We start from the raw sequence: 72089 nt of genomic DNA on the forward strand, positions 1-72089 counted from the left end.
TTGAAAACATTTTTTATTTTGCACAGCCTATCTATTTACCCAGTTTCATTTTTACACTTAACAGTTCCTTTAAGCTAATTAAGTGATATTTTACAGTGATACAACTTACTGGGGAAGCAGCAGGTCAGTGAGAGGTCAGGGACAGCAACAAGTTGTGTGCACTAACACTGCAGATTTGAACCACAACAAGAAAATCAGCCAGTACTGACTAGGTGAATAGTTAGCTGCTTTCTACACCAAAATGAGTGGAGAAGAGGCTGCTGCGGATTGCACAGCGAGATTTGGGCAACCGCCAGGTTAGGGCAAGCAGGCAGCAAAAACTTTCCTTCTGCGTGCAAGGCTTCATTGTAGAGGAAAACCCATCACATCAGCCATCAAATACTTTGGTGCCACCAAAGTCGTGCAGTTTCCTGTCCAGGAAACTTTGCACAACTTCGGAAAATGAAGGCAATCTGCCACTTAAAGGAGAAGCAAAGTCAGTTTTGCATTTTACTGCCAATAGATTAGCCACATTAGTGCAAGCAAGAATGCTATATATATGCAGAAAGCTTTACCATATCTGAGTAAACAGCCCTAGAAGCTCTCTCTGTTTGTTTAGGATAGCAGCTGCCATTTTAGCATGGTCTCTGTAGCTTATTGCTGCAGCTCCAGCCTTTGGTAGCATATATCATACATTCTGATGGGAGGGGGAGTGAATTCTCATGGGACGGGGGAGCAGGAGAAGGGAGAGAACTGCGCAGCCAGGAATGAAGGATTTTTCTAAAAGAGGAAGTCAGATACCAAAGTACATGTATACACAAAAAATTAGGGATTCACCGAATCCCGGATTCGGTTCAGGATTCGGGCCGAATGTAGCCTTTTTTTGATGGATTCGGTTTCGGCTGAATCCACGGTCCTGGCCGAACTGAATCTGTATTAGCATAAATTAGCATATGCTAATTAGCATTCGGAAAGGGTTACATTTTAGGGCGGGAGTCGCACGCAGCAACTTTTAACCCTTCCCAATCCTAATCAGCATATGCTAATTAGAATTCTGTTCGGGATTCGGCAGAATCCATCAAGTTGGGTTCGGTGCATCCCTACAAAAAAATCTTGTGTTTCTTTTGATAGAAGACTCAGTGCAGCTTTTCTGTGAGTGCTTATGGCTGTGTTTACATAGAGCTTTCTGATAAAGCCTACTTAGTTTTTACCTTTCCTTCTCCTTTAAGCAGTTAATATTTTACAGATTCAAGGTGACTTAATGCAAAGTTATTTTTTGGAAATTTTTCACTGAAGGTGACTTAGTGCAACTAACGATACATCCCATCTGCCATTTGCAAACTATCTTGGTATGCTGGCCCACCAGGATACCAGGAAGACTCCTGGTGGGCCCTGTTGTCAGCCTTTAACCATTTGGCCTATTTGATTGATAATCCCTATTTCTGTAGAGAAGCAAAAATGAGAAACCAACTAATCAAATAGTTACGTAATATACCTTTAGGCTTATGGCACATGGGACAATGCCTTGTATTTTTTCACCTGAGCTTTTCTATCTTGGCATGCAGGCCAGGACTGGAAAATGCCTGATGGTCCGCTCTGTTTTTTCATTAAAGGAACAGTAACTCCAAAAAATGAAAGAGCTTTAAAGTAATAAAAATATAATGCACTGTTTCCCTGCACTGGTAAAACTGGTGTGTTTGCTACAGTAACACTACTATAATTTATATAATAAGCTGCTGTGTAGCCATGGGGGCAGCCATTCAAGCTGGAAAAAAGGAGAAAAGGCACAGGTTACATAGCAGATAACAGATAAGCTCTGTAGAGTACAATAGTGTTTTATCTTTTATCTGCTATGTGCCTGTGCCTTTTCTCCTTTGAATGGCTGCCTCCATGTCTGCATAGCAGCTTATTTATATAAATTATAGTAGACTTTCTGAAGTAAACACACAACTTTTACCAGTGCAGGGCAGCAGCACATTATATTTTAGTTACTTTTATACACTTTCATTTTTTGGTGTTACTGTTCCTTTAAGTGAGCAGCTTGGTTGACACAGATCGTAGAATTTAAGATCTGTGGATGAAAGCACTGTAGTGCCATGGATTATAGATTCTTTTATCTGCAGCACATCTGGGTTGGGGGATGATGGAGCAGCTAGGCCCCAAGGGTGTGATGCACATGGACCCCATAGGCAGCACCAGACATGTGGAAACTACTGCTGCTGACTGCACTTCCTCAACCCCCCCCCCATTCGACTCAACACCGCTCTACCAGATATTACTTAATGCCCGCTTTCTCCAATTTCTCAAGCTCTCTGCAGCCCTTATACACACATACATTTTTGGGGGATTGAGGGGTTCACACATTCACAGCACTCACACTTTGTATTTTGTGAAGTGTACACACACTCTTATACTCTTATGATTATATTACATTTATGGTGATTTGGGTGCATTTTTAGTCATTGTATTGCTTTTTAGTCATTTTATTGCATTTTCAGTTCTGTATAGATGTTATTTGCTTGTTTCTGTGCCTTTGGCCAAGGCAAAATATTCAAACTGTGAAACTGACTGCTGATTACACTATATGAAAAAAAAGCATAGGTTTTAGCGGTTTTATTGAATTTTAGTGATTTGATTGTATTCCACATTGTTGTTACTTGTTTATGCCCATCAAAATTTTGTCTGCTATATATCCATTTGGGTGCCTCTGTATGCCACAGTTTGGTAAATCAACTAATATTGGGCATCACACTGTTCAGTATGGCCCTAGCGTTTATATTTACAATGTTATATGTTGATTCGTTATGAAATGTTTGGCATATAATGGGGTAAAATGCATGCTTTGTTATGATTTTCAGAGATTTCATTAAAACACTTCACACCACTTTGTAGTTTGCAGTTGAAAGGTGTATTTACCCATTTTGGTTTTGTCAGAATGTGTATTTTCAGAAAATTGTTTGTACTGTACTGTTAGGGGTTCTTATGGCACATAATACACATACAAGGTACTTTATACTGCAGCAGCCAGAGTATCAGATTAAAATTAATTTGCATTATTTTCATTTAGGTGCCTCATATGCCACATAGTTTTGGAAATCTATGCATATTGGTGATCAAACTGTTTAGCCATACAAAGACATATTTGTTTGGCAATAATGTAATGTCTAGTATCATATATAAGAGTAGAAGACCGTTTTGCGTTTATATGTGAGCTGCTTTGATTTTTTTGCCAGTGCTGCTTTTTGCTCCCAGTCAGGCCCTGTTGGCAGGCAGGTGACAAATGTTTGGAACTATTGCCATTTATTCTTTTGTCAATAACCTGCACCCACAGGTCCTTGGGTCAGGCAAGTAAGGCTCACAAATAATGGCAAAGGTATACAAAAGCATGGAGGGCAATTCCATACCTCCCAACATTTGAAAAATGAAAAGAGGGACAAAAAGATTTGGCGCTCGCGCAGCTCAGCAATTTTTTGACCACGCCCACTTTTGTGGCCATGCCCCAATTACCACACCCCATTTTTAAAAAAAATACTCCTTTTATATAGAGGAAATGGCGGGATCAGACGCAAATGTGCTATACCCTCATACTGTACTACCTAAGGAAAACAATATAGCAACTCCTACATTAAAATACAAATATAGAGAGAAGGCAGTCAGTTAAAACTATGTACCAGTTTTGCCCCCCATACACAGGTGCCCCCCCATACAGAGTAGCCCCCCCATACACAGGTGCCCCCCCACACATTAGCCCCCCCATACAGAGTAGCCCCCCCATACACAGGTGCCCCCCACACATTAGCCCCCCCATACACAGGTGCCCCCCATACAGACTAGCCCCCCCCCATACAGAGTAGCCCCCCCATACACAGGTGCCTCCCCCACACAGTAGCCCCCCGATACACAGGTGCCCCCCATACAGAGTAGCCCCCCCATACAGAGTAGCCCCCCCATACACAGGTGCCTCCCCCACACAGTAGCCCCCCCATACCCAGGTGCCCCCCCATACAGAGTAGCCCCCATACACAGGTGCCCCCCACACATTACCCCCCATACAGAGTAGCCCCCCCATACACAGGTGCCCCCACACATTAGCCCCCCCATACACAGGTGCCCCCCATACAGTGTAGCCCCCCATACAGAGTAGCCCTCCCCCCACACAGTAGCCCCCCCATACACAGGTGCCCCCCCATACACAGGTGCCCCCCCACACAGTGCCTCCATACATGCTGCTGAAGCTTCTTCTTCAGCGTCTCCTCTATATGCGGCTCCTTGTTCGGTGGAGCCAGGCCCTTTTATAAGGTTGCGCCCGTGCGTGCGTGTGACGTCAATACGCACGGGCGCAACCTTATAAAAGGGCCTGGCTCCGCCGAACAAGGAGCCGCATATAGAGGAGACGCTGAAGAAGGGGAACCGAACGCCTGACTACAGCCAGCGCATCCCGCTGGCAGGGATAATTTCCATGAATGTCCTGCATTACGGAAATGCGGGACATTCATGGAACTATCCGGGACAGCGGGATGCGCTACCAAAACTGGGACTGTCCCGCGGAAAGCGGGACAGTTGGGTGGTATGCAATTCCAAAGACCTGGGGAACAAAAATCAGGGCAATGGCGCATTGGTAGCAGAGAGCCTATAATTGGGCAATAACTGGGGGGGGGGGGCATGTTAACTTAGTAGTTGAAAAGCTCATGATTACTGACGCTGACCGTGAATAAGTGCTTCAGAGTGACCACAAAATTACTATTACCACAGGGCTAGTCCCAGCGTATTGTCTCATTGGCAATTCACAGCTGGGGCAGACACGAACCAGCTTAGAATAGTCCCACTCTCCGTCTATTTGCTAAATGGTGATTGACTGCACCTGCCCCAACACTCACAGGTCTGGCGAATCGCTGACAAAGGAAAATCAAATAATGACAGCTACCTACTTCTGCAGATCCGTTCGCAAGCACCTGAGAAACAGGATGCCGCCATGGCAAAGGTGCAGTTCTGAGGTACTTCCCCCCGCCCCCAGGATGGTAGTGCTCATAGCCAGTAATATGCCGGCCCTGGAATGTCCCATTACATACACTTGCTGCACCTGGGAATTTCCGAGACTGTCAGGAGCCCAACGCTGCCCTCGCTACACTCACTGCAAACTTCCCCTGGGCTTTTTAGTTAGCTGCTGAAATCTGCTAACTCACGTACATTACTAAAACACAAACACGCCCGAAGAAAGCTCCTCACTCCTTCCAGGGTCTTGCCGCGCAGGGTACTTCAGAGCAGAGAGCAGAGACTACGGGACAGGCAGCCCCCAGCGCCAGACACTGCACTCCCCATGCAGCACCAGGTATGATAGCAGCTGCGTCTTCTCTGCTTGTTTCTCTTCCTTTTCACCATCCAAGTACTTATTATACACACGTAACAAAGTAGCTGACCAGGGGCGCAGATGTCGCATCATGTCGTAGATTTTTCTGAGCCCTGCTATTGGACCTGGAGATTGGGAGCATTTCTGGAGCTTGAGGGTAGCGGCTATTCCCCTTTTATTCTAACATTTATCCACAGTGATCTATTTTTTGTGCCAGAAAATATGGTCTTAATGCAAAATATGCTAATTATTTACTGGAATTCTTTCAAATAATAGCATGCAATAATTCTGTTGTCCATACCGCCCAACTGCTTTCCGCGGGACAGTCCCGGTTTTGGTAGCGCATCCCGCTGTCCCGGATAGCTCCATGAATGTCCCGCATTTCCGTAATGCGGGACATTCATGGAAATTATCCCTGACAGCGGGATGCGCTGGCTGTAGTCAGGCGTTCGGTTCCTCTTCTTCAGCGTCTCCTCTATATGCGGCTCCTTGTTCGGCGGAGCCAGGCCCTTTTATAAGGTTGCGCCCGTGCGTATTGACGTCACACGCACGCACGGGCGCAACCTTATAAAAGGGCCTGGCTCCGCCGAACAAGGAGCCGCATATAGAGGAGACACTGAAGAAGAAGCTTCAGCAGCATGTATGGAGGCACTGTGTGGGGGGGCACCTGTGTATGGGGGGGCTACTGTGTGGGGGAGGCACCTGTGTATGGGGGGGCTACTCTGTATGGGGGGCTACTCTGTATGGGGGGCACCTGTGTATGGGGGGGGCTAATGTGTGGGGGCACCTGTGTATGGGGGGGCTACTCTGTATGGGGGGGTAATGTGTGGGGGGGCACCTGTGTATGGGGGGCTACTCTGTATGGGGGGCACCTGTGTATGCGGGGGCTACTGTGTGGGGGAGGCACCTGTGTATGGGGGAGCTACTCTGTATGGGGGGCACCTGTGTATGGGGGGCTACTGTGTGGGGGAGGCACCTGTATATGGGGGGGCTACTCTGTATGGGGGGCACCTGTGTATGGGGGGGCTAATGTGTGGGGGGCACCTGTGTATGGGGGGGCTACTCTGTATGGGGGGGCTAATGTGTGGGGGGGCACCTGTGTATGGGGGGGCTACTCTGTATGGGGGGGCACCTGTGTATGGGGGGGCAAAACTGGTACATAGTTTTAACTGACTGCCTTCTCTCTATATTTGTATTTTAATGTAGGAGTTGCTATGTTGTTTTCCTTAGGTAGTACAGTATGAGGGTATAGCACATTTGCGTCTGATCCCGCCATTTCATCTATATAAAAGGAGTATTTTTTTTAAAAAATGGGGTGTTGTAATTGGGGCGTGGCCACAAAAGTGGGCGTGGTCAAAAAATTTTTTTTGTCCCTCTTTTCATTTTTCAAATGTTGGGAGGTATGGTTGTCTAATGGTGTATTATAGTGTACTCCACTTGGACACATTTAAGTATTGCTTTATAGAGTTTTTGTTTATTGCCCCACGAATCTTACAATCTAAATCCCCCAATCTGGACATTTTTATCAATCATTAAAGGAACAGGTACACCACAAAAATTAAAGTGTTTTAAAGTAATGAAAGTATAATGCATTGTTAAAATGATCTGTTTGCCTCAGAAACAATACCATAGTTTAAATGAAAAAGACGCTGTGTAGCAATGGAGGCAATTGAAATAGGACTGAATGGCACAGGTTAAATAGCAGAAAACTGATAAGCTCTGTAGAACACCATTGTATTCTACATAGTTTATCAGCTATGTAACCTAAACCTTTTTTTCTCTTTTGAACTGCTGCTCCCACAGCTACACAGCAGGTCATGTGAAGCAAGCACACAGGTTTTACCAGTGTAATGCAACAGCTCATTATATTTTAATGACTTTAAAACACTTTAACTTTTTGGTGTGTCTGTTCCTTTAAAGTAAAACTATACCCACAAAAATAATACTTAGCTAACAGGTAGTTTATATCATATCAAGTGACCTATTAAAGAATCTTAGCAAACTGAAATATATATATATATATCGGTAAATATTGTACGTTTACCTGGAGTAGCCATTTTGCGATGGTCTGTGTGCTCCCTCAGAGATAACCTGACAGGAAATAATGCAACTGTAACTGTAACACAGTGATCCCCAACCAGTGGCTCAGGGGCAACATGTTGCTCTCCAACCTCTTGGATGTTGCTCCAAGTGGCCTCAAAGCAGAGGCCACTGAAACAGAGCCTTCTGTAGGCTGCCAGTCCACATAGGGTCTATTAAGTAGCCAATTATAGCTCTTATTGGCACCCCCTGGAACCTTTGTAATGCTTGTGTTGCTCTCCAATACTTTTTCCATTTAAAGGAGACATATCCTATAAAAATTAAGAATGAACCAGAGAATTATACTCCTCTAGATACAGAAGGATTGTGCTTAAAAAAGTTGTATTTCAGACTGATTTATTGAGAAATTCCACCAAAACTCCACTAGCCCCGCCCATCTGTTCCACTTCCTGCTGGCTGAATTCTCTGGATGAGCTGGGGAGCCGGCGGATGCACTGTAGGATGGGAACCAATCAGCAGCTTGGCTGACCTGATAGGGAACTGAAGCCTGTCTTTGCTTGTGTGAGTGCAGGGCTGTGATTGGCTATCCCTCTCCTGCTGTGCTTCTGGCAGGGACCGTTGGGACACGCCCACTCTTCATTTCACACTGGACAGAGAAGTGATACGATCAATAGGGGGCTCGAATAAAGGGGCCATTTTTACAGAGAGGATTAATTTTTAGCACAAAGGGAAACCAGCACTGTATATTATTCATAATTGCCTACAAAATTAGCGTTTTTCCCATTTATCCAATATGTCTCCTTTAAATGTGGCTCACAGGGATCCCTGCTGTAACAGGAAGACTTGTGGAAGTAACAGAACTTTGTCCATTTATTGGCTTATGTGACCTGACGTATATGTGTGCCTTTGTTTGTGTGCATCATGAATCATATGAGAGGCCCTTAGTACTTAAAATGGCAGTTTTCTATTTAGGATTGCCCAGTGGCACATATATTATATATTTATAAAAATGTATAAAGCAGCATTTTACATAAGATCTGTTTTATGTGGTGTATTTTTATAGAGACCTATATTGTTTGGGGGTTACGTTTTTCTTTCAACTTTTTGGAGTTTGGAAAGAAACCCACACAGGCATTTTAGTCAGTTCTTTTCCAAGGCTAGGCTGGTATGGGGCTAATGAATTGTGAATATGCACATGAGGGTATTTGTTTACCACATGCTTGGATGTTTTTCCATTGGGTACCCTCATTTTCTTCCACATACCAAAAACATACAGGCTGGTTAACTTGCCCATAGTGTGGGAGAATGTGCCCATAGTGTGGCAGTACTGCAACTTTACAGAAAACAAATCCCTGTGGCAGACCTCTGTCTTGTTTTAGTTTGTAGTTTCTCCAGCTATCTGGTTGCTAAAGTGTGGTTTACCCGAGCAACCAGGCAGAAATTTAAATGAGAGGTTACAAGATGAACATTAGAGGTTCAGAATAGAAAAAAGTAATAAAAGTAACAAATGTTAAAATACCAGCTTAATTGAGCAATTGTCAGTGGCCTCCATTTAAAAGCTGGAAAGAGGCCCAGTGACAGTAATTTTATACACAGGAACCAAGATCTGACATCAGTACTGCTAGTGCTGAATACATGGGGGCACATAAACCCCAATTGTTGTTGTGGTATAAGGTAATGGAAGGAGGGCTGAAGGGTTGTGGCATAAGAAAAGTGAGGAGGCTGATGGGCTGTGGAGACTGGATGTGCTGTAGTAGTAGAAATAGATGAGAGAATAGCTCTAGAAAATACTTTTGCAGAATACTGTTCACTATTAAAAAAGCTTGTTAAAAAACAAGTTCAAGGTCTAGTCTTAAACATGCACAATAGTTTTGATCTTCAACCACAGAAAGAGAGAGACCAGTAAAAAAAAACTAATTATAGTCCATCTCATTTTAAGACTGTAGTTTGAAATGGATGTCCTCCAAAAAACTTTTATGTTTGCCTTGCCATTGCCCAGCTAACAGTAACTACAGCTACAGTTGAAAGCAAAATTTTGGTCACAACTTGCTAAATTCCATGTTAAGTTAATTTTGTTAAAGTGAAAAGTAGTAAACCGTTACTGCATGAATCAGTGTGTTAAAAACATTGTTTGAAAATGTTAATAGGCAGTTACATTTTATTTCACTAACTTGCGGAACAAAGAAAATAGTAATTGTAGCATGTGCAAAGGTTTGGACACCCTAGTAAGTCAGTATTTAGTAACACCCTTTAACACAGGTCGCAGCTTGTAAACATCATTTATATTCATCCAGCTAAGATGCTTTCAGTTCTTGGGATTTTTGGGCACTCTTCCTTGCAGATCACTTCTAATTCTCATTGGGCTGTCTTGCATATTTGAGAACTACCCACAGATTTTTAATGATGTTTAAAGTACCAGTTTTATATGAGAGAGGTTTTGTACAGAGCCATGAATGGCATTTGACTCCTGTCTACCTTCCTGTGTAAGGACTAAACACGTTGTATTATGCACATTGTATGTGCTATGTATGCTTTTTCACCATCCGATGTGACGGCCATGACAAAACTTTCAGCTTGCTTTTCTTGGAGAGGAAAGCCCTGGAGATATAAGCGCAGGGGCTGCATGACAAGGGATCCGAATAACCAGCAGCCAGATTACACTGGTTTATGTTTAGAGATTGGCAGAACCAGGTGCAACTGTGATTAGGTGAGAAGGAAAGAGTTAAGGCAGGAGAAGGCTGGCCTGGGGAGGGGCGGAGAAAGAGAGGGATGTGATGTCAGAAAAGCACTCACTTCCTTATCTTCTGAGCAGGTAGAAACATGAGGCAGAGCTCTCTCTGTAATATAATGTTATTAGCTGCAGTATATATACATTAACCCTTCACTATACTGCTGGCTTTAGTGGTAGAACTATTTGGGCAACTGCTTGTAGTCTTTTTCTGTATATTAACTGTTTTAGAGCAATTAATCTCACTGTAGCCACTCAGGCAGCATGGTAATCAGCCTGGGCCCAAAAAGTATCCTCTGTATTGTACAGAAATCCAGGCTGTGACACTGAGCTGCTACTACTGCAACTCATTACAGTATATAAAGAGCTGTAACTAGAGTATACAGAGAGAGTTATAGTTGGAGTATACAGAGAGAGTTATACAGAGAGAGTTATAGTTGGAGTATACAGAAAGAGTTATAGTTGGAGTATACAGAGAGAGTTATAGTTGGAGTATACAGAGAGAGTTATAGTTGGATATACAGAGAGAGCTGTGAGACTCAGTCAGGAATAGGTGCAAAGCCTAAATACAGTAACTGGCCTGGCCTTTGCTTTATTATGCCTACCTATGATATAGTATATCCATAGATGTAGTTGATCAAGCAGCCCGCTTCTGACCTCAAATTTTACTGGGTTTATTAAGTCCCTAAATTAATCTCTGTATGATTTGTCCGCGCAGAGCTTCTACGCTAGCTATATATGAATTGGGACATCATTCCTGCTGCCCCTGTTATATCCTATAGAGGCTATAGACTCCTTTTCATTTGTTTGGTGTGCCTTAGGCAGAAGTAGCTTTACTGTGTTTATATATAGGTATAAAGAGGGATTATAGTACAGTTGCCCCTGTGAGTGTATCATGGGGAGCCTGCACACAGTAGCTTCAACTTTAACAGCAGTTTGCTTAGCTCATATGCTATTTGGGGAAAATGTAGCTTTTCCTTGATTTTTCCAGGTGTTCAGGGGGCAGTGTTGTCACTGTAGATGGAACCTACATACAGTAAAATCCTCTGTTAGTATGCCTAGTAGGTTTGGATGTACCAATAGGAAATGATGCAATACAGAGCCTGCTTATTGTAGCTTGGAACAGATGTAACGTAGTTTACTGTATTTATGTATGAATATATATATATATACGTGTGTGTGTGTGTGTATAATATACCACATAGCAACAGCACCCGATAGGTCCCACAGAGCCTAATTTATATATATCCGGGGCAGATAGAGTTTTGCCATATTTGCAGATATGAATGTAATTTATCAACCCCCCTTTTTTAATCATATAAGGCCGGTTCACTATGCTTTACTTCCTTGGTGCCCCTGGGGCAGATGCAGTTCTACAATATGTATAAATACTTGGGTTGCAATCAGCAGCACCAGTAAAAATATCATTAAGCCCCTGCAAAATGTTGCTTTCAGTTTCACAGCACTCAGTTTGTAAACGACTTGGGGTAAAATGCAGTTTCACCATATTTGTGCATATATAATTTTGGCAGCCCCAGAGATTATATAATACAAGACCTGCTCACTACAGCTTTCCTTTGTGTGCCAGGGGGTAGAGGTACTATATTTATATACATTTAGGTTATTATTTAGCACTCCCTGGACTATATCATATAGTGCCTGTGCAATGTTAGCCTTTACTTCTATAGAGCTCTGTTTTTGGTTGTATAGGCAAAAAAGCAGTTTATAACATTTTGTAAACGTGTAGCAGCCCCCATTTGATTACACCTTTCGTACCTTCTTAGTGCTATAATGTAAGTCTGTTATACTGCTAATTTAATTATGAAGCTTGATATTGTTTAACGCAGTTAAGATGTATGCAGTTTTTTTTCTTTTTTTTTTTTGCTACGTACTGTTTGGCAATATTGGCAATGTTACCCTTAATAGAATAAGGTAACATAGTATGGCGGCTAACACATCCAGAGACTGCATCGAAAGTAAAGCTAATGCATAGCTTATAACTTGTTAAAGTTATCACAAAATTCGCATGAATGCTTTTAGACTTAAGGTTAGTGCTTGTCTGGGTATTGAATGCCTAGATAGATTTTTAGTTCTTAGTTTACTTAGAAAGCTTGGATTACATGGGGGGGGGGGGCGAACAAGGTCTATAGGTGCAAGGTGCAAGCAATCGAGAAACGAATAGCCCCCATCCCAGTCATGGCAAGGCTATCAGTTACAATAATTCTTTCTGTGGCTACTTGTCACTACAGTGGCCATAATATCAAAGTCCAACACTAATGATTTTAGCAGGAGCATGTTTAATCTCAGGAAAAGTATTGTATGTTGCTCTGACCCCGAAGTGGGTGTCTGCAGTGTGGTGGTCTAACCCCAAGGTGGGTGGCCGCAGTGTTGTGGTCTAACCCCAAGGTGGGTGGCTGCAGTGTGGTGGTCTAACCCCAAGGTGGGTGGCCGCAGTGCGGTGGTCTAACCCCAAGGTGGGTGGCCGCAGTGTGGTGGTCTAACCCCAAGGTGGGTGGCCGCAGTGTGGTGGTCTAACCCCAAGGTGGGTGGCCGCAGTGTGGTGGTCTAACCCCAAGGTGGGTGGCCGCAGTGTTGTGGTCTAACCCCAAGGTGGGTGGCCGCAGTGTGGTGGTCTAACCCCAAGGTGGGTGGCCGCAGTGCGGTGGTCTAACCCCCAAGGTGGGTGGCCACAACATTTCCTTAACGGCTACGGTGATAGCAGCACGTCAGAAAGGTCAGGTAAGCTTACCCTCTGAGCTGGGGAGTTTTGTGTACAGAGTGGATGGACTACTAAGGAAGCAGCATGGCAAAGCAGCTGGTTGACATTACCCTCTATACGTGGCCTTCTGAGCTAGGCACCTGCAGCTGGAAGGAGATCTCTACAGAGTTAATGGACTGCTTGGGAAGCAGCATGGCAAAGTGGTTGATTGACCCTACCCTCTATGCTGGGCCATCAAAACCAGGCACCTGCGGCTGGAGGGAGGTTGACCTTACCCTTTATGCTTGGCCCTCTGAACTGGGCATGTGCGGCTGGAGGGAGGCTGACCTTACACTCTTTGCTTGGCCCTCTGAACTAAGCACCTGCGGCTGGAGGGAGGTTGACCTTACCATCTATGCTTGGCCCTCTGAACTGGGTATGTGTGGCTGGAGGAATGTTGACCTTACCCTCTTTGCTTGACCCTCTGAACTAGGCACCTGCGGCTGGAGGGAGGTTGACCTACCCTCTTTGCTTGGCCCTCTGAACTGGGTATGTGCGGCTGGAGGAATGTTGACCGTACCCTCTTTGCTTGTCCCTCTAAACTAGGCACCTGCGGCTGGAGGGAGGTTGACCCACCCTCTTTGCTTGGCTCTCTGAACTGGGCTTGTGCGGCTGGAGGAAGGTTGACCTTACCCTCTTTGCTTGGCCCTCCGAAACTGGCCATGTGCATCTCAAAGGAGGTATCTACAAAGTGGATGGGCTGCTAAGGAAGCAGCATGCAAAGTGATTGACTTTTCCTCTATGCTGTGCCATCTGAGCTAGGCACCTGCGGCTGGAGGGAAGTCTCTACAGAGTGGATGGGCTGCTTTGGAGGCAGCATTGCAAAATGGTTGCGCTTACCCTCTATGCTGTGCCATCTGAGCTAGGCACCTGAGGCTAGAGGGAAGTCTCTACAGAGTGGATGGGCTGCTAAGGAAGCAACATAACAAGGTGGTTGAGTGTTTCTACCCTCCGAGCTGGGCATGTTCAGCTGAGGCCCTTCAGACCAGATGGGCAGGTTGACTTCCACTCCATTATCAGTAAAAGAACGGTAAGTTTAGTATCCAGGATGGAATCAAATTGGAATCAAAAAGTCTGTTTAAGAATCCTAATTTACCACATAGGCAGAGTAAATGGTAATTTGTTGCAAGATAATGCTACCATCCAATGTAATATGCTAGTTGCTTTGGTTTTTATTAAATATTCTTGTTGTTTTGGTTTTTTGGTACCCATCCAGTTCTCTAGCAATAAACTGTTTGGTTTGGCATGGCAGGTAACCTAGTGGTAGGTCTGCCTTGCTTTAACTTGCCCACCCGATATACAGCCACAGGAAGGTGGCTGGATTTGCTGTCAGTACACATGGTCACCGATTATTTTAGCTGTATTTCAATAAAGGAATCTATTTATGTTTTTTGCACGTATATAATGTTAAGAATATTTTACCAGGCTAATGCCTGCATACATATAATGTTAAAAAACATTTTATCAGGCTAATGCCCAGTTTTATTCCATCCTGGGGTACAGTATGTTTGTTACATAGAACATGTTTTTGTGTATTTTATGACTATATTATACATTTTCCATGTTTTATTATCTAATAAGCAATAATTATAAAGGTATGGTGGGGACGAGCCCAACTGAAGGTTTTCAGTTGAGCTCGCTGTGGCGGTAGGACCTTGCCAGAGTACTGCACAGGTCATTTTAGCAGAGGGAGAAAGGAGGTTCTCTCCTGTGACTGCACGGTGGATTGATAGATACAGACGCTACTACTGCTTGTGCTAGGTGACAGCCTGCTTGGATTTCCTATCTTTGAGACACTGCAGATCCAGGACCGGCAGCAGGGCTGCTGAACTTCTCTCATGGTTGGTAATGCAGCTCCTGCTGGTAGCAGAGTTTGGGGCCATCCTCTCTGTAGGTAGAGGCAGTCTAATACTCATTCAAGTCTTCAGTGAGGAACGGCAGAGCATAGTAGCGACTTCTTATGGAATTATGGCTTTAGAATATTGCCTTGGGTTAGGCTGGCAAGGTCCTATTTATTTGATAAAATGTGAATAAATGCTGTGGCCATTTTCTCCACCTCTGTCTCCTGGTGTTTCATTGAGATATGTAACAAGGGGGTTCAGTGGGGTGCCTCAAGGCGAAGGGTCAATTGAGGAGTCCCCTTGTCATGATTCACCTTCACATTAGTGTGTTTCTCCCCTAAAGAATACCATCCTGTGTGCTAGACATTGCAGTTAAATCTAGCATTGCAGCTGAGGTAGGTAACAGAACTTCTTCCTGTGGCAATCAATGCATGCATAATACACAAAAGGTGGCAGACCTAGTGGGTCCATTGATGTTATTGGTGCTGTTGCAGATACACTTGGGCACACATGTGTTAGCCGAACCTTCATACATGCCATCCGCAGTCATTAAAGGTTTGCCTTTGCCTTTCTAGCCAGCATACAAGAATTTTCTCATGCTTTCCAGATCTTTCCTTGACTTTCACAGATCCACACCAAATGTAAAGTTTGGGGTGTCAGAGATTCTATTAAAGGAAAACTATACCCCGAAACAATGAAGGTCTCTATAAAAAATATATTGCATAAACAAGTCCATATTTAAAACCCTGCTTCATCTAAATAACCCATTTTCATAAAAATATACTGTTTAAGTAGTATGTACTATTGGGTACTCCAAAATAGAAAATTGCAATTTTAAGAATTAAGGGCCACCTTAATTCTTAAATCATAGGATTCAAAGTACATACAAACAAGCCAAGGCACACATACATGCTAGGTCACATCAGCCAATTAATGGACATATTTACTTTCACACTACTTCCTGTTATAGTTCGAGCGGCAATATTTCTGGTCATGTGATCTCTGAGGGAGCACACAGCCCATCACTGAATGGTGGATCAAGGCAAAGGATGTAAAAAGGCAATATTTACTTATATAAATATTCCAATGTGGCAAGATTCTTTTATAGCTTACTAAACATAATAAACTATCTGTTGGTTAAGTATTCATTCTGGGGATATAGTTTTCCTTTAAGGGCTACAATACATACGACAGTTATTTTTGTGTCTTAAAGTTTGTTAAATAAAATGTAATGTGTATTAAAAGGGTGGTTCACCTTTAATTTAACTTTAAAGGACATGTAAAGCCTACATTTGACTACAATGTATATCAGTTGGGCATGTCTCCCCCACCCAAATGGCATAATTTGTACTGCATATATCCCCTCTGTTTGCCAGCACCATCACATTTTCCTAAAGCAAATAGCAGCTTTCTCCGGGTGGCCATTTTTCCTCTGATACATAATCAGATACATTTATATCTGCTAACAGCATACACACACTGACCCTTATTCAGCATACAGTTCATCAAGAATACAGGCTCACACAAGCAGAACTGTCTCTGATAAAAGTTCTGCTTTGTTTGAGCTCAGCTAAAGAGAGAAAGTTAGGAGAAAAAAATTGAAGCAGACAGCTAGAGCTGAGTTTCTATGGGAACCAGCAATGCCATCTCTTCACTGGCTGCTAGACTGGGGGGCATGTTAAAAATCTGAGTTTAGAACAACTGAGCATGTTTGACAAGCCAGAAGGCAAAGCAAATTCCCAAGGGGGGGTGGGGGCGAGTGGGTTACAGGAGGAGAAGGAAATCTGAGTGATTAAGGGGATGTTGTAGCCTTACTATTAACCTCTGGACAACCAGTGTGGCAGGTATTGAAAGATTTCACTGGTTAAATTTTTGTGTGTGGGGTTTACATGTCCTTTAAATATATTGTAGAATAACAAATTCTAAGCAACTTTTTAATTGGCCTTCATTATTAATTTCTTATCGTTTTTGAATTATTTGCCTTCTTCTCAAAAGGAGGTTACTGACCCTGGCAACTAAAAAACTTTTACCTTTTTTACCTGAAAAATTAGCTAAATAGGTAATTTAGCAAGGAGAACCCAAACTTTTACATTCAGATATATGTATTTAACTGCTTTCCTGCGCCATGGATTCCTTCAGGTCTAATTCAGATATTATAAGGTCTATAGATGCAATTTGGTAAAAGTATTGTAGATCAGGGCTTTTCTACTATAGGTCTGTGGGCTGGACGTTGCCCTCAGATGTATTGTTTGGACCCAGTCTGCTTAAGAATGCTAAAGACTTCTATATATTACATGGTTTTATTATAATGAAGTTCTTTTAATGTGTGTTATGAAAAAATAATTGGCCCACATACACAGCACTAGTTTATCTATAGGGCAGAGACAAGCATGCTGCAAATGCTTTTTAGGAAAGTTTTCTTAAACTGTTTTCACAATCTAGTAAGTAATGGGTTTGGTAAAATAAATAAAGGAATATAAAGGTAACTAAAGAATGCAAATGTGCCAAGTCTTGCTGGGCTCCGAACATGTGTCTATGCATATCTTAGGAGTATGAACTAAGGCATTAATGGAGCTGGCAGATGGTAATGACGTGAGCTATGTTACTGATATGGGTATTTAGGGTTGGCCAATGTTGGGTTCTTGGTATTGACAGTTTTAGTTGCCAGAAATGATGTTGTCTCATTGAAATCGCAACATGTGAACTGCCTGTGCTGCAAAGCCTCCCCAAAATAACTACACCTAATGTACAGGGCTAATGGTCTCCCTCCTATTGAAAAAAATGGAACCCTTTTTACACTATTTACTTAGCGTTTCAGTAACAAAGCAGTTAAAGGATTTCTGTAATTTTTCTAAATAGACTGGCCCATAAGGAATCTTGCTCTCTCCTTTTTTTAACATTTTAACTTGTTTCAAGTTTACATAGGTACGACAGAAAGTTTGTACTTTTGGGAAATACAGTATAAAACAGAGCAGGATGGCAAATATAGAGTTTGTGGGGTGTTTATCTAATATTAAGGTTTTGTAAATTTGATAATATTGAGATTTTTTAAAGGCAATTCTATATTGTCTATAAACATTAACATTACATTACATTAACATTTATTTATAAAGCGCCAACATATTCCGAAGCGCTGTACAATAAGTGGGTTACATACATTGGACATACAGAGTAACATATAAAGCAATCAATAACCGATACAAGAGGTGAAGAGAGCCCTAGAGAGAAAATAGTAAGGAGCCTTGAGGAACCCCGACAGAAAGAGGCAAGGGAGAAGATGATTCCCCATTGTAAGAGACACTGAAGGATCGATCTGAGAGATAAGATGAAAACCAGGATAAGGCAGTGTCACGAAGGCCAAGAGAGCGGAGAGTCTGGAGGAGAAGAGGGTGATCCACAGTGTCAAAAGCAGCAGAGAGATTGAGAAGTATTAGTAGCGAGTAGTGTTTTTTGGCTTTAGCTGAAAGGAGGTCATTTGTTAGTCGGGTTAAAGCAGTTTCGGTGGAGTGTTGTTGTCTAAAACCAGATTGTAGGGGATCCAGGAGGTTATTGTCAAATAACATATAAATAAATTATAAAATATAATATAAATATTATGAAATAAACAGGGAATTATAAAATAAAACAGAATCAAATAAGCAGTTTTATGCAAATAAACAATGAGCGAAAAACTGACATTTTATCACGCATTCTATCACACACACACACACACCCCTTTTTTTTTATTTTTTTTTATTTTAAATTGCACTTCATGTTTTAACCACTAGCTGTCATCAGGACTCTTACTTTGTGACTATACTGTATAATTTCACATAAATTAGAGGTGCAGATATAACTAGTTTAGCTTTTCAGCTTGCTGAAAAACACTGATATTGTCTTCTGTTTGTTTAGACAAGCCTGGACTGGCAATCTGTGGATTCTGGCAAATGTCAGAGTGACTGCTATAAAGATGCTATAGGCAGTCACTATTTAGTGGGCTGGTGGGGAGTAGTTTAAGCCTCTACTTACTTGAAATGCCAGGATCTATTTTGATTTTTAGTTCGGACCTGTTCAGGGCTATTCAACTTGGGCCTATGTCCCATGGTGCCTGTGTGCTCCATAGACAGCTGTGTATGACACCATAATTAAATGTAATCTGCCTGATAGCAACTTATTGCCCCTTTTCAAGAAATTATTTTAAGTGTTTAAGTATTTGATAAAGATGTATTTTCCCCTGTATTATTTTTTTGTTTTAATGGTGTTTTAAACCTAACAGGCTATGTGTACCCAAACCTCCTGTCCCAACCATATCCCCTCTATATTACAAATCTGAGGGTCATATTAACCCCCCTCTTCCCTTTGATAACTAGACATATTTATTATTCAATTCAAATGAAAAGAGTATTACCTGACTAGTGCTGGACTGGCAATCTGTGTGTGGATTCTGGCAAATGCCAGTGGGGCTGCTGTAAGATGCCATAAACAGTGACTATTTATTGGGCTGATGGGGGGCTGTTTGGACCTCTCTACTTGAAATACAAGGGCCTATTTTATGTGTGCTGTATAGTAGCAAAAGGACTGCATTTGGAGGGCAGCTTTTATTCTTTTGCAGAATCTTTTATATTTTTGTAAGCCAATCTTTATTGATTTGGGTACAGGTTTTGCTTTACAGTGTGACTAAAAATACAATACACAGCATAATTATGTAACAAGAAAAAGCAACACTACACAGTACTTGTCAGAATACCACACAGCAATACTTAAACCGTAACCTAATGTACTCTTTTTGAAGACAGTGTCCCCTGTACATGTAATGGCTTCCTGCTTGTTTCTGCTTTCTCCTTGGCTGGGTGTGCTGCTGGCAAGACAAACGCTACACACCTCTATGCTTTTGGCCCGACTTGTTAAATTCCGCTGGGTTTAGCAACCTGCCCTTGTCAAATTACGGTAACTCCTGCCTCTTTGGCACACCCTTCTGTATTTTCTCCTGCCAGTAAGGACGCAAGGGCTCTCATCTGTTTTCCTGTTGGTTAATTCCTAAAAGACGGGGGCAGGGGGAGGTTGTTTTATAAACATATTTGGACTTTCCCGGAGCAACAGTGGTATGAGTTTTTCTGGGCGGTAGAGGCTTAGAAACTTGTCTTCCCCCCGCATCTGGGAACACAAAGAGAGCGAGTTGAACGTTAACAAAAACATCACACAAGTTCTTATATCCTGGCTCTTGTTCCCTGCTCAGACAGGATGATTGTTGAGCGCTTTACTGAGGACTGGACTGATCTGCAGGATCAGGACCTGTCGATGATGAGCAGCCCCATGAATCTGGCGTATTTCTATGCGGGATCCCCTGTTTCGGATTCTTGTGGATCCTCCCCGATCCACTACTATTCCTCCTCCGCTCCTAGTTCCCCAGGCTCGGACACTGAGGTGCCAGGGAGTCTGAATGCATCCTGGCCTCACACTAAGAAAGGTAATTACTACAGGAACAGTATGACAGGTGGCACTTAAGGTGGTGGGCAGGCACATTTAGCCTCTTTAAACTCTCATTTGCCATTCATCTGCACCTAATTAAATATGTAACATGATTTTGCATAGCTGGTAATACTCTGTTCTTTAGCAGTGTTGTGCATTTCTGATTTTTTAGTTTTACTGACCACAGGTATTTGCCTTTTACATAGTGATATCTGTGCTTTTTTTGTGTTTACATAACTTTTTATGATCCATTTGGGGGTCTTACACAGACTGTGCCCCTAATGAATTCTGGGTTGTGATGCAGACTCCTAAAGATCTGTGACAGGTACAAGTAAAGGATATCTGAGAGACACTCTTTTCATAAAACCGGCTTGCGTGTAAAGACTTTCTGTTTGCTTTAGAACTTGAATTAGGGCATTATATATGCTGAAGAACTGGTGTCCAGGCATATTGCATTATTCTACAATATTTTCATTTTACATGAACATGAGTGACCTTTTTTTTTTTTTTTAATTGAGAGGTATAGCTTGCTTCCCAAGTCTTGTTATTGTTGCTTTCCCTTCCTCTGCAGTGCTTTCATTTGCCACTTATTCTCAGATTTTTAGGGTCCCCAAAAAACATGTTAAATGTGTATGTCCATGTTCCACCAATTAATGGATATCTTTTCCTGCCTTTAATACTTTTTATATTTTTTTTAACATTCTCTGCTAAAAAAACAAGGGAGAAATAAATGTTTATTTGAGGAATATAATTAATGTTGTGTTTAGTATAGTATTTGGCCATTTTATTTTGTTTAGCATGAAAGCATGTACTTTTGACTAATGGAATAGAAGTGTTATGTTTATAAATAACTGTCGAAAAAAAAAAATAATCTGTTGAAAAATCATGCGTTTTGTAGACTGATAGAATTCCAAAAACATAATTGACACGCCAGATTTATTACATAAACAAACTTTGCCTTTTGTGCAGTAGGTTGATACAATATTAAATGTTAAAGCAGAAGGAAAGTTACAATCACTGGTGGAGTAAATCTCCTGTTAGGAAAAAAAATGTTAGGTGCCTAACATTTGGTATCCCCTTGTGGTTTAGCCTTTCTTTCTCCTTTACTATTATTCATGTTATTACTATGATATATAAATTAAAATGATGTATATATTTTTTCTTTTTGGCCAGCTGGGCATCTTGTAGGGGGTTGTCAGCATAAAGGAACATTCAAAGGTGTTCGTGTAAAGAATTCTGTGAGAGGACTCCTTATGCAGCTAAGAAGTAAAACCGTTCAAGAAAGAACAAATGATATACAAGTAAGTCAGTGCTGTTGTTTTTCTCATCCTCTCCAGCTTTTCATTTTTATGTGTACTTTTCTAATGTAATGGTGCATTTCATTTTTCTTCACAGAAACTCCAAAATGAAATGAGCTGTGAACAGTACACAGGTATGGAAATCCTAGCATAAAAGTGCATAAATAAATAGGTATTTTTATGCACTTCATTCAGATCTTTTATAAACCAATGAGTTATTGTTTATAGTTTTGTATAATTATTTTTTTGTCTTTCAGAATTGAAAAACATCTTAAACAAAAAACGGGCTCATGATTTTCCTTTGGAAGGACCAGTTACAAAAAAGCAGTGCTCTTTTCAACCTAGCTTATTCTTGGTAGGAATATTTTTTTACTCAAAAAAATTATATATCCACAGCACACAGTTTAAGGCAGGGGTAGGGAACCTATGGCTCGGGAGCCAGATGTGGCTCTTTTGATGGCTGCATCTGGCTCGCTGCCAAATCTTTAATAAAAAAATAATGGGGGGCGAGGCCTGCACTCGGCGGATAGAAGACATGTTCTAAGGCTTAGAACACGTCTTCTATCTGCTGAGTGCAGGCCACACCCTCCTCTGCATCCGGCATCCTTGGGACCTACCCTACCTTGCCCCTCAGCATCTGCGGCCAAACATGTTGTATAGCTCTCACGGAATTACATTTTAAAATATGTGGTGTTTATGGCTCTCTTATCCAAAAAGGTTCCCGACCCCTGGTTTAAGGGCTAGTTCAAACATGGAAATTAGTTTAAAAATAAAATGCAGATGCCCATCTGGAAAAAGCAATATAGGTTCCCCCACGCAAAAACTGCTCACCGCTCAAATCCTCTGGTCCAGGTACAACCTGCCCCAGAACCTGCACTCAGGTTAAAAAACTCACAGCCAGGGAGAACCCACTTCCAAACAAGAAAGCATTATGCTTACCAAATGGTCCTCTTGACCCGGGTGCTCCTGCCCTGAGTCCGTAGCCAGGGGGCAAATCTCGTCACAAAACTTCACACATTGGCAGTGCACTCTGGGTCAATATAAAAAGCCACAAGAGTTAATATTAAAATCGATCAATTATTATTTGCACATCTAAAAAACAGAAGACCTCAAGCGGTGTTTTTTAGATGTGCAAATAAAGGTTGATCGATTTTAATATTAACTCTTGCGGCTTTTTATGCTGACCTGAAGTGCACTGCCAATGTATGAAGAATATTTGTTTCCCCTGCAACTTTTTTTTTTGTTTTGTTTATTGCATGCCCTCTTTATTTTTTTACAGACTCCTCCAAGTACACCAAAATCAAATGAAAATATGGATGATACACCGAAAAGTGATAACGATTTGCTTCAAAGTCTAATAAACATAAAGAATGAATCAAAACCAGTCTCTTTAAATACTGTGCAAGTTAGCTGGCTGGAAAATGTGCTACAATTTGACAGTACTCAAGAAACACCATACCAAGATGTTCCAGAGTCACATGCTTTTCCCTTGTCTCAGACATTCCAAGCCTGCTCCCCACCTCAAATAAGTGAGCCATGTCTGTTTCCTCTGCAATATCCTGAGGTTTCTCTGCACTGTAATACTGAGTATAATTTCCAAGATAGCACTTCAGTAGGGGCTGCAAACCAGAGTTATCTACCTTTTCCAAATGAGGAATTTTCAGACTGCCACATTCAAAGCTTGATGTCTCTACTTGTGGGTCCAGAGCATTCCCCGGAAGTAAAGTCAAGTCCACCAGCTCAGAATTACTGCCCTACCCATGTGCCCCCACAGATGTGTGTTCCAGAAAGAAATAATTCTTTTCAGATGGGCAAAACATTCTTCCATTGGCAGATTGAACAAGAAGATAAGAAAATGGCCAATGTTACCCAGGAGCAGCTTCTTTTTAAGGATTCTGATGGTGACACGTAAGTTCTGTTGTGCTTTTAGTTTTATTTTCTGTTTTAAAGACAGAAGCAATGTTTTGTTTTTGGTGATTAAGATTATGGTTTTGGGTGTAGAATATCAGGAAAAAAAATTGTGTGTTTTCAGAATATTAAAATGGTTAACATTAAGTTTGTCTTCTAAAATCACATATGTATGCCTTAGGTACCTTCACATTTGTGTTGCACAAGGAAGAAGAGCATTGTGTTATGTCATTGCACGGAAGATGGCTGCCCTTAATATGTTGGATATAAAAGAGCGAAATAACCAGGTGAGTAAAGCTTCATCCACAACATAAGAAAATAGTCTCTACCTCAGTAGAGATTAAATTGTGATATCCTAATGGCTGGCACATAAACACACATGAGAACCAGTGTCACTACAAGCCAGTTAACCCTCAAGTGTGATCGCCTGCAACTCTCTAGACCTGATCTAGTTAGTGCAGTGTGTCTGATTTTGACACACTGCACTATGTTATAAGCAGATATGGCTACTTGAATGCAGGATCATTCAATATCAATATATCAATACATATATAGCTGTTTATTTGTCAAATACTATAAGGCTCTTCCAACCCAAAAATGTACTTACTAGAATGTGGACAATGCAGTTGATGTTTTCTTTAACAAAAACTTTGCAGAGTGCATTGCAAGTTGCTGTGGCTGCCAACCAGCATCTAATTGTTCAAGACTTAATTAGCCTTGGAGCCCAGGTGAACACTATAGATTACTGGGGAAGAACACCTCTGCATGTCTGTGCTGAAAAGGGCTACTTCCTAGTTTTACAGGTGAGTAGTATAGATTATCTTTTACCTGTGGAGTATTGTTTATGTGAAGAAAAAAAAAAGTAAATGCTTCATCCATCTATCAACCTAGTATTATTAAGGACATGTTGAACCGATATTCACACTTGCAGGAGGTGGTGTAAATTTGCATTTCAGCCTACAGGAAGGTGGCTTCACCCTCAATAGCATGATTGACAGATCTGACTGTCGACTAAACTGTTGAACAAGTCTTGGTATTGGACCTGTACCTTGCAACAACAATAGGAACAAAGGCACTGTCCATTCCAATCTTTCTGCACAAAAACTTCAAGTCTGTTATTTAAGTGAGATCCCAGCATATGTGTCAGGGACAAACCCTTTCATGAAGTGTTGGAGCTGTACCTAAAATGGGTTTAAAAAAATGGAATAGTGAGGTTGGGCTCTAATTCTTTTCCTTCACTGATAAATTTGTGCCAGTATCACTTGGTTAAATCATTTTGAAATTTTGCTTTTGTTTCTATGATAATGTAACCGCTGAGCTGGAAATTTTATCCACACACAAGCTACCAGGATACCTGGCAGCATTTTTCCTTATATTCTTTCACTATCTAAGAGCCATCAGGGAGAATGGCTTGCCATCACTGCGAGTAGGGTCACCTAAACGTTGCCAATTATAGCAAAACTCCACTTCTGTCAGCAGTACGAGTGACCCTTTACATTTTCTTCCATGTTTACACTATGTAGGTGAAGGTAATACTTTATAAAACAACATTTAGTATAAATATGCTGTATTATAGCCTTTAAAAATACTTTTTTGTAACAGAACAGATAAAGAGAGGACAGGTTAACTGTTTTATTGTTATTGTATTTCCTTGTTGGAAAGCTTTTGCTGACCTTTGTGAATAAACTTTTTGCAGGCAATTCAGAAAGGTGCTTCTGAGAACAACCAGCATTTAGATGTAGAGCAAAAAAATTATGAAGGTGAGCTGTGTTTACTGCTAATAGTTACGAGGGTGAACTTTTACTTCTAATAGTTAAAATTGATATCCCATTAATTAAGGAAGTTGTTTTTGTAGATTTAAAGGGAGATTTGTATATATTATATATTAAATGCAACCAGTAAGGTGTATGGAGAAGTAACTAAGAAGAGAGATATCTCTCTCACACTTCCAGCTGTTATACTGGAGTGCTGGTGCTTCAGTGGCCTATTAATAAGGACTGGGTTGGTCCAAAACACATTGGGGAGATCATCACTGATCTGCTGTTTGTATTTTAATAGCTAATAATAAGAGATGGAGTTTTAATCTTTTTTTTATGATGCGGCCTATTTTCTATACTAGTTTTTTCTACTACCCTAGTTATGTTTTTTATACATGTATGGGTTCCTTGCCCATTACAACTTTTCATTATGTAACTGGTGTTTGTGGTGTTTCATAGGTCTGACAGCTCTGCACTGTGCAGTGATTGCCCACAATGCAGTAGTGCAGCAGTTACAGAGAAATCTGCAGGATCGTACCCCTGAGACAGAGGAACTTGTCATAAAGAACAAGGCAATGGTTGACACAGTTAAAATGCTTCTTCAGATGGGTGCTTCTGTTGAAGCCAAGGTAAGCCCAGGGACCTACAGTTAAACATCAGTCCAATAAATAAATCTATATATGATTGAAGATTTAGAGGCCAGGACAAGGTGTCTTAAAGTAACCATACAACAGGAGATTACATAAAGGAACAGTAACACCAAAAAATGAAAGTGTATAAAAGTAATTACAATATAATGTACTGTTGCCCTGCATTGCTACAACTGGTGTGTTTGCCTCAGAAAGACTACTATAGTTTATATAAGTAAGCTGCTGTGTAGCCATGGGGGCAGCCATTCAAAGGAGAAAAGGCACAGGTTACTTAGCAGATAACAGACAAACCACCATTATATGGGGCTTATCTACTAGTTATCTGCTATGTATACAAAGAATTATGGCAGGAGCGCATGTGGAAAATAAAGAACAAAGAACAAATAATAGTGCAATATTGTAATGCAAATCAGGGATCAGGAGGAATAACTACCGAATCCCAAAGAAAGTGTGTGAAAGGCTAATTTGCTTAATGTATCACCACGTGCTGTAATGTTAAATGCTCACCCGATAGCAATATTGAGTAGGCAAATAGAAATTTCTGATTCAACTTGTAGCCGTCTCCTCACATATAGGCACAAAATGGAAGAGAAAGCAGCAAATAGTGCAAATCATTTATTAAAAGTAACAGAATAAAATGGATCTACTTACAAAGTGTAGATAATGTACAGGCTTTCATAAAACTCGACGCGTTTCACGTACTGGCGGTACGCTTTCTCAAGAGTGTTTACAGTGTGGCCTCCTTAGGGCCCTTTTATACAGTACTACAGCATGGGGTGAGTGCCCATCCCCCTCGTAGTAGATGTGGCTGGTAATGATGACATCACCGCTAGTGTGTGACGTAAGTGTAGAGCCCCTGCTGGCCACAGTTGGGAAGTGCAAGGGATCTGTCCCTCCACACATCACTCAGGAAGGGCAGACTGTGGCCAGCAGGGGCTCTACACTTACGTCACACACTAGCGGTGATGTCATCATTACCAGCCACATCTACTACGAGGGGGATGGGCACTCACCCCATGCTGTAGTACTGTATAAAAGGGCCCTAAGGAGGCCACACTGTAAACACTCTTGAGAAAGCGTACCGCCAGTACGTGAAACGCGTCGAGTTTTATGAAAGCCTGTACATTATCTACACTTTGTAAGTAGATCCATTTTATTCTGTTACTTTTAATAAATGATTTGCACTATTTGCTGCTTTCTCTTCCATTTTGTGCCTATATGTGAGGAGACGGCTACAAGTTGAATCAGAAATTTCTATTTGCCTACTCAATATTGCTATCGGGTGAGCATTTAACATTACAGCACGTGGTGATACATTAAGCAAATTAGCCTTTCACACACTTTCTTTGGGATTCGGTAGTTATTCCTCCTGATCCCTGATTTGCATTACAATATTGCACTATTATTTGTTCTTTGTTCTTTATTTTCCACATGCGCTCCTGCCATAATTCTTTGTATGCGTTTGGGACCCAGTCAAAGGGGTGACTTGAGGAGGAGCAGCAGGAACACACAGAGTTTTCGTCACTTTCTTCACTGACTCTATTTCATTGAATATCATTAATCACAAAGCGCTGAGGACACGGTATTGTATTTACCACACTAGACCTTATCTGCTATGTAACCTGTGCCTTTTCTCCTTTTTTCCAGCTTGATTGGCTGCCCCCATGGCTACACAGCAGCTTATTTATATAGTAGCTTTTCTGTAGCAAAAACACGATTGTTTTGCAGAGCAACAACACATTATATTTTAATTACTTTAAAACACTTTAATTTTTTGATGTTACTGTTCCTTTAACATTTTTATTAAAAAATTAGACAATACAGGCTAAATGTCAAGTAAAGTAGACAGTATACTTTTCAGAGACTTTCTCTATCTTCAAAGCCCTTATATGTAATCCACTGTTACTTCTGTTTTGTAAGGGCTCTGGAACACGGGGAGATTAGTTGCCCGCGACAAATCTCTCCTGTCACGGGCGACTAATCTCCCCGAACTTCCATCACACCAGCCTCGCGAGGCATTTTCGTCGATTTGCCGAAATCGCCTGCGCAGAGCCCTAATACAGTGTTATCTGATAAGACCAAAGCTAACAAAGGTTTTGCTGAAGTGAATATTTCCAATTTTGCGTATTTTACTGTTCAGGAAACTTGCTGCTATATACAATATCTATGAATATTTTGAAAAACAGAATTTTTACATGTGACAAACTGCTTGATGCTGCCTGTAATAACTCTTATTATTTAGTGGGTACAAAATACTTATAACCTATAATTGCTTAAATAGGATACTAAAAGTGGACGCACTGCTCTACACCTGGCTGCAGAAGAAGCAAATCTTGAATTGCTTAGTCTTTTTCTGGAGTTGCCAAGAACACTGGCTTTCATAAATGAAAAGGTAAATATAATTACAGCGATTCTATATAATTGTAATAGAAATGCATAATATAGTGACTACGTAATAATTCTTTTCTGATAGAAGTAAGTTTTGCTGTATAATTGATTTTTTTCTGTGATTCCTCAATTTGACATTTTGTCGTATTGCACAAATCTTTTTTATGCTGTTGCTCAGTAGAGTGTTGCAAATTATTGACTTCAGCCAGTTAAAACAGGTACAATCTCATAGCAACTCACATCATGAATTTGCAGCAAGAATGTTCCGATAATGACCTCACAAATGTTATGATTGAATCTTACTCTATGGGATATATTTATCATGCTGTGTAAAGTGTGGAGTGAAGCATTATTGGTGATGTTGACCAATCGGCAATTAGATTTCAACAGTTACAAAACCATAGCAAAGTATCTGATTGGCTGCTATGGGCAACATCACTGGTGGTAATGTTTTACTCCACATTTTACAAAGCATAATGAATATACCCCCATGTGTAATGAGCCTATTTATCTGCATTGTCATTAGTAAAAATACACTCTTGCAAAGTATCTTTTTAATCTGCCTTTCAACTTCAAAATGTTTCTACTGAGTATTCTGTAAAGCCATATTAATGTTTTGTCATTTGCTATTTCATTATCCTTGCAGGCTTACAATGGAAACACTGCTCTCCATGTCGCAGCCAGTTTGCAGTACCGAAAAACCCACCTTGGAGCTGTTCGGCTCTTAATGAGGAAGGGTGCAGATCCTAGTGCTAGAAACCTGGAGAATGAGCAGCCCGTTCACTTGGTTCCAGATGGACCAGTGGGGGAAGAGGTGATGTCTTTTACTGCATCAAAAAAATATGAGTTGCTATGCTAAAATGGTCATTCTGTTCCTCTAGAAATTGGCTATCCTTTACATGTTTAATTGTGCAGTATGGTGCATTTAGGGGAGTATTTATTGACATTGAAGACAAACTTTACAAATCAGCAATTAGATATAAACAGTCACCTACAAGTTAAAAAAACTAACGCAAAGATCTGATTGGTTGCTATGGGCAACATTACTAGTTATGTTTATCTTAATAGTTTACTATCTAATTTACATGAGTTATTGTTATCATTTAGCATGTGCATAACTTCTTCGTCTTAAATATATTGTCACTCCATTAAGGACTCGTGTATTTGTTTTGCCTGGTACCACACAAAATCTAAATGTTTAGATTTAACTGCTTGACTGAGATTTCAGATGTTTTATGTTTACTTTCAGTTATATCACATGGTTACTAGGAATAATCAGTCTGTTTTAATGTGTTTTTTTATTTTTACAGATAAGGAGGGTACTCAAAGGAAAATCAGCCCAGCACCGGACATCCCTTTACTAGCCTCTACTGGACTTTCTATCAGCACCCACTGCTAGTTAAGCAGTCTTTTATCTGTAAAGAGATTTGTCTAGTGGCAAATGTATGTTGGTTTCTATGAAACTGAAAAAGTTAAAGCTATTATATAGTTACTTATACACACCAGAGGCTTTGGAACATCCTTTGCTTCAGACCGTTTGTTTTGTTAATTGGAATCTTTCCTTCACTTACATTATCTCCATACAACTACAGATTTCACTTTTGTATATTAAAAATCCCATCCATTTTGTTAAAAACATTTCAATTGTTGTGTAATAAGCCTACATTTTTCAACCTGTTAAGTTGCAATTTTTATTTTAGTAAATATTATGAATTTAGAATTGTTGTAAGTGTACCTGTAGTTTTCAAAATATATCTACAATGTACAAGAATAAATGTTCAGTACCTGCTACAATTGAAAATCGATATTTGAGAGGTTGGGGGGAATTGTTAGGTGGATCCTTAAAGGACATGTAAACCCCACACACAAAAATGTTATCAGTGAACAGCCTCTTTGAAATCTTTCAATACCTGCCATTCTGACTGTCCAGAGGTTAATAGTAAGGCTGCAGCATCCCCTTAATCACTTAGATTTCCTTCTCCTGTATATATATATGTGTGTATATTATTTGATCTTCAATAAAAGAAACCATTTAAATCTTAAGTTTCACGTAGTATGTCTTGTAGACAGAATATTTAAGTATTTGAAAATTTTCAATTGTCTATGACTGAAATAAGCAGCATTTTAATAAAGATTATGGATTAAAAACCTATTTCTCCTCTTCATTATCTTGGGTATGTGCTGATGCATTAAAGTTAAAAAAAAAAATTCTGGTTAGGCCTCACATCGAAGGAACACAAATGGATATGTGCTCAAAGATCATGCTTGCTTCCATAGTAGCCAGTCTGGAGTTAGTTCAATTTACAATAATGAAAGTAAACTACTAGTTGCTACAGGGCTAAGACAAACATTGCTGTCCTTTTTACCAAGTCTGAGCAGTACAGAATAGAGCTTACTGGCTGATTTTACTTTGTGAATATAATCATGTGTTAACCAAGTGGAAGATGCCCAAGTCCATTCAAGCTTAGCTCCCTTTGGTATGCTGTGCTGACAGGCACAGACAATGCAATTATAGTAATAGAGGCGCAACACTTTGTGCTTTATGGATGAGGTGCACTATGCTCCACAATTTTAAATTTACCCTCCAGATTAACATAACAATCTTCAATGTGGAAGTTATCTATACAGCTAAATAAGGGAAACTGAAGACATAGTTTAAGACTGTTTTACTGATCTAAAATGGGTTAGACAAAATTAAAACATACCCTTCGGAAATAATTTACTGTTACATTGTTTTTTAAAAGTAGCATTAACTGTAGTGGTGATCAGTTAAATGACAGGTCAGGCTATCATAATATAAAATGAAATCCTGCAAAGTTGGGATTTTACAATAAGCTTATTTCCTCCATAAAAAGGACCTGTGCTAAATACAAGGTTTCTAGCTTCCTAGCTCTAATATATGTGCGTGACTGTGACTTCCTTGTTAACCTCTATTAGTGGATTGTTTACCACCGTCTAAAACTTATTTAAATTGCACTGATGTAACTTCTTTAGCAGTAAAATCACTGGAATACATTTTATGATTTTGCCCCATATGATTTGTATTTTTAGTATATTAAATTATCCCTAATCTTATTCATAAATATTAAATAACATAGCTGAACCATATAAAGGATAATATCACAGGTTATCACCCTGTATACAGTTTAGAAAACTAAGAAGACTTGTAATACCGCTAGATATAGTGTGCAGTATTTATAGATTTTTTTAGCCCCTGAACCGAGGATTACCATATATACTCGAGTATAAGCCGAGTTTTCCAGCACTCAAAATGTGCTAAAAAAGGAATCTTTGGCTTATACTCGAGTCAAGTAGGGGCACTGGTGGAGTAGTTGCCGCACGCCAGTCGCCTATATCCTTGTGCACGCCAGTCGAGCCTTGCGCACCCCCCCCCGGTGCAGTGCCCGGGCCTTCACGCACTCACTGGGGGGGCTGCGCGCGGCGCAACTGGAAGAGTGTGTCTGCCAGATTATGTATACGCACGCCAGTTGCATATATACTTGTGCACGCCAGTCGATGTTATGTTGGGTGCGCCTCATTTTCCAGCCCACACCTTGTGTTTATTAATATGGTAGTCATGCACGCACTTGTGAGTGTCCTTTTATTAAATAATTTGATTATTGAAACTTAGTAGTGGCTGCATTTCGCACCCTAGGCTTATACTCGAGTCAATACGTTTTTCCAGTTTTCCTTGGTAAAATTAGGTGGATCGGCTTATACTCGAGTATATATGGTAAATGAGGATTTCTGTGCTGGTTTTTGTCTGATTAATGTGAATGATCCATCCCCTGTCTTTCACAAATGCAATGGAGAGTGGTGATAGGAAGTTTAACCACCACTACTGGTATCCACAATAAAAATGTTCCTTATGTTATAGCTGTTTAATTTGCAGTATGAGTTTTACTAGCACTTAAAATGTATGACTATTAGGAGGACCTGATTCTGCAGTGGTGTCAGGTAACTGCAGAAGATCTAATTTTAAGTAAAAATAAGATCACTATTAGCAGCCTCAAAAGGGAGGACTTTAAGCGGGGCCTGGATGAGTTCTTGATCAATCAGAATATCCAAGGCTATTGTGATACTAATATCTACAGTTAGTACTAGTGGTTGTATTTATAGTTTATGTATGTGAGTGTATAGATTGGTAGGTGTGGGTTAGGTGTGCTGGGTTTACTTGGATGGGTTGAACTTGATGGACACTGGTCTTTTTTCAACCCTATGTAACTATGTAACTATGACTTAAAAGTATCTGCCATATGTTGTCTTTGCACAGTATAGCAAGCAATTGCTATACTGCCTCCAGATCTCAGACACTATGAAGAAATATTGTCCTGCTTTTGCAGACCTTAAAATAGTGAACCACAGCCAGTGGCTCATCATCAACATGTTGCTTCCAGTTGCCTCAAAGCAGGTTCTTATTTTTTAATTCCTGGCTTGGAGAAAGTTTTGTTTGCCTAAAACACAGGTGTGCTGCCAAACAGAGCCTCCTGTAGGCTTCCACGCCACCAAATAACTAGTCATAGCCCTTATATGTTGCTTCCCAACTCTTTTTACATTTGAATGTGACTCATGGGTATAAAAGGCTGGGGATCCCCGCCTTAATAGAAGCGATGCAGGGTTTAGAGCGTCTTGAAACAGAAAAGCCTTTTGTCAAATGCAGCCAGCACTGGTAAACTCCGAGTCGGCCATTAAGCTGGTCATACACGCACTGATAATATCGTACGAAACCTCATTGCATTAATAAATGTGTCACTTCTTTAACAACTTTCCGTTGACTATACTCGTGAAAGAGTTGACACAGCTGAACAACAAAACTGCGTCATAATATATTTGGCTTACACATAAAAAAACAATTAGCATTCCACTATTTTTGGTTGAATTTGTAAGCCAGCTAGTCCATAATAACATACAGTTTTTTTCATATAGAAACCTCAGTTACCTGAGCAGAATGACTGATTCACAATATACTACTGTATATACAGTTGTGTTCAGAGTAATAGTTTTTTTTAAAACACTGCACATTCTATTCCAACTCAAAACATAAAGAAAAGTGTATCAACTTCATGTTATTCCTTTACAGAAAGTGAAGGAAGAAAAGGAAATATTAGGCTGTTCAAAAAAAATAGTCTCTGAATTTTTATTTACAACCTGAAACATTCACTGTATAAACTGAAAAATGATTTTGCTTTCCTTTGAATCACTGAACTAATATTTAGTTGCATAACCACTGTTTCTGAGAACTGCAGCACATCTGTGTTGCCTGGAGTCGACCAAATTTTGGCGCCTTTAAACAGATATTCCAGCCCAGAATGACTGGACAACATTTCACAATTCTTCTGCATTTCTTGTTTTTCCTCGGAAACAGCATTTTTTATGTCACCCCGCAAGTTTCCTATTGGATTACAGTAAGTTCCGGAGATTGGGCTGGCCACTCCATAAAGTTAATCTTGTTGTTATGAATCGAAGATGTTCCTCGTTTACTGGTGTGTTTGGGGTTGGTGTCTTGTTGAAACAAGGTTGTTCAAGGCATAATGCAACATAACCTCTTCAAGTATTTTGATATATTCAAGCTGATCTATAATCCCTGATATGCAATAAATAGGCCCAACACCATAGTATAAGAAACATTTCCATATCATGATCCTTGCACCACCATGCTTCACAGTGTACTGTGGCTTAAATTCAGTGTTTGGGGGTCATCTGACAAACTGTCTGCGGCCCCTAGACCCAAAAAGAACAATCTTGCTTTCATCAGTCCACAAAATCTTTTTGCTGTTTCTCTTTAGGCTAGTCACTGTGTTCTTTAGCAAATTGTTACCTCTTTGGCATGTCTTTTTTTTCAAGCAGGGGCTTCTTGGCAATAGCTTTGTCATTTTGGCTATGCTAGTATCTATTTGAATGGTAGTTTTCTTCTGCATCTTATAGGTTTTGGTTGCCATTTTTAAAGTATTTGATATAATTTTAGCAGAACAGCCTATCATTTTATGCACTTTTATATGTTTTCCCCTCAACTTTTTATTCAGTTCGCTGTTCTTCTGAACAATGTTTGGACCGACCCATTTTAATCAGATTTTCATAGAGAAATGCACCATAACCAGCATGTACAAAATTTGCTGACTTTCTTCCTTAAAAAAGGGTGTAATTGACAACTGTTTTTCACAGAATGTTTGACCTCACCAATTGAACTCTAAACTGCTATTATTTTGAACAATAATCTAATATGAACAGAAATCTGTATAACTTAATCAATTAATGATTCAATTACACAGAATCAGCAGCATGCATGTCATGACTGTTCGGTCTGTTGGTTTTCTATTACTCTACTACACCTACTAGTAAATTACTTGCCATGTAGAAATGGCAAAAACAGCGATGAGGTTAGTGATGTTGGACTGCTGTTATTCTGAACACAACTGTATATAGATTATAAAAGTCACTGTATAATGCTGATTAGTAATTTATTCAGACTCTAGACAATATATGGCAGCTAAGAATCCTGTGCAATATGCATCAACATTTAATAATCAGCCCTGTAGCATCAGCTTATATGACAAGCAAACCTTTTTCTGCTTGATAATTTGCAACAACCCCTAAGCTTAGCTTCTCAACAACTGCCCAGAGCACACTGAGTGTGTGAGTGTCACTAACTCTTCTGACAGAATCCAAGATGATGACCCCCTGTGCACATGAGATTCTGATTTAGGCTGATGCGGTAAATTCAGCATGTAAAATACATCAGTTCTACCTATATTTGTTGAAGTATAAGGAATAATAATAGGTGTTCTGTTTGAACCTGCATGAGTCATCAGTACATATACTAAGTGCTTTCTTATCTTACTACTTGATATACTGACCTTGGTGATCACTATTTACATAATTGGATATACAATAATCAAAATTTGTTACTACATTTTTTAAATTACTGTTTATTGAACCTTTATGTAACATTGTGTGATATTAACCTAAAATATTGGACCCTGAAATAATTGCTATTATTTCTTCAATGATTTATAAACAAAACCGTTCTTCTAACTATACATATGTAAGGAATCTGCTCCTTCAAGAGGTGCTACTGTATGTTGAAGAGGAAGGAGGTTAAGAAGCCACTTGAGAAAGAAAAAAGTCTAAACCTGATCTAGCAAGCATGTATGGATCTGTCACTGGTATTTTGACTTTACACCCACTACACTCAATATATATTAAATACTTGTACATTTGTATATGTGCTATGTAAGAAATTGTCTAAGTTTTAAATATGTTTTAACAGGAAAAGCAGTAAGATAATTACAACACACACCTAGATTCATAAAAGTGAGAGAGGGTTTTAACCTCTAAACTTTATACATTTATGTCATTTAAACCCTTATTTAAACCAGGAAATAAACTCTGGTCTCACTTTTTTCAGAAAGCATTTATCCTGTATGTTTAGTGTGATTGATTGTTTTAATTTTAAAGTCATATCTGTAGAATGTGGGACATCTTGAAAAAAACTTTGGATTTTGTTTCTATATAAATACATCAATATGTAATAACTATATGTTATAGTTATTCACTCAGAACCAAATAGACAGTGGACTCCATGGGCATTTGTAGAAAGCCTGTCACATGTCTAAGCTGATTTCTATATGAGCAATGCATTAGCAGTGACCAGGGTGAATTTGTGGCCATATTGGGCACAATGCAGTTGTACAGCCATTTGAGTAAACAGTTAGACCACATGTAGAACTCTCCACTGTGTGTGTGGGCTTGGGTTGGCGGGGCCCATTGGTTTTTTTCCGGTGTCCCAACAGCCCAGTCCAACCCTGAGCAGTGGTGTAACTAGTTGGTGGGCTCCACAAGTATATCATTTAAGCCAGAGAGTTGAAAAGTCTAGTCTTAACTGATTACAGTTTATAATATCTCAGAAACCACAAAATAGAATATGTATATAAATTACAAAAGTTCTAAGATGACCACTCTAAGTAGGTTTACATACATTCATTTTTTAGGTTTAAAGTTCCTCAAATACATCTGTAAAAGAAAAGCTATATAATATTAGGTATATGACAGCCGGCTATTATCCTATAGAATGCAGAAAAACACACACACAAGTAGCTGCTGAAGTAATTGATGTAATGCTCAACAGGAAGGAAGCTGATAAAGTATCAGAGAAAACAGAACAACAGATTCAACATAAAGCCTGATAAACCAGGCTCTGGTACGGGGATGCCCAGACTTTTTCATGCGGTGATCAACTTTGGCTCCTCCCCGTGTAACTACGCAACGCAGCGTACGTACACATAACCAATAAAAGCACCACACTTCTGCATTCGTGCTGCACTTACGCATTTGCCGGCTTAGACGCGGTCCACCAGAAGTCCACGGGGGATAGACTGGTGGACCACAATCGACGTTTTGGCCACCCCTGCTCTAGTAACTAGTGCACCATTAGCAGATTCAACAGGGAATATGTTCACTATTACTTTATCTCATATTTAACAGCTATAGTAAAATTAATTTCGATATTTGACTAACATGATTTCATTTCACAGTGATCCAAGGTATGCCCACTGCGTGGTAATAATATAACTTCTCAAGTGCAATAATAAGTTCCTCATACGTGTTACCCTTAATATAGACAGCATTATGTCAGTTTTATTATTCTTAAGGCCTGCTGTATCACTTTTTTGCTTCCCTTTTCTTATCTTGCTTTGCCGGGTTGTAATAAATGTTATTTATTACAAAAGTGAGATTACATTTATAGCCTAAAGCTCACGTAATGGTACACATACAAGTGCAGTTATTATAAGGGCAGAAAGGATATGGTAAAGAATACAAGTTTAGGTACTTGGATTCAAACAGAAGATTTAGTGGTAGCTAATTCTGCAGAACAAATATATGTACATACAGATAAAATCTGTATAAATTTTGCATTTGCCGAAGACTTTGATTTGAAGAGGCAAGAATTCAATGCTAATTTTCTTTTCTTCTTATATTAACACAGCAATGGCATATATTTTTGCAAAAACAAATGTTGTCTGTTGCTTTAGGTTTCTGGAAGGGTGTTGGGCAATTGAAAAATTTAAATGACTTTTGACTGGGTAATTTAATAAGCTGCTGGACTCATAATATTTGAGCAAAAGGTGCACTTTGTGTTGATTGGTTTTTAATTTAGTTATATATTTATACATATAAGTGCAAACCAGTATGCTACAGAGAAGAAATGTAATGTTTATGGCTAAGCAGAAGATATTCTAAGTAGTTTTATAGATAGATGTGAGCAATCACTGGGGTTGCACAGTCTGGGTCCTGCTGTACCAAGTGCTTACTAAGAATGCAAAGGTCCTTTTCATACTAGCAGCTTTTGGTTTGTGGAAAGGAAAAAATGTCCTTCTATACAAAAAAACCTTAAAAACTCATATTTCCGCAGTATTTGAGACATTTAGAGATATTGCAGTTTGTTTCCATCAGTAAATCTTTCACCTGCTCTCCCAATACAAGAGCAAAAGCAGGAAAAAGCATGTGCCTTTTAGGGCAGTGGCAAATGGGGTAATATTGAGAATCTTGTACCCTTGGCATTTTGTAGCATATTGGGTGGGGACAAAACACTTAAAATCATTTGGATGGTAATTGAATGAAAGTGATTAATGCAATTTTCCAACAGGTGGTTATAGCTTTAAAACAAAACAATAAGCGCCTGTTAGGAAAATGCACTGGGTGCTTTCAGGATCTATCAGAAGCTCTGTTAGGCAGATCCAGATGTTACTGTTGTGGACTGTAGAGTAAAGAAGCCCGTAAACTGCCAGGAGTACCTTTTAGGTGTAGCAGGAACCCTGCCAACACCTTTTGGGGCCCCAGACTTTCTGAAGTGGAGTAGACAGGGATCCTTACACATGGCCAAGGTATACCAGTGAACACGGTACAAAAAAGGAGCAGGCGGAGGCGAAGTCAAGTTAGGTAAAAGTAGGTGGCAGGCAGCAGAGATTCGGGAGTCAATATTCAGGCAAAAAGTCAAAAAACAGCAAGGCAAACAAAACAAGACTTTAAAAAGATCTATAATCACAGAACCAGCTTGGGCTCTTAAACCAAGGCAAAACCAGCATTTAAATTCAAAATTGGCTCCAAAAGTGACGTCATCGAGTCCACTGACGTCATGACACAGCACCAAGTGACGGCAGCATTATTGTGCATGCACGCGTGCGCCTAAGACCAGTATGCACCGGTGTGTGCCGAAGATGGATGCGCGCAGGAGTGCGCTTTAGTAGAGGAGAACGGGACTGGCACATATCATCATTTAGTAGAGGAGAACGAGGACCGGTGCGCGTCGGTCTCCCAGTGCTCCTTACAGTTACAAAGTACACCAGGATCATACTAAACAATATCTGTTTGGCTACAAGAATAATTGTCAGATTTTGGAAATCCCACTTACCTTTATTTCGTCATATCAAACTTGTATTAAGCTCTGTATTAACAAAAAATTAAGCATCATGCTAGATAAAATGGATAATTTCCGGAAATTATGGATGAGATACCAACGCCACAAGGGTGTGGACCAAGCCCTCCTCTCCATTTAAGATGAGTCACTTGCATACATATATTCTCTTAGTGCACTCAATAAGCACCAGGGAACTAGGACCACTAGCATACAGTACTCTGCACTAATTCAATGGCAAATTAAGCAGGCTACTTTAAGTGGGATTATATTGTTAGCAATACTATATTCTTTAAAGGTAGTTTTTGTTTTAGCGTTTCTTGAAACAAAATTGTTTAGATTGAACAGATTACACTGGTAGTCTGTATGCTGACATACTTGATAACTTTACTATACATGCATTTAATATTATGGACTGTAATTGTATTACATTGTTTAACAATAATACAGAATATTATCCAATTATTTATTATTTTATTTGCAGACAGTGATCATACAACTTAGGGAGTGTGCACTTGCCCAAACATGCCCAAGTAAGTGTGATATACTGTAATTGTAAATAAAAGTGAAAAGTATAAAGTGGTATACAAAACAACAATCTGAAAATGGTTCTTAAAAGACATGTAAACCCCACACACAAAAATTTAATCGGTGAACAGCCTCTTTGAAATCTTCCAATATCTGCCACTCTGGTTGTCCAGAGGTCCAGAGGTTACTAGTAATAGCAATCACTTAGATTTCCTTCTCGTCCTCTTTCTCCTGAGCTCAGCTTTACCATTACAGTGCTCAAACAAAGCAGAACTTTTATCAGAGACAATTCTGCCTGTGTGAGCCTGTATTCTTGATGAAATGTATGCTGAATACGGGTCATTGTGCATGTATGCTATTTGCAGATTTAAATGTAACTGGTGATGTTTTAGAGGAAAAATGGCCGCCAGGTAAAAGTTGCTATTTGTTTTCGGAAAATGTGATATACAAACGGAGGGGATACATGCAGTACAAATGATGCCATTTGGGTGGGGGAGACGTGCTCAACTGGTATACATTGTAGGCAAATGTAGGCTTTACATGTCCTTTAAAGGGGAACTATGGCAAAAATGAAAATTTATTATAAGCTTCTGCATACTAAAAGAAGAAATTTTCAAAATATAATCAATTAAACTTCTGTTTAGTTTCAGTAATAATTAAGTTACTCTTTACTTTCTCCTTTTCAAGATCTGTCTCTTCATTTTCTCCTTATGCAGGAGTCGGGAATCTAAATTTGATTGGCAGTTAGGGCTCATACAGCTTTTATATTAAATCTGTCAATGAAAAATCTGACAGTGCTAATATAAAAGCAAACATAACTGATTTATTTGTAAATTGAGTAAATTGAGTATATGTAAATTGAGTAATTCAGTATATATAGAAAAAGTAAAAAAGTTTAAAATGATGACAGAATCCCTTTAAGTTCAGTTGTCCAGTATTATAGTGTTAACATCACACGATTTGGACATAGTTTGCATTTGATTCATCTAAATCCAGAAAACAATCATGTGGCTGGATATGAGCTATGTTATTTTTTTTTTATAAGGTTGGACCAAGAAGACACATCAAACAATTACACTTTGGGGCCCATTCATGAAAGCAGAATTTTTTTTTTCAGAAAAAAATCCTATTTTTCTAATTTATACAACTTTTCGTTATGACCACGATAATATCGTTAAAATTACACAATTTTTTCGTGGTTTTCATTAACCTCCACAAAAAAGTTGTAGTTTTTGCAAAGACTAGGACCATTTCAGAATTCATTCTAGCTTTGGTATCGTGACCATCTTTTGGCCAGGTTGGATCTGTACAGTGCCATTGAGTCCTATGGAAGGCTTCCAAAATCATGCATTGAAGTTCCAAAGCCAGAAAGATTTTTGTGCTCTTTACGATCGTTTGGATCCAAACATTTTGTGACTTTTCGGATTGTGTGATGACCAGGTACATGGGTGTAGCAGAACTAGTATAACCCACATGGAGACTTTAGATAGCAGGGTAGAACTCAGCTTTATGCATGGCTGCTCTCTCCACACAGTGGGGCTGATTTACTTACCCACGAACGGGTCGAATGGAGTCCGATTGCGTTTTTTTCGTAATGATCGGTATTTTGCGATTTTTTCGTATGTTTTGCGATTTTTTCGGATTCTTTACGAATTTTTCGTTACCAATACGATTTTTGCGTAAAAACGCGAGTTTTCCTATCCATTACGAAAGTTGCGTAAAAAGTTGCGCATTTTTCGTAGCGTTAAAACTTACGCGAAAAGTTGCGCATTTTTCGTAGCGTTAAGTTTTAACGCTACGAAAAATGCGCTACTTTTCGCGTAAGTTGTAACGCTACGAAAAATGCGCAACTTTTTACGCAACTTTCGTAATGGATACGAAAAACTCGCGTTTTTACGCAAAAATCGTATTGGTAACGAAAAATTCGTACAGAATCCGAAAAAATCGCAAAACATACGAAAAAGTCGCAAAATGTTCATTTTCAAGTCGGAACTTTTCCAATTCGGGTCGGATTCGTGGGTTAGTAAATCAGCCCCAGTGTGTCCTTCACTTCCACTTCCTGTATCACCACCTTTCTCATTACTCCACCCAGTGCTAAGCTGCTAATGCATATTAAAATAAACAGTTAATATTAATGCAGGGATATGCAACCACAATATTTTTGTACAACCAAGAAAGGAATTTTTGTGACATTTTCGCACATCAGAAATTATCGTGGTTACTCCGAATTTATTCCAATCATGCTTTTAACCACACAAAATTCGTGCTTTCATGAATAGGCCGCTTTATCTGAATACTTTACAAATCAAACTCCCATATGTAATAAAAGGCACTAAGTTTGCCCAGTAGCAGAACGCATAACAACAAATAAGATGTCCAGGTGACCAGTAAATTCTACCTGCTAATTGGTTGCTACGGGTTTCTGCTCCTGGGCAAACTTAGTGCCTTTTCTAACATAACCCCCAAAGTGTTTCAATTGTATTATCTAAAATCAAATTCATTATGTGTGTTATGGTTTTTATATTAAAATGGTAACACTGATATGAGTAAGCTTTTTAAATCTTGTTGGACCAAGAAAACAGAAATTTGACAAAAACTAACTTTAAAATAATTACATCACAAACACAATGATGTTTCCATAACTCTGTTGCTAATTGTGAAACATAACCTTTGAAGCCAAAGGGAGAAAAACAGGAAGTGGTGAAAGAGCTTGTGAATTAGTCTGAACGTGTGAAAGATACTTAAATCCACTGGCTTAAGTATATCTTCAGGGCTCATTTGTTTCCAGAATGACATGTGGGTAGCTTGGTTTATATTCTAAGGTCTCAACTTGTCAGTGTGCTGTAGATTAATAGATGCTAAGAACAGAATCACGAACAATACACCTACCTTCTAAATGAAAATGGGCCACAGTAATGTAAGTGAAAATTTAAAATATTTGCATATTGAGGTTTGTTATACCTCATTGGTATTTTGCTCATTTTCTTTTCTATGTTGCTGGGTGCAAAACAAAATTTCTAAATACTATTTCTTGTCATGATATCTCCACGTAGGTATGTGTAAAACAGAATTATATATTTATATATATATATAATAGGCTACCAGGGTTTTTTAGATGAAGGTCAGAAGTCTTACTTTAAGGATGTAAGGTTGTTAAAGGATGAATAGTTACAGCCTGTACTAAAAAATCTTCAGTCCTTGAAAGACCTGTGAAGGGTAAATGTCAAAGGTCAGAATCACATGTACCAATCAAGGAATAGGGTTTACAGTGGAAGTTCACTATCAGGAGCAAATTAAACCCCAAACTGGTTACTAAAACCTACAAATATAAATTCTAGCACTTTCCATGAAATAGAGTATGAAATACAAAAAAAACAAAAAACATCAATAAACTGTAGAATAAATCCTTATACACAATGTTTAGTGAGGACAATGGTTAGACATTGTGCATATGATGTCAGTTGTGTCACTGCAATGAATAAAATATATATCTTTATGCATTATTATATGCTGCTCATGTAAATCATACAAGGATAATCAATTGTCAACTCAGATTTCCACTAGTTTTATAGATGCACCCTACCTGTGGTCTTCATGTTAGTGATTCGTAAACTAATGTCCATGTGAAGCAGCACAATAGACTGCCAACATAGGATAAAATAAGCAATATTTATAGAATGCTTTATTTGCCCTGTGATATATACGGTAAATTAGATGACCAACTGGTTCCCAACCTTTCTTACTTGTGAGCCACAGTCAAATGTAAAAAGACTTGGAGAGCAACACAAGCCCATAAAAGTTCATGGAGGTGCCAAATAAGGGCTAAGATTGGCTATTAGGCAGCCTCTATGCACACTATCAGCTTAAAGGAGGCTTTATTTGGTAGTAAATCTTGTTTTTATCCAACTAAGTCAGGAATTAAAAAATAACTACCTGGTTTGGGGGCACTGAGAGCAACATCCAAGGGGTTGCTGACAGGGTGCAGTCTGACCCCAAGCATTTATGACACTCTGTGGCTCTCAAGCATTTTATGACATACCTGATGACAGTTCCCTAATGCTGTCCCATTCATGCCTGTCACTGCTACAGTGATGCTGCTGCCATAGAATAGAGATACTTACCTCAGATGGCAGCACCCGGCAAGTTACCATGGGCTGCAAAAATCTGCTTCTGGTAACTTAAAGAGCCAAAATTCTGATTTTAAAACTGGAATTTTGGCTCTAGTGCACTTGGAGCGCTATTGCACTAGCGCTGCAGGTACCCCTCTGATGCGAGAAAGCTAAGCCCGGTGGGGGGGGGGGGGGGGGGAGCGAGGGGGTGGCATTAACTTGGCCACCTGAGGCAACTAGGTTCCCTGAGGTAGCGCTGCACTTCTGAGAGCTTATGACAATAATTTTTAAATAAAACATCCAAAAGGCTTTACACAGGTCCCAATATCTTGTATGTTATTTATCTAGTAAGACAGCAGTTTCTGGATTATAATACCTTTAGTTTATTACAGTGATGTCTGCATATATATTGTGAAATGTCTAATTCTGAGATACTAATTCCTCTGTCTTGTCTGCAGCAATATTCTGTATAATGTATGCACTATATCCCCTTTATTCCTGCCTTAACCCTTCTTATATCCTCCTCCCTGCTCTCAGTCATATTGTATATACGTTATTCATATTAGCTCATATATGGAATTCAGAAAACACTTTGGATATAATAAGAGTAAGGCTCGGACAAGATAAGATGTTAAGGCAGGTGGTGTAAGGGGGGGGTGGTGGTTAAAAAAACATGAACAATGTTTTTGGGGGTGTGTATATGCTAAAAATTATTTTTGCATGTTTTTTCCCAACACGGTGGATGTACTTGTATAAAATAAAAAACAAAAACAAACTAAACTATCATTTAAAAGCTTCTGTGGTTGTAATTCATTTGTTTTGATTAATGTATATGTAATTTATACAAACCAACCACTGCTGTGCTTTTTTTTTATTTTTTGAAGGAGGAGCACTATTTAAGAAGCAGATCTACTTGTTAGGCTAATGCCCCACGGGGAGATTTACTAAGGAAATTTCAGATACCAAAAGTCGTTTGAGGTAATTAGGTAAGGTTTATTAGACACGTACGTGGGTTCTGAGCAAAAGATAGCCAGAACTACAGAACAAAGACAGCACTGGGTTTATATAGACTTTGTGACATAGTAGCATGTTATAAGAAACGTATGAGTATAGGCGTTATCAGTATACCAGTGTATGTAATAGAAATATCTGTTCACTGCACAGAAAACAAGATCTTTGCCAAATAGGTGGTTCTGTCTTCAAGGCTATAGTTGACGTAACTAAGGCTAGCTTGAGAACAGAATCCATCTGAGGTGGGGCTGTGGGTAAATCTGCACACAGAATTTATCATACTCACCAACCTATTACTAATATAGGGCAAAGGAACCCTCAGAACAAGTACCTCTAACTGGCACATATTTTTTTTATATATATTTATAGGCAAGTCCTATTATAATGGTTTATATATTAAATGGGTTTCCTTGCCCTTACTGTAATTATTGTTCAGCTTTAGACTTTTTCACTTTAGACTTTTTCCAGCTTTAGACTTTTTCACTGTAGCAAGACCAAGAAATTAATGGCAACCCAAGTGATTTGATCTGCAGTGAAAAAGGCAAAGATGTACTGCTACTCGCTGAAACTGGTAGTGTAGGGGCACTGAAGATAAGCAAGGCTAGTTAACAAGTTTGAAGTCGCACACTGCAGTTTCTTTCACTCTAGTAGAGTCCTAGTTAGTGATCCTGCAGCCTGTCTTCTTCCATAGTAGTCCCTCTGTTGCCCTGCCCCCTTGGCCTTCTGATTGGCTGCGCTGCTAGAGTGACAGGCGTGTGAGTAACAGGCAATACACGGTTCTCAGTCGCCTGAAGCTACTCGCACCCCTCATCCGTTCCTGCCCCTCCCAATCAGATAGCAGACGCGGTTTGTTGTGTGAGTGAAAGGAAATAAAATACAACATATATCGTAATTTTGCAACGACAAAAAGTGACACTACACAGTAGAGACTCCACATAGCAATACTTAAAACGTAATGTATTGTACTCTTTGTGAAAACAGTGTCCCTTGTACATGTAATGGCTTCCTGCTCGTTTCCCCTTGGCTGGGTGTGCAGCTGGCAAGACAAACGCTACACACCTCTGAGTTTTTGGCCCGACTTGTCAAATTCTGCCAGATTTCGCAACCTGCAGTTGACAAGTTACGGTAACTCCCGCCTCTTCGGCACACCCTTCTGTATATGCTCTAGCCGGGAGCCAATAAGAAGGACGCAAAGGCTCTTATCCGATTTCCTATTGGTTAATCCCCGGAAGACGGGGGTGGGGGGGGGAAGCCTTCTTTATAAATCTGGAATTTCCCAGTCTTGTAAAGAGTTTTTTTCCGGGTGTGAGTTTTAGAAACTTGTCTTCTCTGTATCTGGGAAAACAAAGAGAACGACTTGGACATTAGCATAAAAATCTCACAAGTTCCTATATCCTGGCTCTTGTTTCCTGCTCAGACAGGATGATTGTTGAGCGCTTCACTGAGGACTCCAATGATCTGCTGGATCAGGACCTGTCGATGATGAGCAGCCCCATGAATCTGGCGTATTTCTACGCGGGATCCCCTGTTTCGGATTCTTGTGGATCCTCCCCGATCCACTACTATTCCTCCTCCGCTCCTAGTTCCCCAGGCTCAGACACTGAGGTGCCAGGGAGTCTGAATGCATCCTGGCCTCACACTAAGAAAGGTAATTACTACAGGAACAGTATGACAGGTCACAAAACAAAAATTTTATTTTGCCTGATGAAGGGGCCTTAGAGCTCCGAAAGCTTGCAAGGTATTTTTATTGTTAGCCAATATAGGTATCATTTCTACAATACTCTTGTATTTGTGTTTTGTTGTTTTTTTATTATTATAGTATGACAGGTGGCACTTAAGGTGGCGGGCAGGCACATTTAGCCGCTTTAAACTCTCATTTGCACCCATGTAAATATATAACATGGTTTTTGAGTACGGTCACAAAACTTACAGCTGTAGAGGAATGGTGCGCTGCATATTTCCACTGCGACTGCGCTTATGCTATTTAACTGTTCCAATGTTTAAATTACTATATAGTTTACTACGTTTATTACAGATTCGTTGGTAACTTCATAAGTGCGTCAGTATAGCTTTGGAACTGTACAATGTATAAACAAATCCCCCACTAAAAAAAGGGTTTTGTTTGCCTTTCTTAAGTTACAAATTCATTACCTTATGCCAAGTCAGTATAAATGGCCCAGTTTTGAGCAGGGTGGCAATTTAATATTACGAATTGATTCTAGGTGTAGAATGATTAAATGAACTTGAGGCACATATGAATTCAGCATTAAAACACTGTTTAACACATATGACTTAATAGTGTGTCTTTATGTGGATAAGCTTTGATTTCAAAGGTGTTTTGTAGACAGTTATGTAATTATGAAACATTATATGCTTTATGGATTCATGTTTTATGTTTTCATATACGCTTTATGGATCATGTTTTGAGTCAAAGAAAATAACCTGTGTAATATAGCCGTAATTTTTAGTGCTGTGCCTCTATAAACTTGAATCTGTATATCGCAGAATGCTTCATAACCACAACCACCCACAAACAAACCTTTGCAGTAAATTCTTATCGATATAAAGTCACACTATTCGGTCATAGATCTTTAATGATGTTCTAATGGTTAATTTGTCTGTGCTTGATCTAAAGGTTATTTCATAATTAAACTGATAATTTTTTCAGTTTACAGTGGCCCTTCAAAGATGCACACAAAAAGTAAACAGAATTACTCTTTACCAGTGTTGTGCGTTTTTTTTTCTAGTAATCTACCAGAGTTATTTGCCATTAAAACAGTGATATCTGCACCCTATTTTGTGTTTACATCATTTGTTATTATCCATTTGGGTTATGATCCATTACACAGATGACTGTGCCCCTTTTGAATTCTAGTTCAGACCCAGATCTGTAACTGGCTTGCGTGTAAAGACTGTTTGCTTTAGAATTTGAATTAGGGGATTATCTATGCCGAAGAACCGGTTTCCAAACATGTTGCATTATTTTACTATATTTTCATTTTACATGTAAAACCTGTGTGCTTTTTTTATTGAGAGGTATAGTCTTGCTGTTCTTGTTGCTTTCCCTTCCTCTGCAGTGCTCTCATTTGCCACTTATTCTCTGTTTTTTAGGGCCCCCAAAAACTTGTTAATGTGCATGTCCATCTTCCACCCTATTAATGGACATCATTTCCTGCCTTTAATATTTTTTATATTTTTTTAAATGAACCATTTTCTGCTTAATGAAAAAAAAATTAACATTTAAATTAAGAAATATGATTAATGTTGTGGTGAAAAAGCATTCCTTTTGTAGACTGAAATAATTCTATAAATATAATTGACATGCCAGATTTATTACATAAACAAATTTTGCCGTTTGTGCAGTAGGTTGATACTATTTTATATGTCAACGAATATTTGTGTTAATATTATGATATATAGGTTAAAGCAATATATTTTTTTTTTCTTTTTGGGCAGCTGGGCATCTTGTAGGGGGCCGTCAACATAAAGGAACATTCCAAGGTGTTCGCGTAAAGAATTCTGTGAGAGAACTCCTTATGCAGCTAAGAAGTAAAACCGGCCAAGAAAGAACAGATGATATACAAGTAAGTCTGTGTTATGTTTTCCTCACCCTCTTCAGCTTATTTATTTATATGTGTACTTTTCTTATATAATACAAATGGTTCATTTTATTTTTCTTTACAGAAACTGCAAAATGGAATGAGCTGTGAACAGTACACAGGTATGGAAATCCTAACATTAAAATGCATACATGATTAGGAATAACTATGCACTTTATTCCGATGTTTTATAAACCAAGAAGTTATTGTGTATAGATTTCTGCTAATTTTTTTTTTTGTCTTTAAGAATTGAAAACCATCTTGAGCAAAAAACGGACTTATGATTTTCCTCTAGATGGACCAGTTACAAAAAAGAAGTGCTCTTTTCAACCTAGCTTATTCTTGGTAAGAAAATGTTTTTCCTTGTAACCTTTTTTTTTTTTTTTTTTGTTATTTTGTTTATTACATGTTCCCTTTAATTTTCTTGCAGACGCCTCCAAGTACACCAAAATCAAATGAAAATATGGATGATGTAACCAAAAGTGATACAGATTTGCTTCAGAGTCTGATAAATATAAAGAATGAGTCCAAACCAGTCTCTTTAAATACTGTGCAAGTTAGCTGGCTGGAAAATGTGCCACAATTCGACAGTACTCAAGAAACCCTATATCAAGATGTTACTGAGTCACATTCTTTTCCCTTGTCTCAGGCATTCCAAGCCTGCTCCCCACCTCAAATAAGTGAGCCATGTCTGTTTCCTCTGCAAAATCCTGATGTTCCTCTCCAATTCACTAATTCTGAGTACAATTTCCAAGATAGCACTGCAGTAGTCGATGCAAACCAAAGTTATGTACGTTTTCCAAATGAAGAATTTTCAGACTTCCAAATTCAAAGCTTGATGTCTCTACTTGTGGGTCCAGAGCTTTCACCAGAAGTGATACCTTCAGTGAAATCGAGTCTACCAGCTCAGAATTACTGCCCTACCCATGTGCCCCCACAGATGTTTATTCCAGATAGAAATAATTCAAATTCTTTTCAGATGGGCAAAACATTCTTCCAGTGGCAGATTGAACAAGAAGATAAGAAAATGGCCAATGTTACCCAGGAGCAGCTTCTTTTTAAAGATCCTGATGGTGACACGTAAGTTCTATTGTGCTTTTAGTTTAGTTTTCTGTTATAAAGACAGACACAATGCTTTGTTTTTGGTGAACATGGTTATGATTTTGTGTAGTTATACAGAATATCTGGAAAAAATATTCTTGTGTGTTCATAGCAGAATATTAAAATGGTTGGCATTAAGTTTGCCTTGTAAAATTAAACAAATCACATATGTATGCCTTAGGTACCTTCACATTTGTGTTGCACACGGAAGAAGAGCACTCTGTTATGTCATTGCACAGAAGATGGCTGCCCTTAATATGCTGGATATAAAAGAGCGAAATAACCAGGTGAGTTCAGCTTCATGTAGTTGTCTTAGTAAACATCCAAGATTCCCCAACTACTGTTTTGCAGCAGTTATGTTTATCTTTTTCCAACTGGCAGCTAAGTACTTAGTGATTCCTTCCCCTATCAAATGCAGCCAAATGCACTGAAGATCAGCTATATGTGGTTTGGGAATGCTAATGGGGCCTCATAAATATCTTTTTCCCTGCAACTCGGTACATTTCAAGGTTATAGCTATTTTGCTGCCTGCCTGGCCAAGACTTTTTATATGCTTTATATTGTGCCAGTATGTAATGTAGTGCTTTATGATGAAAATGGTAAATCACTGACAATAGTCTAACTAAGTAGAAATTAAAATGTAATATCCCTATGGCCGGCACCCAAACACACACGAAGACCAGTGTCACCACAAGCAAGTTAACTCTCAAGTGTGATAGTCTGCAACTCCCTAGACATGATTTGGTTAGTGCAGTGTGCCCATGTATGGCTAGTTTAGAGGATTTAGATCAATAATCCTTAGTCCTGTTTGGTCAGCCAAAATGAAGTGAAGAAGAGTCACAGTTCTACAATACAGAGGTGGCCAAAATGTGCTTACTAGAATGTGGACAATGCAGTTGACTTTTTCTTTAACAAAAACTTTGCAGAGTGCATTGCAAGTTGCCGTGGCTGCCAACCAGCATCTAATTGTTCAAGACTTAATTAACCTTGGAGCCCAGGTGAACACTATAGATTACTGGGGAAGAACACCTCTGCATGTCTGTGCTGAAAAGGGCTACCCCCATGTTTTACAGGTGAGTAGTATAGAGTATCTTGATTACCTGTGTAGTATTGTTTCTATGATTTTTTTTTTTTTAAATAGGTAAATGCTTCTTTCATCTATTATTAAAATTATTAACTATAGGACATGTTGACTGTGCAGCTCATAAAGAGCAGTATCTGCTATTCACACTTACAGAAGGTGGGGTAAATTTGTATTTCAGCCTATAGGAAGGTGGCTTCACCCTCAGAATAGCATCATTGACAGATCTGACCCTTTGCAGACTATACTGTTTAACAAGTCAGAGTGTTGGACCTGTGTAAGTCTGTTTATTCAGTAGATGTTTCAGGGACAAGCCACTTAATCAAGTGTTGGATCTGTAACTAAGATGGGTTTAAAGCAATGGAATACTGAGGTGGGGCTCAAATTGATTTCCTTCACTGATACTTTTGTGTCTGTATCACTTTGTTAAATCTTTTTAACAGTCCAGTCCTGTCAGCAGCATAAGTACATTTTCTTACATATTTGATACTATGTAGGTGTAGGTACTACACTTAATAAAACTAGTAAAAATGTGCTGTATTGTAGCCTTGAAACATTTTTCTTAAACTGTCCTCTCTTTATCTGTTCTGTAAACTGTTATATTGTTTTTGGTGACTGTTCTTTGTGTATGACTTTTGCAGGCAATTCAGAAAGGTGCTTCTGAGAGCAACCAGCATTTAGATGTGGAGGAAAAAAATTATGAAGGTGAGCTGCTTAAGAACTTTTACTTCCAATAGTTAAATTGGTGGGAGTCCATTAATTAAGGAAGGTGCTTTTGTAGATTTAAAATTAGATTTGTATAATATTACATGCAACCAAATAGGTGTATGAAGAAGTTACTAAGCAAATTTGTAAATATGTTGGAAGACAACACTTATGGCCGACTGTGGGCCAAGGTCTAACTATATTGCAAGTGTGCAGAAAAGGTCAGCTTTGTAAATTATTGTACATCCCTTCCTAGTTATGCTTATATATGGGTTCCTTAACTATTACAAATTTTCATTATGTGTGTTTTCTGTGTATCATAGGTCTGACAGCTCTGCACTGTGCAGTGATTGCCCACAATGCAGTAGTGCAGCAGTTACAGAAAAATATGCAGGATCGTACCCCTGAGACAGAGGAACTGTTACTAAAGAACAAGGCAATGGTTGACACAGTTAAGATGCTTCTTCAGATGGGTGCTTCTGTTGAAGCCAAGGTAAGCCCACAGACCTACATGTAAACATCAGTCCACCAAATATATCTTAATATGAGCCAAGACTTAAAGTAAACTCATACATTAATAGAGATGCATAAAAAGATTTTTTTATTAACACGTGACAAACTTCTTGATGCTGCCTGTATTGGCTCTTGTTATCATTATTTAGTGGGTACAAAGTACTAATAACCTGCAATTGCTTCAATAGGATACTAAAAGTGGACGCACTGCTCTACACCTGGCTGCAGAAGAAGCAAATCTTGAATTGCTTGGTCTTTTTCTGGAGTTGCCAAGAACACTGGCTTTCATAAACGAAAAGGTAAATTCTATATAATTGTTTAACCATGCAGTTAATATAGCTAGCAGGGCTTCTTATAGTTAACAACTCAAAATAGAATGAAAGAATAACTGGGGTTATGTATCCATATATTTGGTCATATATATAGATCTTGTGATATTTAAATTGAAGCATAGTATTATAGTCTAGGATAGAAATACCAAAATAGGTTTGCATAATTTAAAGGGCAACTTCCATTAATATAAATGCATAGTATAGTGAATACGTAATAATAATTTTCTAATATAAGTAAGTTTTGCTGTATAAATTAATTATTACTGTGCTTCCTTGGACTAACATGTTTCATATCCCGCAAATCTTAACTACGCTGTTTGTCAGCAGTGCATTGCAAATACCTGACATGTGCTACAATCAGCCAGTTAAAGCAGGTAGAATGTCAAGGCAACTCACAAATGTTGTTATTCAATCTTATAGGGTGTACTGAGCCTTTTCATCTGTTTAGAAACATTGTCATTTGTAAAAATACACACTTACAAAATATCTATTTAAACTTCAAAATATGTTCAAATTGAATACTCTGTAAAGCCACATTGATGTCCTGTTTGATATTTCATTATCCTTGCAGGCTTACAATGGCAACACTGCTCTCCATGTCGCAGCCAGTTTGCAGTATCGAAAAACCCACCTTGGAGCTGTTCGGCTTTTAATGAGGAAGGGTGCAGATCCTAGTGCTAGAAACCTGGAGAATGAGCAGCCCGTTCACTTGGTTCCAGATGGACCAGTGGGGGAAGAGGTAATGTCTGTTACTACATCAGAAAAATTTTAGTTTAAAAAATGGTCATTTTGTTCCTCCAGAAATTAGCTATCCTTTACATGTTTAATTGTGCAGTACACTACATTAAACTTTCTATATATAGATATATTTTTTTAGCAGCTATGCACACCCCCAAATGACAAAACTACAACTGATGGCTTTTGTAATTTAGTTGTAACTTTACCAGAGTGCTGTGGGAGCTCTAAAGAAGACTGAGCTATTAAATAATAGATGCTTTGTCAAGTCCAAAATGAAAACATTATAAACTGTCCCAATAACACCTCCATGTTTTTATGCCCTTTGTCTTAATGGGACAAACAAACATATTTCACGCTCTCTGCTTGTGCAACATTTCTCTGCCCTAGTCCCTATACGATTTTATTTACATAAACACCTATTCATCCCAAATGTATTGTCAATATATTAAGGGCTCATTGTGTTTTTGTTTTACCTTGCACCATTCTGAAACAAAACTTTTAGATTTAACTGTTTGACTGAGATTTCAGATGTTTTATGTTATGTACCGTTACATCACATTACTAGAAATATGCAGTCTGTTTTAATGTCGTTTCTTTTATTTTTACAGATAAGGAGGGTTCTCAAAGGAAAATCAGCCCAGCACCGAGCATCCCTTTACTAGCCTCTACTGGAGTTTGTCGGCACCCACTGCTAGTTAAGCAGTCTTTTATCTGTAAAGAGATTTGTCTAGTGGCAAATGTATGTTGGTTTCTATGAAACTGAAAAAGTTAAAGCTATTATATAGTTACTTATACACACCAGAGACTTTGGAATGTCCTTTAACTCAGTGTGTTTCATTAGTTGGAATCTTTCCTTTACTTACATTATCTCTTATCATTATCTCATCATTGCATTATCTCTTTCATTAGTTGGAATCTTTCCTTTACTTTATCTCATTGTACAACTACAGATTTCGCTTTTGTATATTCAAAACCCAATCTATTTTGTTAAAAACTCAATTGTTCTATAATAAAGAGAGCCTACATTTTGTAACCTGTTTAAATGCAATGTAAATGTAAATATTATGAATTTAGAATTGTAAGTGTGCTTTTAGTTTTTAAAATATATCTGCAATGTACAAGGATAAATGTTCAGTACCTGCTACAATTTAAAAATACAGTATATCAATATTTAAGAGGTTGGGGGAGTTGTTAGGTGAATCCATTATTACGTAGAATGTAGTACTTGTAACATGACATTGGTATTTAATTATTTTGTTCATATTTGTGTCTCACAGTTAATATTGTGATGCAAATGTTCTTATCCCTGAATATCTTAGTCTGTAAAAAACAAAAGGATTTCAGTTATCTTTAATGGCTATATATGTAATGTATATATATATTTTTTGCTTCAGTATAAGAAACAAATCTTAAGTTTCATGTAGTATGTCTTGTAGACAGAATATTTATTTAAGTATTTGAAATTTTGCAATAATTGTGTATGTCGAAATAAGCAGAATTGCAATAAAGATTATTGATTAATAACCTATTACTCCCCTTCATACCTTAAATATGTACTGATGAATTAAAGCTCACCAGAATTTATTTTAGGCCTGGGTACTTGTTCACATTGACAAAGCACAAAGAAGGCAAATGGATTTGTGCTTCAAGTTCATGCTTGCTTCCATAGTAGCTAGTCTGGAGTTGGTTGTTACAGAGTTTAATTTAGAATAATGAAAGTAATCCACTGGTTACTACAGTGCTAAAACAAACATCACTGTACTTTGTACCAAGTCTGAGCAGTACAGAATTGAGCTTACTGGCTGATATTGGCTATTTATAAAAATAATTATCTCTCATCTCCGGTTGTTGCTGCTGTGCTTTGCACCTTGTATAATGCTGATAATCAAGTACAAGGTTCAGATTACAGCACTGACAGGAGCAAGGGTGCCCTGTATTTAATGCCTTGCTCTTTGGGTCTTTTGATGCTCCTCCCTTGCTTGTCCTGAATGATGCACAGCATATGGCCTTTTTAGAGGACATCCAAGTCCATTCAGGCTTACCTCCTCTGGTAGGCCATATAGTGAGAGAGGTGCAACACTTTGTGATTTATTCATGGTCAAGGTGCACCATGCCCCACAAGCATAATATACAATCTTACATGCTAAAGTTATACAGTGAAAGTTATCTATACAGCTAAATATGTAAAACTAAAGAGCTAGAAAGCAAAATTAAAACATACCTTTAGGAAGGAATTTACTCTTACACTGCTTTTTAAAAGTAACATCAACTGTAGTTATGATCAATTCAACTGCAAAGTTGGGATTTTACAATAAGCCTATATCATCCATAAAAAGGAGTCATACTTAACTATTCTATATATATATATATATATATATATACATACCTGTATATAATGATTATTATATTCCTGTGCTGAATAACAAGGTTTAAGGATTATGTTCCTAGCTCAAATATGTTCGCGTGACAGTGACTTGATCCTTTTAAACCTGTTTATTTACTGCAATAGGAACTTCCTTGTTAACTTCCTTCTAGTAGTGGATTGTTTACCACCATTGAAAACTTTTTTTAAATTGCACTGATGTAACTTCTTTGCCAGTTAAATCACTGGAATACATTTTACTTGTACTGAGGATTAAATGAGGCTTTCTGTGCTGGATTTTGTCTTGTTAATGTGAATGATCCATGCGCTGTGTTTCACAGATGTATTGGAGAGTGGTAATAGAAAGTTTGACCACCACTACCGGTATCTGCAATAAAAATCTGCCTTGTGCCATAGCTGTTTAATTTGATGTATGAGTTTTAAAATGTATGACTATTAGGAGGTCTTGGCTCTGCAGTGGTGTCATGTAACTTCAGATCATCTCAGCTCAAATAAATGAAAGATCACTATTAGCCTCAAAAAGGAGAACCCAAAAGTACCATCTGCAATGCCTTGTCTTGCCACAGTATAGCAGAGGAACAATTTACAAATAGTATTGCCTCCAGATCTCAGGCATTATGAGGAAAGATTTTCTTACACATAAAGAATAACAAGAATCATTTCACCAACAGATTTTTAATTGTATTAGTAAACTAGTTAGTCCATAATGAAATTCACATTTTTCTTTCAAAAAACAAGTTTTCTTACATTTTAATTATTGCTGAATATATATTGACTGTACAGTTGTACCAAAGTAAAGACACAATTTGCTTAAAGGCAAAGAAAGGTTAATATAAATTAAAAGTAAGTCTAAAGGAATTCTTTTAAGTACTTACTGCATATCTAAATTCCCAGATCCCTGCTTGCTTCTCTGAGATATGGTGCTGGCAGCCTACAGCAGTGTGAAGACTACAGTGACATCACTGAAATCTCTCTCCCCTTCCTGTAGGCTGCCAGCGACAGCCTTCAGTAGCAATGCACATGTGTGTAACTTGATCCTGTCTCCTGTTCTGAGCTACACATGCCCAGCAGCCAATCAGAGGGGAAGGGGGGGGGGGAGGCAATGAAACACATGTGCAGTATGAAGCAAGGAGGGAAAGGAAGGGAGAATACATTTTGGCTGCCTGTTAAACAGATAGAAAATGTGAAGTAAGTGTGACTGAGTAAATATTTGATTAGGTGAGCCAAAAGTGTGGCGTTTTTACTAAACAATAGGAGGATTATTGGGCAGTATGCTTTTTAAATTTTGACTTGCATTCTCCTTTAAGAAAGAGCAGCTAATCTTACCACAGTGTAAAGCATAAAGAAGTAGGCTAGAAATGCTGCATGTTATTATTGTTTTGTACCAGCATAAGGCTACAACAGCCCTTTAGCCCCCAGTAGCTCCCCATCTTGTGTTCTGCCAATTTACTGCACATGCTCTGTGCTGCTGTTGGTTACCTGAGCTTACCAACTGACTCACATTAAATTGTATATTTAGTATATAAAAGTTACAATATAAGGCTGATTATATTAATTAATTCAGATTCTCATTACGTGGCAGCTCTGAAAACAGTGCAATTTGCATCAGAATTTAATAATCCGTCCTGTAGCATCAGATTCTATGACAGAGGAACCTAATTTTCTGCTTGAGGATTTGCAACTACCCCTAATCTTAGCTTCTCAACAGCTGCCCAGATCACACTGAGCATGTGAGTGTCACTGACACTTCTAACAAAATCCAAGATGGTAACCTTCTGTGCGCAACTTTGAAGACCTGAATCATTACTATTATACAGATTCAGATTTAGGATGATGCAGTAAATTCATCATGTTTTTAGGATAGAATGGGGCAGATTTATCAAAGTGTGAAATCAAAGCTCATCACATAAAAACTCACCATCTTTCTATTCATTCCTGTGGGATTTTTAGAAGCATAGTTATCAATGGTGAAATGGCAATTGAATAGAAAGTTTTTCTGTAGTGAGCTCTAATCTTACATTTTGATAATTCTGCCCCAGTGTATGGTATATTTACTGGCAGCTAATAAGAATTGTAGGCACTGGCTTCTAGTGCTGATCACACTTCAGTATAAATATTACTCGAACAGTAATAGAAACAGTTTCTGTCAATGTTCTTGTAGCATTTACAAAAAATACTTAAACATATGATTATCACAGTGTTTCAGCCTGTGTATATCCCAGGATAATAATACAGGATACAAAATCTCCACATCATTGGTTGATGACAGATGAATAGTTTTTATTTGTCAAAGCTAGACATTCACATCATTTGCATATCAAGCCAGCATTGCTCAAGTATCAGCCTTGAAGTTCCTGGCATATATAATTGCTCCCTAAGATTTCCTAGATATTTCCGACTGTGTTTGTCATGTGACAATCCAAAGCATTGAAGCAGCTGTAGTTCAGACAATTGATGATAATATAACATATAATTACGTAAAGCTTTTGACAACTGACAACATGTTATAAGAATTTACAAGTGATATAAATGATCCAGAGTGTTGGTGTGGCTTGACATGCTACTTCCTGGAAAAATGACTGAGCTGCAGTAATAAAAAGGTCTAGAGACAATCCACATCAGGGTCTCACTTGCTCATTCGAAATAAATTTGTTTTAATAAGACTAAAGTCCTTTCTGACAATTGGCGACTGACTGGAATTATTTAGTGTTCTAAAAAGAACAAATTACAAAAAGGCTCACTTTAGATTATTTTAATTATTGTGTTGGGTTGAAAAACCCAACATACTGTTCTTTGACTTTTTCTTCTGCTTCTTGTTATTTTTAGCGCCCCCCATTTTCTAAATGCTACTCCTCCTACAGTTTTAGGGGTTCAACACCCAAACTCTCCACATTTCTTCGTCCTATAGCGGAGCAGGTTGCTTGTGCTTTTCTAAGCAATCCCGCCCCCCATCTTTTTGAGGCGCTGCTCCGAACACCCCAGTTTTCCCATTGACTTTGACAAGGAATATTTTCAAACTGCTGCCACTCTTACAGATTTGAAGCTACATCCCCCAAACTTGCATAACATAATCATGGGGTCACCCCCAATGAAACAGCAGCATTTGATGGATGACCCAAAGTGGGAGGAGCCAACAACAGCCAATCGAATTTCACCAATTGACTATAAAGGGGAAATTTAAACTGCTGCCACACGAACAGCTTTGAGGCCACACAAACTTGAATCACATAGTCATGGGGTCAGCCTGAATGAAAATATGATATTTGTTGGATGCCCAAAAGTGAGTGGAGCTATGAATAGCCAATCAGATTTTAATGGGGGAAATTCAACCTACTGCCATTCTCACAGTAATAACACCAGGGTCCCCAAACTTTGTAGGGTTAGGCACCAGGTAACTGCGGTTCAGGGTTAGAAAGATTGGGCAGAGCCACCAACAGCCAATCAGATTTTACCTGTTGACTTTCAATGGGGAAATTCAAACTGCTGCCATTCACACAGTATTAACCCCAGGGTCCCCAAACTCTTCACAGTTAATCACTAGGGGACTGCAGTTTTAGGTTTGAAAAAGTGGGTGGGGCCACCAGCAGCCAATCAGATTTCATCTATTGATTTTTTTTTTGGTTTAAATTTAAAATGCTGCTATTCCTATACTATTTATGTCAGGGTCCCCAAACTTTGCAGAATTAGTCACTGGGTGACAAGAAATCAAGGTCTGAAAAAAGTAAGTGGAGCCACAGACAGCCAATCAGATTTATTTCATTGATTTTAATGGGGAAATCTAAATTGCTGCCATTCTCACACGTTTAACGCCAGTGTCCCCAAACTTTTCAGTTGGCCACTGGGGGACTAAGGTTAAAGGTTTAGAAAAAGTTGATAGAGCCACCAACAGTCAGATCAGATTTCACCTGAATTTCATTGGTTTATATTTATACTGCTGCCTTTCTCACAATATGTGCCAGGGTTCCCAAACTTTTCACAGTTACAGTGGGGACATTTAAATTGCTGCCATTCAGACACTATTAAAACCAGGGTCACCGAACTTTGCACAGTGGTTTTACTATGTAACTGTGGGCCAAAGTTAGAAAAACTGGGTGGAGCCAAGAACAGAAAGTCCTTAACTTTCATATTTTAAGGGCTATTAGATTTGTAGCAGAATGGTTTGCTGAGATATTTTTTTTATTTACACACACAAAAAAAATGTAACTAAGTAATTAAAATTTTAAAAATGCAGAAATAATTAAAATCACATGATGAAAGTGAAGTATAAGGTATAATCATAGGCTGTTTGAACCTGCAACCAAAAAAAGTGTTGGAGCACCCTGAAATTATTACTTATTAATTATTTCAGGGTGCTCCAATTAATTATTTCTTCAATAGACATTCTTTTAACTATACATATTTAAGGAATTTGCACCCTCACAGGTGCTGCTGTGTGTCGAGGGGGGCACAGCAGCACCTGTTGCAGAGGTTAAAAAGCCTCTTGAGAAAAAGAAAAGTCTAAACCTGATATAGCAAATGTGTGTGGATCTGTCACTGGTAGGAACAACATTTTGATTTTATACCGCTACACTAATTATATATTAAATGCTGTGTAAGATATTGTAAAATACGTTTTAAAGGGATGGTTCACCTTTAAGATAAATAGGAAATTATGGATCATTGACCCCAGCAGACAAAAAGCTATTGCTCTATGATGCTACAATTGTATTGTTATGGTTACTTTTTATTGCTTATCTTCCTATTTTGGCCCTGCTCTATTTATATTCCTGTCTCTCTTTCAATCCACTGCCTGGTTGCTAGGTTAAATTGGACTCTAGCAACCAGCTTGCTGCTGAAATTCCAAACTGGAGAGCTGCTGAACAAAAAGCTAAATAACTCAAAACCCACAAATAATAAACAATAAAAACCAATTGCTAATAGTCTCAGAATATTACTCTCTACATCATACTAAAAATGAATTCAAATGTGAACAACCCCTTTAAATACGTTTTAGCAGGAAAAGCAGTAAAATAATTACACAGACCTAGATTCATAAAAATGAGATAGGATTATAACCTCTGGGCTTTAAACCTTATACTTTTATGTCCTTTGAACCCTTATTTAAATCAGGAAATAAACTCTGTAGTCACATTTCTCAGAAAGCATTTATCCTGTATGTTTTGTGCGAGTGTTTGTTTTAATCTTAAAGTCAAATCTTTAGAATGCTTCTTGCGTGACATTTTAAAAAACTTTTGGTTTCTATAGAAAAACATCAAATATGTTATAGTTATTCTCTCAGAACCAAATAGACAGTGGGCTCCATGGGCATTTGTAGAAAGCCTGTCACACGTCTCAGCTGAGTTCTGTAAGAGCAATTCATTCAGCAGTGTGATTTTGTTACACATGTGGCCATATTGGGCACAATACACTTGGGTACAGCACTTTGAGTAAATAGTTAGACCACATGTAGAGCTTTCCACTGTGTGTCAAGTTTTTCTTTTCTTACACCCCTGGCCAAAGTTCTCACGATTTAAGTGAAGCCTGTGACCTCCTAACAGAAAGTCCTGCAGAAAGGTGTAATTGTAGAACAATATATGTTATGTGTATGCATTCTTTCCAATGACAAGAGCTATGCATTCTTTCCAGCCTCACTGTTTTTTTTTTAATCTTTTTAGCTGACAGCTGTAAAGATATGTTTTACTAAAAGAGATACGTGAAGTGGAAAGTATTTAAATTTAACTAGTTCTGTATTCACAAAAAATGAACAAGCATCATTTTAGGTAAGATAGAAAATTTCGAGAAAATATGGAATCCATGAATGAGATACGAAAGTGGACTACGCCCTCCTCTCCACCTTTAAGTGGGATAAGGATTGTTAGCAATACTATTTTCTTTAAATGAAGTTTTTATTTTAACATTTATTGAAACATAAAATAGTCTAGATTGGAACAGATTACACTGTGAACCCGTATTCTGACATACTTGATAACTTTACTATACATGGGATTTATATTATGGACTGTAATTTCATTATATTGTTTTGTTTAACAAGTAAAATAAAACAAAAAACAAAAAATATATCATTGTGGTTGTAGGATCTGTAAAACAGATGTATTCAACTTCCACAACAATTCATACAATTTAGGGGGTGATATGTGAGGGCTCAGGAAATTGTGAAAATTATATTGTGTGCACTTAGGAAACAGGCCCCAGTAAGCATGATATACAAAACAACAATCTAAAAATAGTTCTTAAAGGGGAACTATTGCAAAAATTAAAATTTAATTTAAGCTTCATCATACTTAAATAATAAATATAAATATAATCAATCAAAACTTCTGTAAAGTTTCTGTAATAATCAAGTTACTCTTCAATTTTCCCTTTTTAGCATTTCTCTTTATTTCTATTATTAATACAGCCTTTGGGGGGGTTGCTTTTGCCTAAAAGATGTATTAGAGATCATTTTCTCAAATCTCCAGAAATTCTGTCTCTCTACATGCAGGATTTGTGCCAAATCAGTTATTTTATTACATTTTGTTTGTGCTGTCTATTTCAGCTAGCTCTAATAGTGTTATGGTTAATGTATTAAATAGTTAATGTTGTTGATTTCTATAATATATAGTGATTTAACAATAGATTAAGCTTTTTACAGTAGATCTTCTTGGACCAAGAAGATGGAAATTTAGCAAAGACTAACTTTAAAATAGTTAAACTAATTACATCACAAACACATACCTCCTAACATTTTGAAACGGAAAGAGGGACAAAAATAAATGCCGCACAGCGTGGCAAATTCTTTTGACCATGCCCATTTTTGCAACCACACCCCCTAAATACCACTACCATTTGACTACATTTGGCAGGTTATTTAAAGTTTGAACACATTTCTGGGGGTTTTGCGGTCCTGTGTTATGTGTTATTACAGTTTTGGTAAAAAAACTGAAATTGCCCTTTAAGCTGCAAGTCTCAGTTCCCCCAAAAGACGTGTTTAGCTTATTAGTTACAATTGTATCTCAGTGCTGGTGTGGCTTTTTACCTTTCTGGGCTCTCTGCCAAAAGCCCACTTATTTAAAGGTGACATTTTATATAAAATTCATATTCAGTTTTAATATTCATCCTCCCTCAAAATGTGAAATGATGCAGAAAGAAAGATGTTTTGAAAGCTTTTTACCCCCTAAAACTGCCATTATATGAGAGCTGCATACACAAGCTCTCCATTCTGAAGCCAGAGCCAAATGAGACATGGGAGTTTTGTATCTTTTTTAGCTTCAGTGCAGGAGATCAAAGGGAAATGAGGGACTTTTCAATAAGAATCCAGGACTGGGGGTTGAGCTGTCAAAAGAGGGACTGTTGGAAGGTATGCAAACACATTGCTGTTTCCATAACTCCGTTGCTAATTGTAAAACATAACATTTGAAGCCAAAGGGAGAAAAACAGGAAGTGGTGAAAGAGCTTGTGAATTAGTCTGAACGTGTAAAAGATACTTAAATCCACTGGCTCATTTGTTTCCAGACTGACATGTGGGTAGCTTGGTTTATATTCTAAGGTCTCGATTTGTCTGTGTGCCATAGATTAATAGACACTAAAAACTGAATCATGATCAACACACCTACCTTCTATATGGCCCACAGCAATGTCAGTGAAAATATAAATCACTTGCATACTGAAACTTGTTATTCCTTACTTGTATTTTGTCCATTTTTCTTTCTATGTTGCTGGGTGCAAAAACAACATATGTTATTAAGGATATCATAAAGTCAATTCTACACCATGGTACTTTTAGATTAAGGTCGGATGTCTACCTTTTTCTGCTATACCGGCACATTTTAAAATCAAGTTCTTTAAATTTGAGGTGCTAAATCTTAAAGGATGTAAAAGGAATAGCCTGTACAGGTATAGGATCCGCTTTCCGGAAACCAGTTATCCAGAAAGTTCAGAATTACGGAAAGGCCATCTCCCATAGACTCCATTTTAAACAAATAATTCTGATGTTTAGAAATTATTTCCTTTTTCTCTGTAATAATAAAACAGTACCTTGTACTTGTCCCAACTAAGATGTAATTAATCCTTATTGGATGGAAACAATGCTATTGGGTTTATCTAATGTTTAAATGATTTTTTAGTAAACTTAAAGAATGGAGATCCAAACTATGGAAAAATCCCTTATCCAGAAGACCCAAGGTTCCAAGCATTCTGGATAACAGATCCCATACCTGTACTAAAAAATCCTTAGTCCCTGAAAACGAAAAAAAAAAAAAAAATCACTTCAAATATTATTTCATCCACTTCTCACTCACCTCTATATTTTCCTAGTTTTTTTTTCTTTACATACTGTAATCTATTCGTTTTTATATTTAGTTGATTTGTTCACAGAAAGAAATTGAAAATGACCATGAATTAGGCCATATGGTTAGAAGCAAGAGGGCCCACCAACACCTGGGCCCATGGGGAGTTTTCCTGGTATCCCTGAATAAACTGTAGAATAAATCCTTATAAGCAATGTATAGTGAGGACTATAGTAAGACATTGTGCATATGATATCGGTTGTGTCACTTCAATGAATAACATATATATCTTTATGCAAAAGTATATGCTGCTCATGTAAACCATATAAGGATAGTCAAATTGTCTTCATGTCAGTGGTTCATAAGCTTTAAATCCCTACCATGTTTTGGACTTGGGACACACTTATGACATTTATTATCTTATATTATATTTATATTTTACAGAAGGGGCACATTATTCCCTGTACTTTACACAGTTCAAGTAATACAGGTCATTTTATTTGTACTTAGATTTATGTTTATCTGATGGTCATTAAACAGAATAATTTCTTGTTCAAGCCCTACTATAATGTAAATGAAAGCTGTGTTTGAGCATTAAAGTCATTGCATTTTTGTTAGGATTTTTGAATGTTCACCAAACCCAGAATGAGGAATTTAAATCACCTGGGTGTTTCCATAGTGTTCAGTGATTAATCCATGCTGGCTACACCCTTATTGATCTTTGCATAGACAAGTAGCTATGATATTGTTAGAAACAGTAGAATATATCTGCACATTTGTTTATTGAAGTTTGAAGACACCTTTTTGTGTATACATTTTAATTAACATGAATATGCTTTTTGTATAGATAAAATATACATTTTCAAAGCCCTTTCAGGCAACATTTATTTGCTAATATTAATAGTCATATTCCATGGCCAGCAGTCCTTTACTATTTAATTCAGAACCTTTGATTTGTTTTCCAGGCAAACAAATGCTTGTTTGTCAGATACCCTTGCTATCTTGTTAGGAGAAATGCTCATTTGCTGTGTACCAGATATTCTGAAGCAAGGGAGCTACATAGCTCAAACCAGGAAAGTAGGGGCAGATATGACATTAGGCTACTGGCTATGGGAAACAGCACAATGAATAGCAACATAGGCTAAAATAAGCAACATTTATAGAATGTGTTATTTGTTCTGTGATATATAAATTAGATGACTAACTGGATGTTTTTTTTATGTAAATATCTTTATTGAAATGCAGTAATACAATTATTACATTTACATAGAGAAAAGGAATAGAAATACATTTTGTAAAGTATCTAAATAGTAAATATATTAAAATAATTATGAGCAACGAGTTAAAAAAGTCTTGGGGAAAATACACAAAATTTAGAGGAGCAGGAAGAAGCCAAGCGCAACAAAAATTGTAGTGGGGGGCAATTAGATCACATAGAGGTGGCTCTTTTCTGGGTCTGATGAGTGCACGAGTAATTTACAAATATATCCTACATATATCCTACACATATATATATGTACAGCATTATGCTTCTTATATATTATTTATTAACGCAGGAGTGATCTTGAATATCCTTACAGTCATTTTCTTGTGTTCCATTATCTTTTCCTGGGTTATACCCCTAGGGGCAATAATTGCTTAATCAGCATGAAAGAAAAATGCTTTCTTATAATCAAATACATACATATCTAGGCAAGTTTTTTTTATTTATGACCCAATCAAAGATGCCCTTTACTCCATGGGGTTTAACTACTATGAAATGGCAGGTGAAAAGTGCAAAAACAGAGCCATATTTTTTGCTGGTGGTGCCTAATCTTGCCACCCCAAGATGGTGCCTGGCACCGCCATTTATATGTGGTGCTGCATACTAGAGGGGTATCACATGGGCAGAAGGTGGGCAGGACATCCTGCAAGGGATCCCTGTAGGTAATAATTTCTTGGGCTCTGTTGTGCCTTTCAGTCTGCTGTCTGCTCATTGCACCTGATTTTCAATGTGAAGCATAACTAGACACCAGCAGCACTTACTTAGGGCAGGTGCAAGTGCTACGTATATGTTTTCAGTTTTGTGCCTCTCAGTGCTACAGTGGTAGTGCCCTGAAATATATAAAATAAGGGCTTGCACCGAAGTGCTATTCCCTTTTTAAACAGTATTAACAAATAATGCATTTAATTATCCTATAGATCCTGTGACATCTGGTCTAAAAAGTCATTTTAATGATTAGGGACATTCAGACATTTGCAATTACAAAAAAGTAGAAAATCTGAACATCCACTTAACTAGATATCTGTTCAAAATAACCAATATGTTTCAGAAATGTTTTTAATTAGCATATGGAAGTCACATTATTAGGGGAGCTAAGTTTCCCAGATAGTTGGCAAGATCTCTTTACATGAGTGAGTCTTTATATTTATTTTTTTGGCAGTTTGGAAGGTTGTAGCTCTTCAAATATAATGTATCTGTTATGGAAAATAAGCCAGACACAACAATTGTCTATTTCTACTTATTGTTTTGTTGCAAAAGAAAAAACATGCAAATTACTCTCATGCACCTTGCCCAGCCCTGGTTTATATTGCACCTTTTTAGTGGTAGGTTCATTAATCCAACAACTAAAGGAAGACTATTTTATTTGTGTACAGTTTAATGTTAGTCATGTACCCATAATTTATCCCTTGACTAATAGTACACTTTAAACATAACAAATAGTGTAAACTGGCCTTTCCTGTTTAACAAGTACTGCAGTCCTGTGATACATTTTCACTTTGCAGCCAAGCAGAAATGCAGAACTCAGTAACTAAAGTTCATACTCGTAATACTTAATTCTAAAACTTAAAAAAGAGTTAACCCTTAAAATGAATATGGCTAGAAATGCCATTTTTTATATATTGAACTACTGAACTTATCACACTGAGCCTAAAGGTTCAGTCTTTATAGCAGTAATGATCCAAGCCTTCAAAGTTGTGCACAGAAGCTCACCTATCTTGGATTTTGTTAGTATTAATGACACACACATGCTGTTAAGAAGCTAATCTTAGGGGGTTGTTGCAGATTATCAAGCAGAAAATGAGGTTTAGCTGTCATAAAGCTAATGCTACAGAGCTGATATTTCATATAATGAGAATATAAATTAATTACTAATTAGCCTTATATTGTGGCATTTATAGTCTATTTATAAATTATATTGTGAGTTGCTCCCTAAGATCAGTAACTGACAGCAGCTCAGAGCATGTGCAGTGAATCAGCAGAAGAGAAGATGGGGAGCTACTGGAAGCATCTTCAGATCTTCCTTGCTAAAGGGCTGTGGTTGGCTTGGACTTGTGCAGAACCCCAAAGCATAATGCACAACATTCCTAGCCTACTTCTTTAGTTAAGCTTTAATTCTCCTTTAAAGTAATTACTCTAATTCAAGTGCAGCATATGTTTCTCTAACACTTAAAACAAGCAGTCCTTGATCCTTACACTTTGGTTTGTTATGCACACCTGCTAAGATACTTCTATTTCCATTAACAGATAGTTAACTCCATGTTGTAGCTTAGTTATGTCAAGCAAACATAGTGCCAGTTCTTTATAACAGAATAGTGTAAAATCATTGTGAATCCTAACTATGCACATGAATGTAAACCTGCTCATTGTTCTTTGTATATATATATATATATATATATATATATATAGTATACAGGGAGGAGCACACCCTATAAAAGTCCAAATGCCCTTGGTGCAGGTCAAAAAACAAAAATATAATAGAAAGAGTGCCGCACACATAGGGACTTGATACAAAAGAAAAAGTGGTTTTATTGAAAAAATTCCAACGTTTCGAGCACAATCTGTGCTCTTCCTCAGGGACAAAACCCAACCCAGGTTTTTTTATTTTTTCAATAAAACCACTTTTTCTTTTGTATCAAGTCCCTATGTGTGCGGCACTCTTTCTATTATATATATATATATATATATATAGTAAGCACAAACAAACTGCAATCACAGGACTTGTATGAAGCAAAAAAATGGTGTTTAATTCAATGTTTCGGCTTAGACTCAAGCTGTCTTCAGGACGGCTTGAGATAGCTTGAGTCTAAGTTGAAACGTTGAATTAACGCCATTTTTTTTGCTTCAAGTCCCGTGAGTGCGGTTTGTTATGATATATTAACCATGCACCCAGGACTTTCAATATATATATAGCAACAAGAGATCAGCAATCACACGACTTATAAAATTAATATGGTGTTTATTGAGAAGACTAACGTTTCGGCTATATCATGATTTGGCATAAAATCTCTATTGCGCAGGTCTTGCGCAGTAATCAGTTTCTCCATTACACACAAACGTACCTTTCTTGAGCAGGAACCATTAATATGGAATAAACAGAACTTTTAATTTTATTTTCATTTGACCAGTAGGCAGTAGTTAATGAATAACGTACATCTACTAATAGAGATAACAGAGTATAATAATATTTTAATTAATATCAGAATACAATTTTAATAATACAGGTGACAAAGCTATGTACAAAACATGACCTAAGGTAAATATGATGTCCTTATTCTGTTCCTACATTATTATTTTGCTAAGAATGCAGTGATAATTATCAACCTAACTATCTTCCAAATTTCTGTTTAGCTAAAATTATTCTTATTTCATGTTGCAAATATTTCTGCTGCTCTCAGAAGGGTTAAGACCTTTATCCGCATACACTTATCTACCTATACTATCTCAGCTTTTATCACTGTTTGAAATCTATCTGTTGCCAGAAGTATAAACTGAGATATACATTTATTATCTTTGAAAGCTACTTATGACAGCAACTGACAAGATCTCAGTGTATCATCAGTTCTTATGATGCTATCCTAATCTCTGTAAGATAACATTATTATGTGGTATCCCATGTCCCCTTGGAATACTTGAGTGACATACCCAACAGTTGCCTTTCCTCGGTAACTGGTTCCATCCCATTGGGGCAGATTTATCAAAATGTGAGTTTAGAGCTTAATATATAAAAACTCACCCACATTCTATTCATTCCTATGGGATTTTTAGAAGCATATTTATCAATGGGTGAAAGTGAGAGTTCACCATTTGACGAATACGCTTCTAAAAATCCTATAGAAATGAATAGAATGTGGGTGAGTTTTTATATATTAAGCTCTAAATTCACATTTTGATAAATCTGCCCCTTAATGTTGAGTAAACTGGAGTCCCCACAACAAATCTGTTGTACTAAGGAACGGGTTTATTGTTAACCTCCAGTACTGTTCAGTATCAGTGCTTATCACATGTATTCCCTCTTAGCCCACACTCAACAGTTATATTCTTCAGACCACTGGTTCCCAGCTTCCTGCCTCCTTCCCCACTCCTACTACTCTCCAGGGACATTGCAGATTTTCAGCAGATGGGTAAGTCTTGAGCTCAAGGCCCTACATATCCTAATCCCTCTTCCTCTGGTTCCCTTACTGGGCAAAGTACTGCCAGGACACTGGTTTCTCCCTTCCTCCTCAATTGCTTGTCTTTCTACCCTACCACTAACTTCTCACCATGTGAAGTAAACTCCAACAAATCTATCCTACCTATACAAATCTATGTCTCCTAACTACTCTTACCAATTTCTCCTACCCCAGGCTCCCTGGTGTCATGTATTATTCCCTTCTTCATCAGGCAGAGAGGAAGTGGCTCCCTATACTCCCCCATATACGTATACTTTCTCCTGGGACAGTCCCCTTCATATTGGGTTTAATTAATGTTTTAATTGATCTTTCAATTAATTTCCAGATAATGGATCCTATACCTCTATATATTATTAGCATTTAAATTCTTTAAAAAAGCACTTATTTCCGTCATCAGTTTAAACTTTTACTTTTCATATCAGAGTGAAAGGTGCATCATGTCCCGTTTAGTTTACACATTAGATGATACTATCAGTACCATTATTTTTGATCTATGCAATTACATCTATATACAAAATCTCCAATGTAGTTTAGCTCTTAGCTTTTATAAACTAGAGGTTAAACTGGTAATCAAGATTATCAGTTGTACAAAGTTAAATAGAGCTCTATCATTTCTTACTGACCTCAAGAGAGGGAACCATAAAATGGATGTGAGGATTGGCACTATTCATAAAAGATTCTTGTGACCAAATACGTTCCCGTTCACTTTTGCTTAGATGCAATGAGTGCTAATGCATCCTTCTGACTCTTGTGACAAATCCTGTGCAAGTGTGCCTATTAACACTAGAGATCCCTAGAACTATTGCCACCCTAGACATGGCTACAGCATGTTTTGTCATCAGGCGTTACAGATACGCACACACAAATTGTACACTAATGCATCTTTTGACACTTGTGGCAGAAGTAATATAATCAGCAACTTGCAGCAGGTTAATTAAAAAACAAAACATGCACACATTTGTTTTAAAGCATTGCATGCAAATCCATTTACAACTCTGAAGGAAAACACAGCATTGTGGGAAAAAAAATATTGCTAATTGTGCGTGAAAACTGCACTTTGGCTGGAGGAATGCAGCTGCTAAGGGAAAGGGCATTGTATAACTACTTACGTAATAGTGTACGTGACAACTTGCACACATTATTGAAGGGAATATTGTCTGGGTCTTTACTTCCCATTTAAAGTAGAAAAGTACAAACAATACAATACAATACAAGTGTACACAGCAACGGCACCTGCTAAGAAAATTCAAGTACAATAAAGAGACACACAAAACCTGATCCTTTGTTTTGGGATTTTACAGACTCCTTCACAATCCACACCCCTTTTTTTTTTTAACAATGCGCCTGGAACTAAGGCAACAATTATCCAGCCTTTTAACTGATTTTCTGCCATAGTTCATAAAAGCTGAGGCACTGGCTGTCAAGTTCCTAATTCTGACCAGCCATGTAGATTTTACTTTTTTTCAGTTTACTCTTTCATATGTGCCACGCCACCTGTTGTTTGGTGAAGGGTTAAATCATTGAGGTAAAATGATTAATACATATCAAATAATTCATTTTCAGATAAAACAGAAACATGTTTGTAATTAATATTTATTTGTTACAAATACAGTTGCTTTTAATGTCAGATTGTGAAATGTTTATCTATTCCCTGCCAGGGCAAGCTGTAGTGGAGCACATTATTTTAAAGTCCTGAAAACCAATACATTGGATGGAAAATAGGGACCCAAACATTATGCCTCAAAGTTTTGGAGGTTTTGTCTGCCTAAAAATATGTAGTACATCAGAAATTGACAGCTAATAATTCCCACCCCCCCCCTTAAAAAAAAACCATTATAAATCTGTAAGACTACTGGCAAATGCAGTTCAGTGTTGATGAATGAAAGGTTATGCACTTATATTGAGCACCTCCCCAGTGTGTGTTACCCTTTCTTGTCCTTCAAGCAGAGTTCATGTGCAAGTCCAGCTACAGGTTAAGGCAATTAAAGTTTAGGTGTAGTCAGGTAACATGTCCATTGTCAGACACTAGGAAACGAGTAGTATCAGCTTCCTCGGGAATAGGGTATTGTGAACCTAGGCAATTCATCCACATTTGACTTTTAATACTAAATCTTGCTCACTTGTGGCAAAGCAACATAGATACAGGGTGCTTGCCTTCTGGCACAAGACTAATAATGTCTGAACCTCTGCACTAGTGGAGGTTCAGGGAAGCATGTGATGTGCCCCAAGCACTGGACATGGCAATATCTGACAGTCTTTTAATATACTTTTACTGTTTTGGATAAAAAATTGTATTTCTGTTAAGCACATGGCAGCAATTAACCTTAACTAACAGATTTATTAGTATGTCTAATATCAGCCGATGGTAATTAACAATCAATGTGGTTTGCTTGAAATATTGGGAGGTGTGTGCTAGTTAAAAATGGAAATTTGTATATGTTTTCCAAATAAATTGGGCAAAGGGCTATAGAAACATGGTTTATCATTAGTTAAAGAAGGTAGTTACATAGTTAAGTTGAAAAAAAAAAACCAAAGTCCATCAAGTTCAAACCTTCCAAGCAAACCCCAATGCACACACATAGACCCATACTGATCTATCTATACACACACATAAACTGTATATACCAACATTAATACTAATTGTAGATTTTAGTATCACAAAAGCCTTGGATATTGAATAGTGTCATATAGAAATATAAAGCACAGTTTATAATCATGTACAAACATTCTTTTCTAGCAGGTCCTGCAACATTCCAAAAGTTTTACAGGTACTGTGCAGGATAGTTGTACTATCAGTTCTGATAAATACAGCAGCTGTAGTACAAAAGCAATACTTTTCTTTGCTGATCAAATATCACAATGCAGAATGGAGATCAGTTGATGGCAAACCTCATTCTGTACCCCCATTGAAATCTTGAAATAGGGTTGGGTTAGCGAAGGAGTACCAAAAGTGTCATGGATGAAAATATGCCAGAAAAACAGTTCAAGAGGCAGGAAGCAAAGGATTCATGAAAGGAGATATTAAAATCAAGGAGTATATCAAAATCAAGATGTACAAATATGATAAAAACAAGGTGAAGTCAAGAATCTGGAAAAACAATTGGAAAATGAAGACTCAGTGCCACATTCAAAAAGTTCAAAATCAAGATGTACAAATATGATAAAAACAAGGTGAAGTCAAGAATCTGGAAAAACAATTGGAAAATGAAGACTCAGTGCCACATTCAAAGAAGAAAGTTCACCAGGTGTTAGTTTTCAGCATTAATTTAAGTGTACTAGAAGTGCATGGGCTGTAACTCTTGTATAGATGCTAGCACATGGACACCAAAACTCACGTGTGAACATGTACAGGGACAATATGACCTGGAATTGCAGGAAAGATACATGATCTTTACAATTGCCCCCTCTCAAAACACAGCCTTGGGATGCGTATTGGTGCAGGTTTTTCAAGACAGACACTGTAAAATCATTTTACCAGCTTGTCAAACAAGCAGTGGGTTTTATGTCTATCAAAAACTGTTTTTATTATGTGTGCTGTTTTCTTCTAGAGAGGAAAGGAAGCTTGTGGTATTGTTCATGTCTACTATAATAAACTGATATTAAAAGTCTCTGCTGAAATATAGCTGGCGTAATGTGTCATGGACAAAATGCTGAAATATATTTGGCGTAATGTGCAGTCCAAAGGGGTAGTTAACATTTCATAAAACATGATCAGTACTTGCTTCAGTATTGAAATTGG

The 72089-nt window shown here is 38.2% G+C and overlaps 2 protein-coding genes across 3 annotated transcripts; both read left to right on the forward strand.

Moving 5' to 3' along the window:
- Positions 1–5164: 5164 nt before the first annotated feature.
- nfkbiz (NFKB inhibitor zeta) lies at positions 5165–53798 on the forward strand. 2 transcript variants are annotated; one of them, XM_031895730.1, is made up of 13 exons: positions 5165–5308; positions 19909–20139; positions 47658–47785; positions 47886–47922; positions 48048–48145; positions 48231–48880; positions 49083–49188; positions 49828–49974; positions 50624–50687; positions 51011–51180; positions 51389–51499; positions 52104–52271; positions 52879–53798. In XM_031895730.1, exons 2-13 carry the CDS (start codon positions 19914–19916, stop codon positions 52930–52932), a joined length of 1959 nt encoding a protein of 652 aa, XP_031751590.1. In that variant the 5' UTR covers positions 5165–5308; positions 19909–19913; the 3' UTR covers positions 52933–53798. The 2 variants fall into 2 exon arrangements, with proteins under 2 accessions (XP_031751590.1, NP_001123738.1); NM_001130266.1 differs by lacking the exons at positions 5165–5308; positions 19909–20139 and adding an exon at positions 45565–45849 and having other exon boundaries at positions 52879–53794.
- LOC100485153 (NF-kappa-B inhibitor zeta-like) lies at positions 18137–30185 on the forward strand. The gene is made up of 12 exons (XM_031896984.1): positions 18137–20139; positions 21315–21442; positions 21537–21573; positions 21697–21794; positions 22719–23347; positions 23529–23634; positions 24004–24150; positions 25044–25107; positions 25564–25733; positions 28036–28146; positions 28789–28956; positions 29453–30185. The coding sequence occupies exons 1-12, from the start codon at positions 19914–19916 to the stop codon at positions 29504–29506; spliced, it is 1938 nt and encodes a 645-aa protein (XP_031752844.1). The 5' UTR covers positions 18137–19913; the 3' UTR covers positions 29507–30185.
- Positions 53799–72089: the final 18291 nt, after the last annotated feature.

Source organism: Xenopus tropicalis, chromosome 2, assembly GCF_000004195.4.
Source record: "Xenopus tropicalis strain Nigerian chromosome 2, UCB_Xtro_10.0, whole genome shotgun sequence".
Taxonomy (NCBI): Eukaryota; Metazoa; Chordata; class Amphibia; order Anura; family Pipidae; genus Xenopus; species Xenopus tropicalis.

Bases quoted from the DNA above. Each gene is read 5' to 3' on its own strand.
- LOC100485153 (XM_031896984.1), top strand. From the start codon at position 19,914: ATGATTGTTGAGCGCTTTACTGAGGACTGGACTGATCTGCAGGATCAG. The intron at 21,795-22,718 runs GTAGGAATATTT...ATTTTTTTACAG, and splicing joins TTCAACCTAGCTTATTCTTG to ACTCCTCCAAGTACACCAAA. The intron at 24,151-25,043 runs GTGAGTAGTATA...AACTTTTTGCAG, and splicing joins GCTACTTCCTAGTTTTACAG to GCAATTCAGAAAGGTGCTTC.
- nfkbiz (XM_031895730.1), top strand. From the start codon at position 19,914: ATGATTGTTGAGCGCTTTACTGAGGACTGGACTGATCTGCAGGATCAG. The intron at 20,140-47,657 runs GTAATTACTACA...CTTTTTGGGCAG, and splicing joins CTGGCCTCACACTAAGAAAG to CTGGGCATCTTGTAGGGGGC. The intron at 50,688-51,010 runs GTGAGCTGCTTA...TGTGTATCATAG, and splicing joins GGAGGAAAAAAATTATGAAG to GTCTGACAGCTCTGCACTGT.